Here is a 72089-nt window from a genome sequence, read left to right on the forward strand (position 1 = left end):
TTCACAGAGTGACTTACACTATTACAGCAGAAACCAAGCTATGATTTAGCTGTTTTTTGGCTGCTAGAACCGTTCTCGAACGTTTCTAGAACTATCGAGCTATTGCAAAAAGCTCGAGTTCTAGTTCGATCTAGAACATGCCCCAAAATCACTCGAGCCTAGAACTGGAGAACCACGAACCACGAACCGCACTCAACTCTATCCAGGAGCTTTGGTTCCCTGAGTTTCCAATAGCAAATGTCTAGAAAAAACTCTGTCCATTGGCACAACTCAGCAAGAAAACGAGAAGACCGAGAAGATATATTTCATTTATCTTAATGCCACCTTATTAACAGCACTAAACCCTTCTATTATGTCCCTTAGCCTTTTGAGCTTATCCTCTGGTAAGCGGAAGACCATGCCTCTGGTATCGATCTCAGTGCCTAAAAACTGTATTATAGTAGCCAATCAGAATACAAAAGGATGCATAGGAAGCGTGACTTTATTTCAATATTTTAAAACAATCCAATAAAATGAAGAAAAGTCACTCATACAAGATCCACAGAAGTTGTATAATACATACATAAATCAAAACACTATAAGGCCTGTTTCACACGTCAGTGATTCTGGTACGTTTGTGCTTTTTTTTAAACATAACAGAATCACTGAGATACGCAGATCCATTATAATGAATGGGTCTGCTCACACATCAGTGATTTTTCACTGCACGTGTCTCCGTGCGGCGTACCCGCGTGTCCGTGATTGCTGCACGGAGACATGTCCATTTTTTTCTGGCATCACTGATAGGATGTCCATAAGGTGGCAGCAGAGCATAACAGAAAAAGGTGCCTATTGTGCACTGAAAAGACCCAATGTGATGCACCAGACATATAGAGCCCTAATGGATTCACAAATATAAGATATATCATGAATGACTACTGCATAATGAACGCTAGCATGAAAAAAGAAAGGAATCCATAAAAATAAATAATAAATGGTGCACATATGTTAGAGCCCCACCGAAGGACAAAAAAAGTCTGATGGAAATAGAGAGCATATAGGAACAATAAGAATGTGCAACAGAGAGGAAGGTGAGAATGCAGGATCAATCACTGCCTGTCAGATATTAATAATCAGGGAAATAACTCTGGAGCAGACGCACAAATTAGGGTCTTACCTGGTAAGGTAACAAATAATTAATAGTAGTTGCACTCACCTATTAAGGTTGTGCCAGTCACAACCCCTAAATGCACGTTACAAATGGCGACAGCCGCAGCCCCTAGTAGAAGAGCAATAACGTATAGGAGGAAAATCGGGTGCGTGCCGCGCTGTCACCAAAGGAAACTGATGTTAATTATTTCATCTCTTTATTCTTTTTTCCGGTCAATGTGTTTCAGAGATCACTGTCTCCTTCATCAGGGCAAAAAAAGAACAGTATGCAATCAAAGGAGGAAGAACCTCTATATATACACATATGGAGCTACGTCAGAGGACTGACTGCTGTATTTCAAATACTGCCGGGATGGTCAACTGTTACAATACCGGCCATAAAAGTTCTCAAGTGATATATTGAGAAACATTTATAAAATCACTGGGGTATAGTGTTTCAAATTTCATCAGCTTTTTGAGACAAAAATCAGAAAAAGAAGAAGAAGAAGGACAAAATGAAAAAAAGAAAAAAAAGAAGAAAAAAAAACCAAAAAGGGAGCATTGAGCTCCAGACCCTGTATTGAGTCTTAGAAGTGTAGTGACAAGTGCATCTGTCCACAACCCTGTAAGGGTGAACGGGATGACGGACAAGAAAAATTATGTTCGTGGCAAAAAATGGTGGTGTTGCTATATAAAATTGCATTAAGAATAAAGAAAGGAAAAATTTCTTTATAAAAGTAGTGAAGAAAAAAGTGGAAAAAAGGGGAGTGTAAGCCATTTTACTAATAAATAGTGATGAGCGAGCATGCTTGTTACTACTCGGTACTCGCACGAGTATCACTGTACTCGGTCTACTCGACGGGGACCGAGTAATCTCGCGATACTCGTGCTGTACTCGTGGTCTTCATCCCTGCATGTTGGCGCTCTTTTGAGAGCCAGCCCTCATGCAGGGATTGGCTGGCAGACCACTGCAATGCCACAGCCCTGTTAGTTGTGGAATTGCAGTGATTGGCCGGCCTGCACAGCGTGACCGAGCCTTTATACCGGCGGGCGCGCTGTGCTCTGCTCACAGCTATCCAGACAGTCAGTGCAGGGAGAGGGTCGCTGCTTCAGGGAAAGGTTTGCGGCCCTTTATAGCTATTTCCGTAGCAGGGCTGCAAACAGTGTGACCAAAAGTCCTTCTCAGGACTATTCTAGTTGTATACAGGCAGGCAGGGTATAGCCAGGTCGGAGTACAGTAGCAGAGTCCTTCTCAGGACTATTGTTGCTGTATACAGGCAGGGTATAGCCAGGTTGGAATACAGGCTAGTGACCAAAAGAGTCCTTGTCAGGACTATTGTAGCAGTATACAGGCAGGCAGGCAGGCAGGCAGGCAGGGTATATAGCCATTCCTAGTGGTGACCGTATACCAGCCTTCATCATATCTGGGGCTGGTGTACACAGTCTAAAACAGTCCTGATAGTGTCAGACTTCTCAGCAATTGTCGCTCCTAAAACCTGTTAGGTTCTTAGTGCGTCCGTGCTTGCATTTAAAAACCGCACGTGTGTGCCTGTCAGTGGCAGCGTACAGGTGCACAATTTGCACAAACTTTGATATAACGCCCAAGTCTAGTGAATACACGTCAGCACAGCATTGCAAAATGCGCAAGGGCGTTGGCAAGGAACAAGGAAGTGGACGTGATGGTGGTGCAGGCAGAGGCCGAGGTCGTGGGCAAGCTCTAATTTTGCCACAACAAAGGGCCACATCTAGTCGCTCGCACGTCCTGTCCCAAATTCTTGGGGACCGCAGCAGTACACCGCTCTTGAACCAAGACCAGTGTCAACAGGTTGTTAGTTGGATAGCGGATAATGCTTCTAGTCAGATTGGCACCACCACAAACACTCTGTCTTCCACACGGTCAAGTGTCAGTAGCCGTGATACTGCACCGCACATTTCAGAACCTGATCCTCCTTCCTACCACAAGGCTGAGTACACGTCCTCGGACATTAATGATCCCACACTTGGACACTCGGAAGAGCTGTTCACGTTTCCATTCGCACATTCTGGCCTCTCGCCAGCTCATGTTGAAGTGGGTCATGAGGAGATCGTATGTACAGATGGCCAAATATTTGAGCAGCCACGTTCTCACGAAGTTGGCAACGTGTCTCAACAAGGGGTGGACGATGATGAGACACAATTGTCAGGAAGTCAGGAGGAGGAGCAGGGTGCGGAAGAGGAAGACGACGTGGTGGATGATCCAGTAACTGACCCAACCTGGCAGGAGGATATGCAGAGCGAGGACAGCAGTGCACAGGGGGAGGGAGGCGTAGCATCCCAACAGGCAGTAAGAAGCAGGGTGGTGGCTCCAGGCAGAAGTCAGGCAACCGTTCCCCGGAACAACAACACGACACAAGGTGCCTGTACAAATGTTAGGTCTTCCCGAGTCTGGCAGTTTTTTAAGTTGGATCCAGATGATTCTAAAAAGGCCATTTGCAACACCTGCCGTGCCAGCATCAGCAGGGGTACCAAAACTAGCAGCCTGACCACCACCAGCATGATCAGGCACATGTCAGCCAAGCACCCGACTTTGTGGGAAGTACAACAGAGTCGAGGAGCAGTGCTTGCTAATGTCACTGCTACGTCTTCGCTGGTTGTGCATGCGAGCCAATCCCCTGTCCATGCTGCCTGCGAACAAGCCTCCTCCGGTCCTGCACCTGCAGTTGCCTACTCAGAAATAACACCATCATCAAGCACGTCCTTGTCCCAGCGCAGCGTTCAGTTATCCATTCAGCAAACCTTTGAACGCAGGCGCAAATACACTGCCAACACCCCACATGCCACAGTTCTAAATGCTAACATTTCGCGACTGCTTGCGCTGGAAATGTTGCCTTTTAGGCTGGTGGAGACAGAAGCATTCCGCGACCTGATGGCGGCAGCTGTCCCACGTTACTCGGTCCCCAGCCGCCACTATTTCTCCCGGTGTGCCGTCCCCGCGTTGCATAACCACGTGTCACAAAACATCACACGTGCCCTGAACAACGCTGTTTCACCCAAAGTCCACCTAACCACAGACACGTGGACAAGTGCTTGTGGGCAAGGCCGCTACATCTCGTTGACGGCACACTGGGTTAATATTGTGGAAGCTGGGACCCAGTCTGAGCGAGGGACGGAACACGTCCTTCCCACACCAAGGTTTGCAGGCCCTACCTCAGTCAGTGTTTCACCCACACTCTACAGCTCCGGAATGTCATGCTCTTCAGCCTCCTCCTCCTCCTGCGCATCCTCATCCACTGTACCCTCCACACCAGTCCCAAGCTGGAAGCACTGCAGCACTGCCTCGGCGAAGCGGCAACAGGCTGTGCTGAAGCTAATCTGCATAGGTGACAAACCCCACAATGCAGAAGAGCTGTGGACAGCTCTGAAACAGCAGGCAGATCACTGGCTCACACCTCTGAACCTAAAGCCAGGAAAGGTCGTGTGTGACAATGGCCGGAACCTGGTGGCGGCTTTGAGGCGAGGCCAGCTGACACATGTTCCATGCGTGGCCCATGTGCTCAACCTCGTGGTTCAGCGGTTTCTAAAGTCATACCCAGAGCTGTCTGATCTGCTGGTAAAAGTTCGCCGCCTGTCTGCACATTTTCGAAAGTCACCTACTGCTTCAGCCGGCCTTGCCGGCTTTCAGCGCAGTTTGCATCTTCCGGCTCACAGACTGGTGTGTGATGTCCCCACGCGTTGGAATTCAACTCTGCACATGTTGGTCAGGATATGTGAGCAGAAGAGGGCAGTTGTTGAGTACCAGCATCACCTAAGCCGTCGGGAAATGGGTCAAACTCCACACATAACACCTGAGGAGTGGAGATGGATGTCCGACCTATGTACCATCCTCCAAAACTTTGAGGACTCCACCAAGATGGTGAGTGGTGATGACGCCATTATTAGTGTCACCATACCGCTACTCTGCCTTCTAAAACGGTCTCTGCTCAAAACCAAACATGATGCATTGCAGGCGGAGCGCGATGAGTTGCAGCAAGAAACAGTAGTGGGTGTGGGTGATAACACACAGCCCAGCCTCGTCTCATCACAACGTGCAGTGGAGGACTATGACGAGGAGGAGGATGAAGACATGGAGCAAATCTCCGGCCAAATTGAGGATATGACATGCACACCAGTCATATCCTCGGTTCAGCGTGGCTGGCCAGAGGACAGGGTAGATGAGGAGGAGGAGGAGGAGGAGGAGGACAGCATGTTCAGTCAACGTGTTGGTCAGGCTACTGAAGTCCTGGCTGTTAAGAGTCTGGCGCACATGGCTGACTTTATGGTAAGCTGCCTGTCTCGTGACCCTCGCGTTAAGAACATCTTCATAGTTTTAAGGTTGAAGGGAGACTCTAAGTCCATCTAGTTCAACCCGTAGCCTAACATGTTGATCCAGAGGAAGGCAAAAAACCCCAATGTGGCAAACAAGTTCCAATGGGGAAAAAATTTCATTCCTGACTCCACATCCGGCAATCAGACTAGTTCCCTGGATCAATACCCTGTCATAAAATCTAATATACATAACTGGTTATATTAAATTTTTCAAGAAAGGCATCCAGGCTCTGCTTAAATGTTAGTAGTGAATCACTCATTACAACATCATGCGGCAGAGAATTCCATAGTCTCACTGCTCGTACAGTAAAGAATCCTCGTCTGTGATTATGATTAAACCTTCTTTCCTCAAGACGTAGCGGATGCCCCCGTGTTCCAGTCGCAGGCCTAGGTGTAAATAGATCTTTGGAAAGGTCTCTGTACTGTCCCCTCATATATTTATACATTGTGATTAGATCTCCCCTAAGCCTTCGTTTTTCCAGACTAAATAACCCCAAGTTTAATAACCTGTCTTCGTATTGCAGCCCCCCCATTCCTCTAATAATCTTGGTCGCTCTTCTTTGCACCCTCTCCAGTTCAGCTATGTCCTTCTTATATATCGGTGACCAGAATTGTACACAGTATTCTACGTATCTTGGCCGACAATCATTACTGGTTGGTAACACTGTTAGACCCACGCTACAAGGAGAACTTTATGTCTCTTATTCCCGAGGCGGAGAGGTCAACCAAAATGCAGCAGTTCCGGAAGGCCATAGTCACGGAAGTAGGCAAAGCATTCCCCTCACAAAACGCTAGCGGCATAGGTCAGGAATCAGTGGACAACCAAGGCGTACAGCCGAGAGAGGCACAAGTCCAATCCGCCAGAGGTAGGGGAACAGTCTTTAAGATGTGGGACAGTTTTCTCAGCCCCTCACGTACCACAGCCCCTGAGGTGCGGGGTAGTGCCACAAGAAATCCTAAGTTTGCCCAGATGCTCAAGGAGTACCTTGCAGATCGAACAACTGTACTCCGACATTTCTCTGTGCCTTACAATTATTGGGTATCCAAGGTGGACACGTGGCATGAATTGGCTCTCTACGCCTTGGAAGTCCTGGCCTGCCCTGCCGCTAGCGTTTTGTCAGAGCGTGTTTTTAGTGCCGCAGGTGGAATCATTACAGATAAACGCACCCGCCTGTCAACTGAAAATGCTGACAGGCTGACTCTGATCAAGATGAACAAGGGTTGGATTGGGCCAGACTTCACCACACCACCAGCAAATGAGAGCGGAATTTAAAGTTTGTAACGGGAATTTGCCATGTACCTCCAGTCACCCATGGGTACACACTTCTGGACTTTGGATAATCGCTGGACTGCTCCTCCTTCTCCTCATGCGCCACCATGATGACCGTTACAAGAGTTAGGCCTTTGTTTCAGGTATACCCCCAGTGGTAAATTTTTTCGCCCATTCTTTGCAGAATGGACATTACAACGACATTGCTCCTTTGCAATGGGAACAATGTTTTGAGGCCCTCATGCACGTCTCTATGCAGGGACAACGTGGAGCCTCCCAATTTTTGGCTGCCCTGCCAAAGGGCTATACTATAATACACCCACTTCCTGACAATGGACACTTAATGTTTTGAGGCCCTCATGCACGTCTCTATCCAGGGACAACGTGGAGCCTCCCAATTTTTGGCTGCCCTGCCAAAGGGCTATACTATAATACACCCACTTCCTGACAATGGACACTTAATGTTTTGAGGCCCTCATGCACGTCTCTATCCAGGGACAACGTGGAGCCTCCCAATTTTTGGCTGCCCTGCCAAAGGGCTATACTACAAAAGACCCACTTCCTGACAATGGACACTTAATGTTTTGAGGCCCTCATGCACGTCTCTATCCAGGGACAACGTGGAGCCTCCCAATTTTTGGCTGCCCTGCCTAAGGGCTATACTATAATACACCCACTTCCTGACAATGGACACTTAATGTTTTGAGGCCCTCATGCACGTCTCTATCCAGGGACAACGTGGAGCCTCCCAATTTTTGGCTGCCCTGCCAAAGGGCTATACTATAATACACCCACTTCCTGACAATGGACACTTAATGTTTTGAGGCCCTCATGCACGTCTCTATCCAGGGACAACGTGGAGCCTCCCAATTTTTGGCTGCCCTGCCAAAGGGCTATACTACAAAAGACCCACTTCCTTCCAATGGGCACTTCAGGTTTACAGGCCCTCATGCACGTCTCTATCCAGGGACAACGTGGAGCCTCCCAATTTTTGGCTGCCCTGCCTAAGGGCTATACTATAATACACCCACTTCCTGACAATGGACACTTAATGTTTTGAGGCCCTCATGCATGTCTCTATCCAGGGACAACGTGGAGCCTCCCAATTTTTGGCTGCCCTGCCAAAGGGCTATACTACAAAAGACCCACTTCCTTCCAATGGGCACTTCAGGTTTACAGGCCCTCATGCACGTCTCTATCCAGGGACAACGTGGAGCCTCCCAATTTTTGGCTGCCCTGCCAAAGGGCTATACTACAAAAGACCCACTTCCTTCCAATGGGCACTTCAGGTTTACAGGCCCTCATGCACGTCTCTATCCAGGGACAACGTGGAGCCTCCCAATTTTTGGCTGCCCTGCCTAAGGGCTATACTATAATACACCCACTTCCTGACACTGGACACTTAATGTTTTGAGGCCCTCATGCACGTCTCTATCCAGGGACAACGTGGAGCCTCCCAATTTTTGGCTGCCCTGCCTAAGGGCTATACTACAATAGACCCACTTCCTTATAATGGGCACTTCAGGTTTACAGGCCATCATGCACGTCTGTATGCAGGGGCATTGGTGAACCTCACAATTTTGGACTGCCCTGGCAAAGGAAAATACTACAAAGACTCAGTTCCTCAAAATGGGCACATTAGACTCAGAGGCCTTTATGTACGTCTCTTCTCAGGGACATCGGAGTGCCACACAATGTTTTACGTAAAATCTTTCATGTATTGATCTCAAAAAGTAACATACATTAGCTCTATCTCACTATTGGGTATGTGCCCTTAACATTTCCGCTATGAAAAATCATTTTGGTGTCATTTTGGAAGGTTTTCTGGTGAGTCCGTAAAAATGGCGTAAAACGCGGACAAAATTATTCACAGCTGTGACTTTTGAGTGATAAATGCTTCAAGGGGTCTTCCCCATGCTGTTGCCATGTCATTTGAGCACTCTTCGGAGACTTTTGTGCCATTTTTAGGGTTTCTACATGCTGCCGGTGGTCATTTCACAAAAATACTCGGGTCTCCCATAGGATAACATTGGGCTCGGTGCTCGGGCCGAGTACACGAGTATCTTGGGAGGCTCGGCCCGAGCTTCGAGCACCCGAGCTTTTTAGTACTCGCTCATCACTACTAATAAACCTAAAAAATAAAAATAAATTGAATAAAAATCATGAATGTTGTGTTATAACAGGAAATTCGGTGTAAGAATGAATATCCGGGATGAGAGTTCAGCGAATGAGTTATAGAAATTGTTACAAAAAGGAGTGTGTACGGTTTATGCGTAAATTTTCAGAATGCGTACATGAAAATTATATGTATGTGAGAATGTCCCCCATGCTTTGTAAAAAGTTATTTATGAAAATGTAAATAAAATATATAAAAATGCCTAATTATTTATAATTTATGAGAAAGATATATATGTATGGAAGAATGTTATAAGGTGTCCAAGAACCATAAAGAAAAAGGGTGCATATATAATGTTAGAGGTCTAGAGTTCCACCAGGCTATATCACCCCTAAAGAAATAGAAAGAAGACCTTACTACCTGTGTACCCCAAAAAAAGCTATATTTCGTAGCCAGGATTATGGTGGAGATATGCACAAATGAAATAAGAATATAAAGTAATACAATAAGATTATAAAACCAATATGTGTGCATTCATGCACCACCCGGTACGCTACCCTTGCCAAATTGCTCACTCTAGATCCCCACACGATCCATGAAGCCGTTCCCCCGGTCACACCGCCTGCTGCCGGTTCCCACTCATCCCTGGGGGAGTTAGGCGAGTGGTATCGAGAGCTACATGTCGGCACTGATGATACCCCCATACACCACAAGGAAGGGGTATACCAGGTGGTACAGGAGTATGAGCGGGTTTTTAGCAAGCACCCTCTAGATTTTGGGCAGATTAAAGGGGTTCAACACCACATCCCTACCGGTACACACTCCCCTATTAAAGAGAGATACAGGCCTATTCCCCCTGCGCACTACCAATGCGCCAAAGACATGTTGAGGAACATGAAGGAGGCAGGGGTTATTAGGGACAGCTGTAGTCCCTGGGCCGCTCCGTTGGTGCTGGTTAAGAAGAAGGATGGCACCATGCGGATGTGTGTGGATTACCGGAAGATTAACCAGATAACGCATAAGGATGCTTACCCTCTGCCCCGCATCAAAGAGTCCCTGGCCTCGCTGAGAACCGCTAACTACTTCTCCACCCTTGACCTCACCAGCGGGTACTGGCAGGTGGCCGTGGCACCGGAAGACCGAGAGAAGACTGCCTATGGGACCGTTTTGCTGTACTTGGATGATGTGATTGTGTACTCACAGACGTATGAAGCCCACCTGGAGCACCTAGCCGAGGTGTTCGCGTCCCTTGCCAAGTATGGGATGAAGCTGAAGCCCTCAAAGTGTCATCTGCTGAAACCCAGAGTGCAGTACCTAGGACATGTGGTTGGTGCGGAAGGTGTCGCCCCCAACCCCGAGAAGATCACCGCCATCCAAGACTGGCCGAGACCGACCACAGTGAGGGAAGTGAGGCAGTTTCTGGGCCTGGTGGGATATTACCGTCGCTTCATTAAGGGGTACACAAAGATGGCTGCCCCCATGCAAGACCTCCTCGTAGGACAGACCAAGGGTGGTAGATCCCTAGTAGCCCCATTGGTGTGGGAAGAAAAGCATGAGGAATCCTTCCGCCAGCTGAGAACAGCCCTGACCGGAGAGGAAATCCTAGCGTACCCTGACTACAGCCGCCCATTCATCCTCTACACCGACGCCAGCAATGTGGGCTTGGGGGCTGTTCTATCCCAGGTCCAAGACAGAAGGGAAAAGGTAATAGCTTATGCTAGCCGAAAACTCCGACCGACTGAGAGGAACCCTGAGAACTACATCTCCTTCAAGCTTGAGCTCTTGGCACTGGTGTGGGCTATCACCGAGCGGTTCCGCCATTACCTGGCAGCAGCCAAGTTCACCGCGTACACAGACAATAACCTGCTGACCCATCTAGATACGGCCAAGCTGGGCGCGTTGGAGCAGCGGTGGGTGACCAGGTTAGCCAACTACGATTTCACCATCAAGTACCGGGCCGGCCGTACCAACGTCAATGCCAATGCACTCTCCCGGATGCCCCACCTGTCGGAAGAGGGTCCAGAGGATGATGACCTCGAAGAGATCGAGTTGCCTGCATTTCACCGGCCATTCACTGAGAAGGTGCACGTCTACCAACAACGGGTGAACCTGGATCCGCTGCCCCGACAGGACTGGCAGGAAGCTCAGGACCAGGCACCTGCTGTCCGCCTGGTCAAGACTCTAGTGGAACAGGGTTCTGCTGGGATAGACCCTGCTGCCCCTGCCGAAGCCCAACGTCTGTGGCAAGAATGGACCCGGCTATACCTACACCAGGGGAAGTTGTATCGCGAGCTGATTAATCCAAAGACTCACGAGAAGATCCGCCAGCTGGTGATTCCCCAGGCTAACGTGCCCACCGTCCTGCAAGCATACCATGATGGTGCAGTGCACTTCGGGTGGAAGAAGCTAGAGATGTTGTTAAGAGAGCGGTTCTATTGGAGTGGAATGCGGGAATCTGTGGAGGCCTGGTGCCGAGAATGTGGCCCTTGCGCATTGAGAAGGAAGGACGAGGCCAGCCAGAAGGCACCCCTACACCCGATCATTACACACCAACCGCTGGAGCTGGTTGCCCTTGACCATGTAAAGCTCACCCCCAGCCGAAGTGGGTACACCTACGCTCTGACCATCGTAGACCACTACTCGAGGTTCCTGGTGGTTGTCCCAGTTAAGGACTTAACCGGCCGCACCGCTGCTAAGGCTTTCCAGGCTTATTTCTGTTGACCGCATTGGTACCCGGAGAGGGTGCTTACCGACCAGGGTCCGGCCTTTGAAGCAGAGGTATTCCAGGAATTCTGCCAGTTGTACGGCTGCAAGAAAATCCGGACCACGCCTTACCACGCCCAAACCAATGGCATTTGTGAAAAGATGAACCACTTGGTCCTGGGCCTCCTCAAGACGTTACCACTGGAAGAGCGGAACCTGTGGCTGGAGAAGCTACCTGACCTGGTCGATATGTACAACAACATCCCTTCCAGCTCTACGAAATGCACTCCAGCATACCTGATGAGAGCTCGTCCCGGCCGGCTACCAGTGGATCTGGAAATGGGCTTGGAAGCTTCAGAAGCACTCCTGTCGACAGCTGAATGGGACACTCGGCGGAGGACACAGTACCGACAGGTCCAGGAGTATGTTGAAAAGAACTTGTGCCGGAGTCGGGGACAACAGGAGCAGTGCTTCAACAAGAAGGCGCCTGCCGGTTCCTTCCAACCTGGGGATGTAGTGCTGAAGCGGAAAAGAAGGGCCCACAAGCTGGATGATCAATGGGAAAAAACCCCGTATGTAGTCCAGCCCACAGGATGGGAGAATGAGAAGGCCTACCAGATCAGCCGTGACCAGGGGGGGACTTTGGCCACGGTTTCCCGAGACCACCTGAAGAAGTGCCCACCAGCATTGAGAGTAGCGGATGAGGCTCCAGTTCCCAGTCCAGTGGAGAAGGAAAAAGAGGTAATCCACACCATGATGGGTGATTTTCCAGCAGACTGGCCTACACAGAACGGTGCGGTGATCCTTCCAGTGATACTGTTCCCACAACCCGTGGATGAAGAAATGATGGAAACGGTTAACCGCGAGCCAGTGCCCAGGGATGTACCTGTACCCAGCTCCCCTACGCCTCCGCCTGCCCCACATGATAGCAGGGAGGAGGAACTGACTGTTCCCTCTGCCCCACTGCCTGTCACCACTGACACCGGACCCCGAAGGTCCACTCGCCCCAACCTAGGTAGACCCCCACTTAGGTACAGGGAAACTACTCTTTAAAAGGGGGGGGGCTTTATGTGTTGAGTGTACCAGTTTGAAAGTTTTAAATGATAAGTAAAGATGATCAACCAAAGAAGTTTACCTGATTGAACCGTGATTAAACCGGCCGTTGCCGGCAACTGTTGTCCCCGTAGGGACTGTGCAACCATTGCGTAAGGAACTGCTTACGGACAAGCCCGAGAACTTGCAGGGCAACCACAAACTTAGTGCAATGTAAATAAAAATGTTTGTTGGCTTGACACCGTTACCGCCTCCGGAGAGGCTGATTTGGGAGGATGGGCCTGGAGGAAAGGGATGGCCTAGGCCCGCCACTACCGTAACCGGTGGCGATCCTCCGGGGGTTCAGGGGTCCCCTTGGACGTGGGCCCCCTGAAAGAGACAGAACCCGCTCGGGCAACTTGGTGCTGGACTGGGGTCAAGGGGTGCTGCCCGCTTCTTAGGGGCAGCATCAGGGCCAGGTTGTTTGGGTGGGAGAAGAGCGGAAGCTGTACCGTTGTAAAATGTTTATGATGCTTTTACATGTTTTACCGTTTTATTCTTTTTCAGTTGTGAAAATAAAACCGGTGATGGACGGGCAGCCCGCGGACGGTCTGCATTTGACTATAGGGGAATGTGGCGCCCTGGACAAGCCAGGTCGTCACAGGTACTACACCAACACACTCTACACTCCGGCTAGGCACACCGAAGCTAAACACAAATCCTAGTTGCCTTCCTCCAGGGGCTGATGTCCACACCAGGGGGTGGGCCAGGCGGTTGATCCCACCCACCGAGGAGTTCACAGTCCTGGAGGCGGGAAAAGGAGTCAGATTAGAGATCAGTTTTGGAGTTAGAGAAGTGAAGAGGAGAGGAGACTGACCGTGTCCGGGTGTGTGGCCCGGGCACTCAGCAAGGTTGGCAGACGGTGGTGACCTTCTGCAGGAGAGGCTAATTGGAGTGAACCGTACGGACCGGGGATGGGCGGTGGCCCGCCGGTACCAGATCGGGGAGTGAAGAGAAGCCAGCACCATCCGGCAGGGCCTACGGACCCCGACCAGGCTAGGAGTCGCCGTAAAACCGGTCAAATCCGTTAGCGACAGGAACCTCCAGGGTTTCCCAGCAGTCAAGACCCGATTGAAGGCAACAGCTCACACCGTAGAGGGAAGCACAGTCACCGCCAAGGCTACAGTTCCCAGGGCCAGAGCCTGCGGGCAAAAGGGGCTCCCTCAGCATCCATCCAAGCTGGGGAGCGGGTTACCGGTGGGAAGCCCGCTAGATTTTGGGGGAATAAAAGGGGTCCAACACCACATCCCCACAGGTGCACACCCACCCATCAAAGAGAGCTATAAGCCAATACCACCTTCACATTGCCAGTGTACCAAGGACATGTTGAGCAACATGAAGGCGGCTGGGGTTATCCGTGACAGTTGTAGCCTTTGGGCAGCTCTGTTGATCCTGTTAAAAAAGAAGGACGGCACCACTCCCCGTATTGAGGAATCGCTAGCTGCATTGAGAACTGCAAATTATTTTTCTACCCTTGATCTCACTAGTCACTATTGGCAAGTGTCCGTTGCTGAGGCAGACCGGGAGAAGACCGCCTTCGCCACCCCTATGGGTCTCTGCGAGTTCAAAAGCATGCCCTTCGAGCTGTGCAATGCGCCAGGAACCTTCCAGAGGCTGATGGAATGCTGCTTGGGACAAGATTTTAGGGTGTATAAAAAGGGAGATTAGATCCCGTGATCCCAACGTATTGTTACACCTCTATAAATCACTTGTAAGGCTACATCTGGAATATGGGAACCAGTTTTGGGCTCCACATTTTAAAAAGGACATTCAGAAGTTAGAGTCAGTTCAAAGGTGGGCAACTAGACTACTACAAGGAATGGAAGGCCTCCCATATGATGACAAGTTGAAAAAGTTATTAAGTGATTATTGGCTGCAATGGGGCTTTCTGGCTGGTGCCAGCCTCTCTTCTTAGCACACAGGAACCACAATCCCTACACCATGCTTCAATGGATTCTCTCATCCCAGCCCAGTAAAACTACATATTTTACACAGTCATAAGCAGCCAAAAGGGATCTATTCTATTCAATTGCAAATGATCTAGATAAGACTGAGAATAAGATACTGCACGGGACATAGCAGAGTTGGTCAAGTTGAGTGGAGATGAGTTTGCTATTTGGCACAGCTTTTTGCATCAATAAAGCAAGTAAAAGGTGTGAAAGATAAAAAAAAGGGTGAAAGTGTGAAAAGTGAATTGGCCAAATTGAGGTGCATATAAAGTTTTTGCTTTCTTTCAATTCACTAATGGGGCTCATTTGAATCAGGTGAATTGAGTTCTGCTTTTGGAAACTGGGTTAAGAAGGGGTGCACCGGTCCTGGAGGTACTGCAATACCAGGTCAATGCGTGGAGTGGACAGAGCAAGATTTTTTCCATCTCCTTGTTCTAAAAATCCATTTAATATATGGTCCCCAGAGAGGGGACGTATCAGATATTAAACTGATAAGAACAGATTTAATTTTTTTTTTTTTCTGTTTATCAGTAGGACTTCAAAATAACAAAGGTGATCGCCTCCCGTTGCCTGGGAACCGTCCAGGCACAAGAGGGCTATGTGTCACCAGAAGGCGCACACACTTCCTCAAGGCCGGCAGACGTGCAATCCCAGGCACCTTCCAGTACCGACCAAGGTAGCGTCCTCCGAAACTACACTTGATCTTAGCCAAAAGGCCGAGAAGCTATAACCCGAATTGGTTACGGCCTTGAGTGGCACCCTGGCCTATACCGGACACATCTTAGGGAGAGGGAGACAAACCCACGCCTACAGAAGACATTTTGTCACCCAAGCCAACCCTTGAAAAGGCTGTTTTGCAGAGCAAAAACAAGAAGAATGGTGCTTTTTGCAGCCGCCGCCCACTGCAATGAATCTGAATAACTCCTCCTTTTGGACACAAGCACCTCCCCTCCCCCTTGCAGTCTTTCCAATTCATGATACAAAAAGACGGACGGACAGGACAGGACAGGACAGGCTGCCTGACTTTCCGTCACTGCCACCCTTTGCCATCCTTGCCCGTAGAAAGCCCTTTCATCATCCCCAAACCCTAATCTTTTCCCTTCCCTTCCCAGATGCGTCTCACTCCCTTTCATTAGGAAGTGAGCGCAGCCTTTTCTCCGTTCTGCACATGCGCGACGTTAAACACAAATGCGCAGGCGTGCGTTCCATTACCCTCACTGCATTCCACTCCCATACAGGAAGTGGGCGCAGCTATTACTACGGTCGCACATAAAAGAACCCACGGCCACCACTGCACATAGCTGACTCCACCACAGGACACCCACTTCTACACCAACGCAGGTAAGACAGGATCGGCACCTCTATGCTCCCGTTACAATCAGGCTCAGTCACCATGTGATAACGCTCTCAACTCTTTAGTTGCAGGCTCCCCTTGCTTCACCTCCACTGGCTGTGCTGCCATTTCCTCTCCCACCTGGAAGGTATACTTTATTCCACTATTTTCCTGTTTCTCTCTTCCCCCTTTTCCCATAACCTACTTTTATCTGCATTTGTGGGGTATCTATATGCTATTTACATCATAGTTTTATTCATTAATATGGAAGGGAAGAGTGCCCATGAGAGTGTTGAACTGCGGAGAGCAAGAGATTAAGCTGCTCCGATTTGCCACCATTGATAAGCTGTTCTCAGTAGATACACATGCTATCCAAACAGCAGCATCCACCATTGCTTCAGCCCACCCATTCAGTGACAGCTCACCAAGTCAGCCAGAGGAGTGGTGTAAGGAATTACACGTAGGCACTGACTCCACACCTTCACATCACAAGAAGGGGGTCTACAGGCTAGTGCAAGAATACGAGCAAGTCTTCAGCAAACATCCGCTAGACTTTTGAAGAATAAAAGGGGTCAAACACTACATCCCCACAAGTGCACACCCACCCATCAAAGAGAGATATAAGCCAAAACTACCTGCACATTACCAGTGTACCAAGGACATGTTGAGCAACATGAAGGAGGCTGGGGTTATCCGTGACAGTTGTAGCCTCTGGGCAGCTCCGTTGGTCCTGTTAAAGAAGAAGGACAGCACCACTCCCCTGTATTGAGGAATAGCTAGCTGCATTGAGAACTGCAAATTATTTTTCTACCCTTGATCTCACTAGTCGCTATTGGCAAGTGTCCGTTGCTGAGGCAGACCGGGAGAAGACCGCCTTTGCCACCCCGATGGGTCTCTGCGAGTTCAAAAGCATGCCCTTCGAGCTGTGCAATTTGCCAGGAACCTTCCAGAGGCTGATGGAATGCTGCTTGGGACACCGAAACTTTGAAACGGTACTGCTATACCTTTATGATGTTATTGTTTATTCTAAAGCAAACAAGATTTTAGGGTGTATAAAAAGGGAGATTAGATCCGGTGATCCCAACGTATTGTTACCCCTCTATAAATGACTTGTAAGGCCACATCTGGAATATGGGGTAAAGTCCTGAGCAGGTTGATAACCATTGGTTTGAGCATGGTAGGGTGTAGTGCGCATCTTCCTGCATCGGTAAAAGCTGCAGAAGTCCTTGAAGATTTCCGCTTCAAAGGCTGTGCCTTGATCTGTGAGGACTCTCTCTGAGTAGCCATGAGGTCTGCATAAGTGTGCTTGGAAGACCTTCGCTGCAGTATGGGCCATTAGATCTTTGACTTGTACCACAACCATAAATCTCGAGTAGTTGTCTACCATCGTAAGTGCATACGTGAGCTCGCCTCGATATTCTGCAACAAAACTCCCTTTTTCGATTTCAGTTTCAGCAAACACTCCTCTTCCTGTAGAAAATATTTATCATTACCTAAGACAGTCATTCTAATGCATGACAATATTAAGGCAATTTAGTTAAAACTTGTTTTAACTCACCTTTAAGGGGATTGATGTATTTCATGGTCAATCCAGGTTTGTCAGTGATGGCACTGACATAATGTATGGCGTCTTTTTCGGGCGTTATCCTTTGCCTTTTCATTGTGAAAATCCAGTTGCCTATATCAAAGCAAATTCTACTACTTGTAAAGTATGCAGAAAATGAAATGTAGAACATATAACATCAACTGCTTAGGAACGCATCATAGGTTAGTACTTAAAAGGATATTGTCATGTTCTAGTCATAATGCAAGCTGGACATTTTTCATGTTACCCTGTAATCGCCGGCCTGTTCTAATGCTCACAAGCCAAGATATAGGCTCAGCTGCTAAGGCTTCCCTCTGCCTTCTGAATGAAACTTGAATATGTCTGGGTCACTGTGTATATAGCAGGTGCTCAGAAAAAATAAGAGTCAATTCAATAGAAATAGCTCTGGCACACTATAGTGATCAATAACGTAAGAAAAGAACTCTTGGAATGCTGAAAATTCTTTATTTGTGCAAAAGGATAATTCATCCAACGTTTCGACCTTGTTTTTAGGTCTTTATCAAGGATAAAGTTATCTAAGATCATAAAGGGTTACAAAACCATATAAACACGTAATTAGTACATAGTACAACATAACAGTACAATATATTGCTACTTGAGAGTACAATGGGTCAAATGACCATGATGCACATACAAAAAATTTTTCCAAAGCCATAGTGAAAACATTTGTACTGAGGAAAGAAAATTTCCACATGACCTATCTGGAGAAACATTCTGGATCAAACAACCAAAAATAGTCAAGCAGGTAAATACACACCTATATGGATAACAGGATGATATGTGTTCAATTGTATAGCGTCATTGCCATTAAGGTACAAATGGAAAACTTGCAATCCTATATAGTGAAGGAAATGAACACATATCATATCAAAGAACACAGGAACATGGGTGTGAGAAAAACCTCAATGTTTATACTTTGTTCTTTATAATGGTGTGAACATGTATATGTCTCAGTACCTTATGCACTTGAGAATTCTAGTGAGTAGATCATGAAAGCCTATTTCAGAACTGGAATCGGTAAATAATTGTAGGTGGAATCTAAATGAAAAGATGGTACAAGTGTTATCATGACACGTGGGCTATAACACAATGGACCGTGTGACAAAGAAGAAAGGAGAGAAAGAAGAGGAAGAAAATGCAACTACCTGTAACATTACGTGATAGTCACTGGTAAGTATCACTTGACAATTCAAGTGAAAAAGGATTCCTTTATTAAAGGGTTCTCAGTCGCCTCAGGATCATGAAATACTAGGGTAAATGATATGAGAATGGGTAAGAAGCACCACTAAAGGAAATATGAGATGCAGGACATATATCTATAAACCCCTGAACTACATGATAGAAATAAAAAGAAGAAAAAAGAAAAAAAAGAAGAAAGAAGAAGAACACATAGAATGCGGAAAGAGAATGGGTACAACTACCTGAGTTACTGCAGGGAGGCCCCTGGTTGGTATTGTGAGGGTTAGTGGAATTCCTTCACTGAAGGGTTCTCAGTTGCCTCAGGTTCGTGAAAAATGCTATAGACAAATAATGCCCGGAGAAAAGGGGTTCATATACAGCGAATAATGGTAATACAAGGTACATGTGTCACATGTAATAGTATATATATATATATTGTACTAAGCTCTACACCAGAAATAGAAAGTAGTCCCTCTGCCTTCTGTCTAGGTGCCCTGAGTTATGTCCTGTAAACTGTCACAGGGACCCAGACACACATGTGTAGTAGGGGAATATCCCTGCTGAGATGCCAGTGCTAGAGCACTCGTTTGCTGTGGAGTTGAACGCTATGTGAGCAGTTCTTACCTTCAATGAGCAGAAGTCTCTTTTTTCAGATTTCAATATCTCTGTGGGTATCTGGCAGAAATATGGAATACTCTTTACTGCTAAGACCCTGTACACCACTCCCACTAAAGGGGGCTTTACACGCTGCGACATCGCTAATGCGGAGTCGTTGGGGTCACGGAATTTGTGACGCACATCCGGCCGCATTAGCGATGTTGCTGCGTGTGACACCGATGAGCGATTTTGCATCGCTGCAAAAACGTGCAAAATCGCTCATCGGTGACATGGGTCTCCATTCTCGATTATCGTTACTGCAGCAGTAACGATGTAGTTCGTCGCTCCTGCGGCAGCACACATCGCTCCGTGTGACACCGCAGAAACGAGGAACCTCTCCTTACCTGCCTCCCAGCCGCTATGAGGAAGGAAGGAGGTGGGCGGGATGTTCCGGCCACTCATCTCCGCCCCTCCGCTGCTATTGGGCGGTCGCTCAGTGACGTCGCTGTGACGCCGCACGGACCGCCCCCTTAGAAAGGAGGCGGTTCGCCGGTCACAGCGACGTCGCCGGGCAGGTAAGTATGTGTGACGGGTCTGGTCGGTGTTGTGCAGCATGGGCAGCGATTTGCCCGTGTCGCGCAACAGATGGGGGCGGGTATCCACACTAGCGATATCGGGACCGATATCGCAGTGTGTAAAGTAGCCTTTAATAAACTGTGTAAAGGATTTTAAGTAAAAATCCACAATAAACCAGCGCTAGATGGGTTTTTATAATTTTATTAATAGACCACAAATAAAAAATTTTTTGCTATCCTTGTTTCAAGACAGAGTATTTGATAATATACAATACACTGATTATTACTAAAACCAAGGACCACATAAAACAAGGACCACATAAAATAAAAAATGAAAGTAATGAGAATAAAATTCTTTTGTATAACCAATTAACTTCGAGGTGATACAATATTCACATTGATTTAGTTTTACCAGTCTAATGTAATGCCCCGGCCGGTGGCATATATTTTGTTTGGTTAATAATTTAGACTTATACAATGAAAGATGTACTATACCACCCCTGGCTAACTTACAAGTTTTAAGTTGTACAATATAAGTTTGCGACGTTATATTCATATATAGGAAGGCAAACAATATTGGCAATTTAGTGGCACCCACCATACGTAATCTTACAGCACCTAATAAGGGAGGATTATTTGGCCTGAAAGGTTTTTTTCCATGCAAAAGCTGTATAGTATGTAAGAATACAAAAAATATTTCACGGAAATCCTTCTTACAGGGGCAGTCAGAAGTCATGATTAGAGAATTTATTACATGTCAATCAAAGGGAGTAGTATATTGCATTCAATGTCCCTGTCAGAAAAAATACATTGGGAGAACTATTAGACCCCTACGGAAAAGGGTGGGTGAGCACATTAGAAGTGTTAAAAATAAATGTACTAAGCACCCCCTATCCAGACATTATGTGTTAAAACATGGAGGGTCCTTTAAAGGATCCCAAGTATGGGGCGTACAAAAAATAACTAAGGATTGGAGAGGTGGCGATTTCATTAAAAAAATGTCACGAGCAGAAAGCCAATGGATTTTTGAATTGAACACCTTGAAACCATATGGACTCAATAATGATATAGAACTGTTTGCTTTTAATTAATTTATATTTTTATAGGTAGAGGAGTAATAGGTACTGATAATAATACGGAGAGAAGGAAAAAAAAAAAAAAAAAAAAAAAAGCGATTGTCATGGAGATATATGTGTATATATGCATAATATATATTAAAATTGGTATCATATCATAGTATCATAGTATCATAGTTTTTAAGGTTGAAGGGAGACTCTAAGTCCATCTAGTTCAACCCGTAGCCTAACATGTTGATCCAGAGGAAGGCAAAAAAAACCCAATGTGGCAAACAAGTTCCAATGGGGAAAAATTTCCTTCCTGACTCCACATCCGGCAATCAGACTAGTTCCCTGGATCAATACCCTGTCATAAAATCTAATATACATAACTGGTAATATTAAATTTTTCAAGAAAGGCGTCCAGGCTCTGCTTAAATGTTAGTAGTGAATCACTCATTACAACATCATGCGGCAGAGAGTTCCATAGTCTCACTGCTCGTACAGTAAAGAATCCTCGTCTGTGATTATGATTAAACCTTCTTTCCTCAAGACGTAGCGGATGCCCCCGTGTTCCAGTCGCAGGCCTAGGTGTAAAAAGATCTTTGGAAAGGTCTCTGTATTGTCCCCTCATATATTTATACATTGTGATTAGATCCCCCCTAAGCCTTCGTTTTTCCAAACTAAATAACCCCAAGTTTAATAACCTGTCTTGGTATTGCAGCCCACCCATTCCTCTAATAATCTTGGTCGCTCTTCTCTGCACCCTCTCCAGTTCAGCTATATCCTTCTTATATATCGGTGACCAGAATTGTACACAGTATTCTAAGTGCGGTCGCACTAGTGACTTGTACAGAGGTAGAACTATATTTTTTTCATGAACACTTATACCTCTTTTAATACATCCCATTATTTTATTAGCCCTGGCAGCAGCTGCCTGACACTGTCCACTAAAGTGAAGTTTACCATCCACCCATACACCCAAGTCTTTTTCTGTGTCTGTTTTACCCAGTGCTCTACAATTAAGTACATAATTATAAATTTTATTTCCTCTACCCAAGTGCATGACCTTACATTTATCTACATTAAACTTCAATTGCCACTTCTCAGCCCAATCCTCCAATTTACATAAATCTCCCTGTAATATAAAATTATCCTCCTCTGTATTGATTACCCTGCAGAGTTTAGTATCATCTGCAAATATTGAAATTCTACTCCGCATGCCCCCAACAAGGTCATTTATAAATATGTTGAAAAGAAGCGGGCCCAATACTGGTGCTTCACTTGCCCAAGGTTGATGTAGATATAAGGGGCTTTTCATATTATAGCAAATTTATATTACACCTTTATGATGTCCTTTTGTTAAATTTATTGTTGAAAAAAAGCATATGCATATATACACATTGTCTTCCCAGTATATGATGATACAAGCAAGGCTATATATAGGTCTTTTTAGAAAAACCTTTAGAAAAACCTTTGCACATAATTATATTATATGGCTATTATGAACGGTCTTTCACAAATTGATATATGTAGTGGTCATTGAATGTTGGTTGAATTTAAACATTGTTTAATTTTATGCAAATTATAACCAATTAAATATATGCATAAATAGTGCTCTAGGCAACAGCTGAGTTATCCTTGAGGAAGGGGGCCGTTACACGCCCCCGAAACGCGTGTCGGATCAGGACTCTGTTTTTGCCTACCTCACCTGTGCGGTGATAACCTGCCAAGTAATCTCTCCCTCGTGTGGAATCAACCGGCTTCCACTGGACACGGTACGGATTGCCTGCTGGAGAGGTTGAGAGGTTACCGCTGACATTTCCTTTGTCTGCAACCAGGATACATTGGTACCTCCAGCGGTTCTACATTGCTCGTTTGGAAGCAGATCGGAGCCTTGTGTGGTGCTAACCTGCCAAGCAACTTCCTCCTGTGTGGAATCAGTCAGCTGACACTGGATACGGTCTGGACTGCCCGCTGGAGAGGCTGAGTAGTTACCGCTGATCTTATTGTTGTCCGCAGCCAACATCTTGGTGCTTTCAGTGGCTTCGTACTGCTTGATTTCGAAAGTACATTTGGGAGAATACGGGACCGGCTGGTTTGTGGCCTTGTGAAGTGTTATAAAAGCTCTGTAAAGAGGGATGTCGGTAACCATACATCTCCCCCAGAGCCAGCACTAGTCGCGGCCACTGGCCTCAAAACGTCCGCTCTGGAAGTCTAACAGGTCAATCCTGTACATAGCGGTTCCAGCCTAATCAACGGAGAAATCCGGGGTGTTTTTTGCGGTCAAGTTGTTGTGAGGTTTATTCCCCCAGGCCCTGGGGGCGAATATAACGTCGCAAACTTATATTGTACAACTTAAAACTTGTAAGTTAGCCAGGGGTGGTATAGTACATCTTTCATTGTATAAGTCTAAATTATTAACCAAACAAAATATATGCCACCGGCCGGGGCATTACATTAGACTGGTAAAACTAAATCAATGTGAATATTGTATCACCTCGAAGTTAATTGGTTATACAAAAGAATTTTATTCTCATTACTTTCATTTTTTATTTTATGTGGTCCTTGTTTTATGTGGTCCTTGGTTTTAGTAATAATCAGTGTATTGTATATTATCAAATACTCTGTCTTGAAACAAGGATAGCAAAAAATTTTTTATTTGTGGTCTATTAATAAAATTATAAAAACCCATCTAGCGCTGGTTTATTGTGGATTTTTACTTAAAATCCTTTACACAGTTTATTAAAGGCTACTTTACACACTGCGATATCGGTCCCGATATCGCTAGTGTGGATACCCGCCCCCATCTGTTGCGCGACACGGGCAAATCGCTGCCCATGCTGCACAACACCGACCAGACCCGTCACACATACTTACCTGCCCGGCGACGTCGCTGTGACCGGCGAACCGCCTCCTTTCTAAGGGGGCGGTCCGTGCGGCGTCACAGCGACGTCACTGAGCGACCGCCCAATAGCAGCGGAGGGGCGGAGATGAGTGGCCGGAACATCCCGCCCACCTCCTTCCTTCCTCATAGCGGCTGGGAGGCAGGTAAGGAGAGGTTCCTCGTTTCTGCGGTGTCACACGGAGCGATGTGTGCTGCCGCAGGAGCGACGAACTACATCATTACTGCTGCAGTAACGATAATCGAGAATGGAGACCCATGTCACCGATGAGCGATTTTGCACGTTTTTGCAGCGATGCAAAATCGCTCATCGGTGTCACACGCAGCAACATCGCTAATGCGGCCGGATGTGCGTCACAAATTCCGTGACCCCAACGACTCCGCATTAGCGATGTCGCAGCGTGTAAAGCCCCCTTTAGTGGGAGTGGTGTACAGGGTCCTAGCAGTAAAGAGTATTCCATATTTCTGCCAGATACCCACAGAGATATTGAAATCTGAAAAAAGAGACTTCTGCTCATTGAAGGTAAGAACTGCTCACATAGCGTTCAACTCCACAGCAAACGAGTGCTCTAGCACTGGCATCTCAGCAGGGATATTCCCCTACTACACATGTGTGTCTGGGTCCCTGTGACAGTTTACAGGACATAACTCAGGGCACCTAGACAGAAGGCAGAGGGACTACTTTCTATTTCTGGTGTAGAGCTTAGTACAATATATATATATATACTATTACATGTGACACATGTACCTTGTATTACCATTATTCGCTGTATATGAACCCCTTTTCTCCGGGCATTATTTGTCTATAGCATTTTTCACGAACCTGAGGCAACTGAGAACCCTTCAGTGAAGGAATTCCACTAACCCTCACAATACCAACCAGGGGCCTCCCTGCAGTAACTCAGGTAGTTGTACCCATTCTCTTTCCGCATTCTATGTGTTCTTCTTCTTTCTTCTTTTTTTTCTTTTTTCTTCTTTTTATTTCTATCATGTAGTTCAGGGGTTTATAGATATATGTCCTGCATCTCATATTTCCTTTAGTGGTGCTTCTTACCCATTCTCATATCATTTACCCTAGTATTTCATGATCCTGAGGCGACTGAGAACCCTTTAATAAAGGAATCCTTTTTCACTTGAATTGTCAAGTGATACTTACCAGTGACTATCACGTAATGTTACAGGTAGTTGCATTTTCTTCCTCTTCTTTCTCTCCTTTCTTCTTTGTCACACGGTCCATTGTGTTATAGCCCACGTGTCATGATAACACTTGTACCATCTTTTCATTTAGATTCCACCTACAATTATTTACCGATTCCAGTTCTGAAATAGGCTTTCATGATCTACTCACTAGAATTCTCAAGTGCATAAGGTACTGAGACATATACATGTTCACACCATTATAAAGAACAAAGTATAAACATTGAGGTTTTTCTCACACCCATGTTCCTGTGTTCTTTGATATGATATGTGTTCATTTCCTTCACTATATAGGATTGCAAGTTTTCCATTTGTACCTTAATGGCAATGACGCTATACAATTGAACACATATCATCCTGTTATCCATATAGGTGTGTATTTACCTGCTTGACTATTTTTGGTTGTTTGATCCAGAATGTTTCTCCAGATAGGTCATGTGGAAATTTTCTTTCCTCAGTACAAATGTTTTCACTATGGCTTTGGAAAAATTTTTTGTATGTGCATCATGGTCATTTGACCCATTGTACTCTCAAGTAGCAATATATTGTACTGTTATGTTGTACTATGTACTAATTACGTGTTTATATGGTTTTGTAACCCTTTATGATCTTAGATAACTTTATCCTTGATAAAGACCTAAAAACAAGGTCGAAACGTTGGATGAATTATCCTTTTGCACAAATAAAGAATTTTCAGCATTCCAAGAGTTCTTTTCTTACGTTATTGATCACTATAGTGTGCCAGAGCTATTTCTATTGAATTGACTTCTATTTTTTCTGAGCACCTGCTATATACACAGTGACCCAGACATATTCAAGTTTCATTCAGAAGGCAGAGGGAAGCCTTAGCAGCTGAGCCTATATCTTGGCTTGTGAGCATTAGAACAGGCCGGCGATTACAGGGTAACATGAAAAATGTCCAGCTTGCATTATGACTAGAACATGACAATATCCTTTTAAGTACTAACCTATGATGCGTTCCTAAGCAGTTGATGTTATATGTTCTACATTTCATTTTCTGCATACTTTACAAGTAGTAGAATTTGCTTTGATATAGGCAACTGGATTTTCACAATGAAAAGGCAAAGGATAACGCCCGAAAAAGACGCCATACATTATGTCAGTGCCATCACTGACAAACCTGGATTGACCATGAAATACATCAATCCCCTTAAAGGTGAGTTAAAACAAGTTTTAACTAAATTGCCTTAATATTGTCATGCATTAGAATGACTGTCTTAGGTAATGATAAATATTTTCTACAGGAAGAGGAGTGTTTGCTGAAACTGAAATCGAAAAAGGGAGTTTTGTTGCAGAATATCGAGGCGAGCTCACGTATGCACTTACGATGGTAGACAACTACTCGAGATTTATGGTTGTGGTACAAGTCAAAGATCTAATGGCCCATACTGCAGCGAAGGTCTTCCAAGCACACTTATGCAGACCTCATGGCTACTCAGAGAGAGTCCTCACAGATCAAGGCACAGCCTTTGAAGCGGAAATCTTCAAGGACTTCTGCAGCTTTTACCGATGCAGGAAGATGCGCACTACACCCTACCATGCTCAAACCAATGGTTATCAACCTGCTCAGGACTTTATCCCATATTCCAGATGTGGCCTTACAAGTGATTTATAGAGGGGTAACAATACGTTGGGATCACCGGATCTAATCTCCCTTTTTATACACCCTAAAATCTTGTTTGCTTTAGAATAAACAATAACATCATAAAGGTATAGCAGTACCGTTTCAAAGTTTCGGTGTCCCAAGCAGCATTCCATCAGCCTCTGGAAGGTTCCTGGCAAATTGCACAGCTCGAAGGGCATGCTTTTGAACTCGCAGAGACCCATCGGGGTGGCAAAGGCGGTCTTCTCCCGGTCTGCCTCAGCAACGGACACTTGCCAATAGCGACTAGTGAGATCAAGGGTAGAAAAATAATTTGCAGTTCTCAATGCAGCTAGCTATTCCTCAATACAGGGGAGTGGTGCTGTCCTTCTTCTTTAACAGGACCAACGGAGCTGCCCAGAGGCTACAACTGTCACGGATAACCCCAGCCTCCTTCATGTTGCTCAACATGTCCTTGGTACATTGGTAATGTGCAGGTAGTTTTGGCTTATATCTCTCTTTGATGGGTGGGTGTGCACTTGTGGGGATGTAGTGTTTGACCCCTTTTATTCTTCAAAAGTCTAGCGGATGTTTGCTGAAGACTTGCTCGTATTCTTGCACTAGCCTGTAGACCCCCTTCTTGTGATGTGAAGGTGTGGAGTCAGTGCCTACGTGTAATTCCTTACACCACTCCTCTGGCTGACTTGGTGAGCTGTCACTGAATGGGTGGGCTGAAGCAATGGTGGATGCTGCTGTTTGGATAGCATGTGTATCTACTGAGAACAGCTTATCAATGGTGGCAAATCGGAGCAGCTTAATCTCTTGCTCTCCGCAGTTCAACACTCTCATGGGCACTCTTCCCTTCCTTATTAATGAATAAAACTATGATGTAAATAGCATATAGATACCCCACAAATGCAGATAAAAGTAGGTTATGGGAAAAGGGGGAAGAGAGAAACAGGAAAATAGTGGAATAAAGTATACCTTCCAGGTGGGAGAGGAAATGGCAGCACAGCCAGTGGAGGTGATGCAAGGGGAGCCTGCAACTAAAGAGTTGAGAGCGTTATCACATGGTGACTGAGCCTGATTGTAACGGGAGCATAGAGGTGCCGATCCTGTCTTACCTGCGTTGGTGTAGAAGTGGGTGTCCTGTGGTGGAGTCAGCTATGTGCAGTGGTGGCCGTGGGTTCTTTTATGTGCGACCGTAGTAATAGCTGCGCCCACTTCCTGTATGGGAGTGGAATGCAGTGAGGGTAATGGAACGCACGCCTGCGCATTTGTGTTTAACGTCGCGCATGTGCAGAACGGAGAAAAGGCTGCGCTCACTTCCTAATGAAAGGGAGTGAGACGCATCTGGGAAGGGAAGGGAAAAGATTAGGGTTTGGGGATGATGAAAGGGCTTTCTACGGGCAAGGATGGCAAAGGGTGGCAGTGACGGAAAGTCAGGCAGCCTGTCCTGTCCTGTCCTGTCCGTCCGTCTTTTTGTATCATGAATTGGAAAGACTGCAAGGGGGAGGGGAGGTGCTTGTGTCCAAAAGGAGGAGTTATTCAGATTCATTGCAGTGGGCGGCGGCTGCAAAAAGCACCATTCTTCTTGTTTTTGCTCTGCAAAACAGCCTTTTCAAGGGTTGGCTTGGGTGACAAAATGTCTTCTGTAGGCGTGGGTTTGTCTCCCTCTCCCTAAGATGTGTCCGGTATAGGCCAGGGTGCCACTCAAGGCCGTAACCAATTCGGGTTATAGCTTCTCGGCCTTTTGGCTAAGATCAAGTGTAGTTTCGGAGGACGCTACCTTGGTCGGTACTGGAAGGTGCCTGGGATTGCACGTCTGCCGGCCTTGAGGAAGTGTGTGCGCCTTCTGGTGACACATAGCCCTCTTGTGCCTGGACGGTTCCCAGGCAACGGGAGGCGATCACCTTTGTTATTTTGAAGTCCTACTGATAAACAGAAAAAAAAAAAAATTAAATCTGTTCTTATCAGTTTAATATCTGATACGTCCCCTCTCTGGGGACCATATATTAAATGGATTTTTAGAACAAGGAGATGGAAAAAATCTTGCTCTGTCCACTGCACGCATTGACCTGGTATTGCAGTACCTCCAGGACCGGTGCACCCCTTCTTAACCCAGTTTCCAAAAGCAGAACTCAATTCACCTGATTCAAATGAGCCCCATTAGTGAATTGAAAGAAAGCAAAAACTTTATATGCACCTCAATTTGGCCAATTCACTTTTCACACTTTCACCCTTTTTTTTATCTTTCACACCTTTTACTTGCTTTATTGATGCAAAAAGCTGTGCCAAATAGCAAACTCATCTCCACTCAACTTGACCAACTCTGCTATGTCCCGTGCAGTATCTTATTCTCAGTCTTATCTAGATCATTTGCAATTGAATAGAATAGATCCCTTTTAACTGCTTATGACTGTGTAAAATATGTAGTTTTACTGGGCTGGGATGAGAGAATCCATTGAAGCATGCTGTAGGGATTGTGGTTCCTGTGTGCTAAGAAGAGAGGCTGGCACCAGCCAGAAAGCCCCATTGCAGCCAATAATCACTTAATAACTTTTTCAACTTGTCATCATATGGGAGGCCTTCCATTCCTTGTAGTAGTCTAGTTGCCCACCTTTTAACTGACTCTAACTTCTGAATGTCCTTATTAAAATGTGGAGCCCAAAACTGGTTCCCATATTCCAGATGTAGCCTTACAAGTGATTTATAGAGGTGTAACAATACGTTGGGATCACGGGATCTAATCTCCCTTTTTATACACCCTAAAATCTTGTCCCAAGCAGCATTCCATCAGCCTCTGGAAGGTTCCTGGCGCATTGCACAGCTCGAAGGGCATGCTTTTGAACTCGCAGAGACCCATAGGGGTGGCGAAGGCGGTCTTCTCCCGGTCTGCCTCAGCAACGGACACTTGCCAATAGTGACTAGTGAGATCAAGGGTAGAAAAATAATTTGCAGTTCTCAATGCAGCTAGCGATTCCTCTATACGGGGAGTGGTGCCGTCCTTCTTTTTTAACAGGATCAACAGAGCTGCCCAAAGGCTACAACTGTCACGGATAACCCCAGCCGCCTTCATGTTGCTCAACATGTCCTTGGTACACTGGCAATGTGAAGGTGGTATTGGCTTATAGCTCTCTTTGATGGGTGGGTGTGCACCTGTGGGGATGTGGTGTTGGACCCCTTTTATTCCCCCAAAATCTAGCGGGCTTCCCACCGGTAACCCGCTCCCCAGCTTGGATGGATGCTGAGGGAGCCCCTTTTGCCCGCAGGCTCTGGCCCTGGGAACTGTAGCCTTGGCGGTGACTGTGCTTCCCTCTACGGTGTGAGCTGTTGCCTTCAATCGGGTCTTGACTGCTGGGAAACCCTGGAGGTTCCTGTCGCTAACGGATTTGACCGGTTTTACGGCGACTCCTAGCCTGGTCGGGGTCCGTAGGCCCTGCCGGATGGTGCTGGCTTCTCTTCACTCCCCGATCTGGTACCGGCGGGCCACCGCCCATCCCCGGTCCGTACGGTTCACTCCAATCAGCCTCTCCTGCAGAAGGTCACCACCATCTGCCAACCTTGCTGAGTGCCCGGGCCACACACCCGGACACGGTCAGTCTCCTTTCCTCTTCACTTCTCTAACTCCAAAACTGATCTCTAATCTGACTCCTTTTCCCGCCTCCAGGACTGTGAACTCCTCGGTGGGTGGGATCAACCGCCTGGCCCACCCCCTGGTGTGGACATCAGCCCCTGGAGGAAGGCAACTAGGATTTGTGTTTAGCTTCGGTGTGCCTAGCCGGAGTGTAGAGTGTGTTGGTGTAGTACCTGTGACGACCTGGCTTGTCCAGGGCGCCACATTCCCCTATAGTAAAATGCAGACCGTCCGCGGGCTGCCCGTCCATCAGCGGTTTTATTTTCACAACTGAAAAAGAATAAAACGGTAAAACATGTAAAAGCATCATAAACATTTTACAACGGTACAGCTTCCGCTCTTCTCCCACCCAAACAACCTGGCCCTGATGCTGCCCCTAAGAAGCGGGCAGCACCCCTTGACCCCAGTCCAGCACCAAGTTGCCCGAGCGGGTTCTGTCTCTTTCAGGGGGCCCACGTCCAAGGGGACCCCTGAACCCCCGGAGGATCGCCACCGGTTACGGTAGTGGCGGGCCTAGGCCATCCCTTTCCTCCAGGCCCATCCTCCCAAATCAGCCTCTCCGGAGGCGGTAACGGTGTCAAGCCAACAAACATTTTTATTTACATTGCACTAAGTTTGTGGTTGCCCTGCAAGTTCTCGGGCTTGTCCGTAAGCAGTTCCTTACGCAATGGTTGCACAGTCCCTACGGGGACAACAGTTGCCGGCAACGGCCGGTTTAATCACGGTTCAATCAGGTAAACTTCTTTGGTTGATCATCTTTACTTATCATTTAAAACTTTCAAACTGGTACACTCAACACATAAAGCCCCCCCTTTTAAAGAGTAGTTTCCCTGTACCTAAGTGGGGGTCTACCTAGGTTGGGGCGAGTGGACCTTCGGGGTCCGGTGTCAGTGGTGACAGGCAGTGGGGCAGAGGGAACAGTCAGTTCCTCCTCCCTGCTATCATGTGGGGCAGGCGGAGGCGTAGGGGAGCTGGGTACAGGTACATCCCTGGGCACTGGCTCGCGGTTAACCATTTCCATCATTTCTTCATCCACGGGTTGTGGGAACAGTATCACTGGAAGGATCACCGCACCGTTCTGTGTAGGCCAGTCTGCTGGAAAATCACCCATCATGGTGTGGATTACCTCTTTTTCCTTCTCCACTGGACTGGGAACTGGAGCCTCATCCGCTACTCTCAATGCTGGTGGGCACTTCTTCAGGTGGTCTCGGGAAACCGTGGCCAAAGTCCCCCCCTGGTCACGGCTGATCTGGTAGGCCTTCCCATTCTCCCATCCTGTGGGCTGGACTACATACGGGGTTTTTTCCCATTGATCATCCAGCTTGTGGGCCCTTCTTTTCCGCTTCAGCACTACATCCCCAGGTTGGAAGGAACCGGCAGGCGCCTTCTTGTTGAAGCACTGCTCCTGTTGTCCCCGACTCTGGCACAAGTTCTTTTCAACATACTCCTGGACCTGTCGGTACTGTGTCCTCCGCCGAGTGTCCCATTCAGCTGTCGACAGGAGTGCTTCTGAAGCTTCCAAGCCCATTTCCAGATCCACTGGTAGCCGGCCGGGACGAGCTCTCATCAGGTATGCTGGAGTGAATTTCGTAGAGCTGGAAGGGATGTTGTTGTACATATCGACCAGGTCAGGTAGCTTCTCCAGCCACAGGTTCCGCTCTTCCAGTGGTAACGTCTTGAGGAGGCCCAGGACCAAGTGGTTCATCTTTTCACAAATGCCATTGGTTTGGGCGTGGTAAGGCGTGGTCCGGATTTTCTTGCAGCCGTACAACTGGCAGAATTCCTGGAATACCTCTGCTTCAAAGGCCGGACCCTGGTCGGTAAGCACCCTCTCCGGGTACCAATGCGGTCAACAGAAATAAGCCTGGAAAGCCTTAGCAGCGGTGCGGCCGGTTAAGTCCTTAACTGGGACAACCACCAGGAACCTCGAGTAGTGGTCTACGATGGTCAGAGCGTAGGTGTACCCACTTCGGCTGGGGGTGAGCTTTACATGGTCAAGGGCAACCAGCTCCAGCGGTTGGTGTGTAATGATCGGGTGTAGGGGTGCCTTCTGGCTGGCCTCGTCCTTCCTTCTCAATGCGCAAGGGCCACATTCTCGGCACCAGGCCTCCACAGATTCCCGCATTCCACTCCAATAGAACCGCTCTCTTAACAACATCTCTAGCTTCTTCCACCCGAAGTGCACTGCACCATCATGGTATGCTTGCAGGACGGTGGGCACGTTAGCCTGGGGAATCACCAGCTGGCGGATCTTCTCGTGAGTCTTTGGATTAATCAGCTCACGATACAACTTCCCCTGGTGTAGGTATAGCCGGGTCCGTTCTTGCCACAGACGTTGGGCTTCGGCAGGGGCAGCAGGGTCTATCCCAGCAGAACCCTGTTCCACTAGAGTCTTGACCAGGCGGACAGCAGGTGCCTGGTCCTGAGCTTCCTGCCAGTCCTGTCGGGGCAGCGGATCCAGGTTCACCCGTTGTTGGTAGACGTGCACCTTCTCAGTGAATGGCCGGTGAAATGCAGGCAACTCGATCTCTTCGAGGTCATCATCCTCTGGCCCCTCTTCCGACAGGTGGGGCATCCGGGAGAGTGCATTGGCATTGACGTTGGTACGGCCGGCCCGGTACTTGATGGTGAAATCGTAGTTGGCTAACCTGGTCACCCATCGCTGCTCCAACGCGCCCAGCTTGGCCGTATCTAGATGGGTCAGCAGGTTATTGTCTGTGTACGCGGTGAACTTGGCTGCTGCCAGGTAATGGCGGAACCGCTCGGTGATAGCCCACACCAGTGCCAAGAGCTCAAGCTTGAAGGAGATGTAGTTCTCAGGGTTCCTCTCAGTCGGTCGGAGTTTTCGGCTAGCATAAGCTGTTACCTTTTCCCTTCTGTCTTGGACCTGGGATAGAACAGCCCCCAAGCCCACATTGCTGGCGTCGGTGTAGAGGATGAATGGGCGGCTGTAGTCAGGGTACGCTAGGATTTCCTCTCCGGTCAGGGCTGTTCTCAGCTGGCGGAAGGATTCCTCATGCTTTTCTTCCCACACCAATGGGGCTACTAGGGATCTACCACCCTTGGTCTGTCCTACGAGGAGGTCTTGCATGGGGACAGCCATCTTTGTGTACCCCTTAATGAAGCGACGGTAATATCCCACCAGGCCCAGAAACTGCCTCACTTCCCTCACTGTGGTCGGTCTCGGCCAGTCTTGGATGGCGGTGATCTTCTCGGGGTTGGGGGCGACACCTTCCGCACCAACCACATGTCCTAGGTACTGCACTCTGGGTTTCAGCAGATGACACTTTGAGGGCTTCAACTTCATCCCATACTTGGCAAGGGACGCGAACACCTCGGCTAGGTGCTCCAGGTGGGCTTCATACGTCTGTGAGTACACAATCACATCATCCAAGTACAGCAAAACGGTCCCATAGGCAGTCTTCTCTCGGTCTTCCGGTGCCACGGCCACCTGCCAGTACCCGCTGGTGAGGTCAAGGGTGGAGAAGTAGTTAGCGGTTCTCAGCGAGGCCAGGGACTCTTTGATGCGGGGCAGAGGGTAAGCATCCTTATGCGTTATCTGGTTAATCTTCCGGTAATCCACACACATCCGCATGGTGCCATCCTTCTTCTTAACCAGCACCAACGGAGCGGCCCAGGGACTACAGCTGTCCCTAATAACCACTGCCTCCTTCATGTTCCTCAACATGTCTTTGGCGCATTGGTAGTGCGCAGGGGGAATAGGCCTGTATCTCTCTTTAATAGGGGAGTGTGTACCGGTAGGGATGTGGTGTTGAACCCCTTTAATCTGCCCAAAATCTAGAGGGTGCTTGCTAAAAACCCGCTCATACTCCTGTACCACCCGGTATACCCCTTCCTTGTGGTGTATGGGGGTATCATCAGTGCCGACATGTAGCTCTCGATACCACTCGCCTAACTCCCCCAGGGATGAGTGGGAACCGGCAGCAGGCGGTGTGACCGGGGGAACGGCTTCATGGATCGTGTGGGGATCTAGAGTGAGCAATTTGGCAAGGGTAGCGTACCGGGTGGTGCATGAATGCACACATATTGGTTTTATAATCTTATTGTATTACTTTATATTCTTATTTCACTTGTGCATATCTCCACCATAATCCTGGCTAAGAAATATAGCTTTTTTTGGGGTACACAGGTAGTAAGGTCTTCTTTCTATTTCTTTAGGGGTGATATAGCCTGGTGGAACTCTAGACCTCTAACATTATATATGCACCCTTTTTCTTTATGGTTCTTGGACACCTTATAACATTCTTCCATACATATATATCTTTCTCATAAATTATAAATAATTAGGCATTTTTATATATTTTATTTACATTTTCATAAATAACTTTTTACAAAGCATGGGGGACATTCTCACATACATATAATTTTCATGTACGCATTCTGAAAATTTACGCATAAACCGTACACACTCCTTTTTGTAACAATTTCTATAACTCATTCGCTGAACTCTCATCCCGGATATTCATTCTTACACCGAATTTCCTGTTATAACACAACATTCATGATTTTTATTCAATTTATTTTTATTTTTTAAGTTTATTAGTAGTGATGAGCGAGTACTAAAAAGCTCGGGTGCTCGAAGCTCGGGCCGAGCCTCCCAAGATACTCGTGTACTCGGCCCGAGCACCGAGCCCAATGTTATCCTATGGGAGACCCGAGTATTTTTGTGAAATGACCACCGGCAGCATGTAGAAACCCTAAAAATGGCACAAAAGTCTCCGAAGAGTGCTCAAATGACATGGCGACAGCATGGGGAAGACCCCTTGAAGCATTTATCACTCAAAAGTCACAGCTGTGAATAATTTTGTCCGCGTTTTACGCCATTTTTACGGACTCACCAGAAAACCTTCCAAAATGACACCAAAATGATTTTTCATAGCGGAAATGTTAAGGGCACATACCCAATAGTGAGATAGAGCTAATGTATGTTACTTTTTGAGATCAATACATGAAAGATTTTACGTAAAACATTGTGTGGCACTCCGATGTCCCTGAGAAGAGACGTACATAAAGGCCTCTGAGTCTAATGTGCCCATTTTGAGGAACTGAGTCTTTGTAGTATTTTCCTTTGCCAGGGCAGTCCAAAATTGTGAGGTTCACCAATGCCCCTGCATACAGACGTGCATGATGGCCTGTAAACCTGAAGTGCCCATTGTAAGGAAGTGGGTCTATTGTAGTATAGCCCTTAGGCAGGGCAGCCAAAAATTGGGAGGCTCCACGTTGTCCCTGGATAGAGACGTGCATGAGGGCCTCAAAACATTAAGTGTCCAGTGTCAGGAAGTGGGTGTATTATAGTATAGCCCTTAGGCAGGGCAGCCAAAAATTGGGAGGCTCCACGTTGTCCCTGGATAGAGACGTGCATGAGGGCCTGTAAACCTGAAGTGCCCATTGGAAGGAAGTGGGTCTTTTGTAGTATAGCCCTTTGGCAGGGCAGCCAAAAATTGGGAGGCTCCACGTTGTCCCTGGATAGAGACGTGCATGAGGGCCTGTAAACCTGAAGTGCCCATTGGAAGGAAGTGGGTCTTTTGTAGTATAGCCCTTTGGCAGGGCAGCCAATAATTGGGAGGCTCCACGTTGTCCCTGGATAGAGACATGCATGAGGGCCTCAAAACATTAAGTGTCCATTGTCAGGAAGTGGGTGTATTATAGTATAGCCCTTAGGCAGGGCAGCCAAAAATTGGGAGGCTCCACGTTGTCCCTGGATAGAGACGTGCATGAGGGCCTGTAAACCTGAAGTGCCCATTGGAAGGAAGTGGGTCTTTTGTAGTATAGCCCTTTGGCAGGGCAGCCAAAAATTGGGAGGCTCCACGTTGTCCCTGGATAGAGACGTGCATGAGGGCCTCAAAACATTAAGTGTCCATTGTCAGGAAGTGGGTGTATTATAGTATAGCCCTTTGGCAGGGCAGCCAAAAATTGGGAGGCTCCACGTTGTCCCTGGATAGAGACGTGCATGAGGGCCTCAAAACATTAAGTGTCCATTGTCAGGAAGTGGGTGTATTATAGTATAGCCCTTAGGCAGGGCAGCCAAAAATTGGGAGGCTCCACGTTGTCCCTGGATAGAGACGTGCATGAGGGCCTCAAAACATTAAGTGTCCATTGTCAGGAAGTGGGTCTTTTGTAGTATAGCCCTTTGGCAGGGCAGCCAAAAATTGGGAGGCTCCACGTTGTCCCTGGATAGAGACGTGCATGAGGGCCTCAAAACATTAAGTGTCCATTGTCAGGAAGTGGGTGTATTATAGTATAGCCCTTAGGCAGGGCAGCCAAAAATTGGGAGGCTCCACGTTGTCCCTGGATAGAGACGTGCATGAGGGCCTCAAAACATTAAGTGTCCATTGTCAGGAAGTGGGTCTTTTGTAGTATAGCCCTTTGGCAGGGCAGCCAAAAATTGGGAGGCTCCACGTTGTCCCTGGATAGAGACGTGCATGAGGGCCTCAAAACATTAAGTGTCCATTGTCAGGAAGTGGGTGTATTATAGTATAGCCCTTTGGCAGGGCAGCCAAAAATTGGGAGGCTCCACGTTGTCCCTGCATAGAGACGTGCATGAGGGCCTCAAAACATTGTTCCCATTGCAAAGGAGCGGGTCTCCTGTCGTTGTAATGTCCATTCTGCAAAGAATGGGCGAAAAAATTTACCACTGGGGGTATACCTGAAACAAAGGCCTAACTCTTGTAACGGTCATCATGGTGGCGCATGAGGAGAAGGAGGAGCAGTCCAGCGATTATCCAAAGTCCAGAAGTGTGTACCCATGGGTGACTGGAGGTACATGGCAAATTCCCGTTACAAACTTTAAATTCCGCTCTCATTTGCTGGTGGTGTGGTGAAGTCTGGCCCAATCCAACCCTTGTTCATCTTGATCAGAGTCAGCCTGTCAGCATTTTCAGTTGACAGGCGGGTGCGTTTATCTGTAATGATTCCACCTGCGGCACTAAAAACACGCTCTGACAAAACGCTAGCGGCAGGGCAGGCCAGGACTTCCAAGGCGTAGAGAGCCAATTCATGCCACGTGTCCACCTTGGATACCCAATAATTGTAAGGCACAGAGGAATGTCGGAGTACAGTTGTTCGATCTGCAAGGTACTCCTTGAGCATCTGGGCAAACTTAGGATTTCTTGTGGCACTACCCCGCACCTCAGGGGCTGTGGTACGTGAGGGGCTGAGAAAACTGTCCCACATCTTAAAGACTGTTCCCCTACCTCTGGCGGATTGGACTTGTGCCTCTCTCGGCTGTACGCCTTGGTTGTCCACTGATTCCTGACCTATGCCGCTAGCGTTTTGTGAGGGGAATGCTTTGCCTACTTCCGTGACTATGGCCTTCCGGAACTGCTGCATTTTGGTTGACCTCTCCGCCTCGGGAATAAGAGACATAAAGTTCTCCTTGTAGCGTGGGTCTAACAGTGTTACCAACCAGTAATGATTGTCGGCCAAGATGTTCTTAACGCGAGGGTCACGAGACAGGCAGCTTACCATAAAGTCAGCCATGTGCGCCAGACTCTTAACAGCCAGGACTTCAGTAGCCTGACCAACACGTTGACTGAACATGCTGTCCTCCTCCTCCTCCTCCTCCTCCTCATCTACCCTGTCCTCTGGCCAGCCACGCTGAACCGAGGATATGACTGGTGTGCATGTCATATCCTCAATTTGGCCGGAGATTTGCTCCATGTCTTCATCCTCCTCCTCGTCATAGTCCTCCACTGCACGTTGTGATGAGACGAGGCTGGGCTGTGTGTTATCACCCACACCCACTACTGTTTCTTGCTGCAACTCATCGCGCTCCGCCTGCAATGCATCATGTTTGGTTTTGAGCAGAGACCGTTTTAGAAGGCAGAGTAGCGGTATGGTGACGCTAATAATGGCGTCATCACCACTCACCATCTTGGTGGAGTCCTCAAAGTTTTGGAGGATGGTACATAGGTCGGACATCCATCTCCACTCCTCAGGTGTTATGTGTGGAGTTTGACCCATTTCCCGACGGCTTAGGTGATGCAGGTACTCAACAACTGCCCTCTTCTGCTCACATATCCTGACCAACATGTGCAGAGTTGAATTCCAACGCGTGGGGACATCACACACCAGTCTGTGAGCCGGAAGATGCAAACTGCGCTGAAAGCCGGCAAGGCCGGCTGAAGCAGTAGGTGACTTTCGAAAATGTGCAGACAGGCGGCGAACTTTTACCAGCAGATCAGACAGCTCTGGGTATGACTTTAGAAACCGCTGAACCACGAGGTTGAGCACATGGGCCACGCATGGAACATGTGTCAGCTGGCCTCGCCTCAAAGCCGCCACCAGGTTCCGGCCATTGTCTCACACGACCTTTCCTGGCTTTAGGTTCAGAGGTGTGAGCCAGTGATCTGCCTGCTGTTTCAGAGCTGTCCACAGCTCTTCTGCATTGTGGGGTTTGTCACCTATGCAGATTAGCTTCAGCACAGCCTGTTGCCGCTTCGCCGAGGCAGTGCTGCAGTGCTTCCAGCTTGGGACTGGTGTGGAGGGTACAGTGGATGAGGATGCGCAGGAGGAGGAGGAGGCTGAAGAGCATGACATTCCGGAGCTGTAGAGTGTGGGTGAAACACTGACTGAGGTAGGGCCTGCAAACCTTGGTGTGGGAAGGACGTGTTCCGTCCCTCGCTCAGACTGGGTCCCAGCTTCCACAATATTAACCCAGTGTGCCGTCAACGAGATGTAGCGGCCTTGCCCACAAGCACTTGTCCACGTGTCTGTGGTTAGGTGGACTTTGGGTGAAACAGCGTTGTTCAGGGCACGTGTGATGTTTTGTGACACGTGGTTATGCAACGCGGGGACGGCACACCGGGAGAAATAGTGGCGGCTGGGGACCGAGTAACGTGGGACAGCTGCCGCCATCAGGTCGCGGAATGCTTCTGTCTCCACCAGCCTAAAAGGCAACATTTCCAGCGCAAGCAGTCGCGAAATGTTAGCATTTAGAACTGTGGCATGTGGGGTGTTGGCAATGTATTTGCGCCTGCGTTCAAAGGTTTGCTGAATGGATAACTGAACGCTGCGCTGGGACAAGGACGTGCTTGATGATGGTGTTATTTCTGAGTAGGCAACTGCAGGTGCAGGACCGGAGGAGGCTTGTTCGCAGGCAGCATGGACAGGGGATTGGCTCGCATGCACAACCAGCGAAGACGTAGCAGTGACATTAGCAAGCACTGCTCCTCGACTCTGTTGTACTTCCCACAAAGTCGGGTGCTTGGCTGACATGTGCCTGATCATGCTGGTGGTGGTCAGGCTGCTAGTTTTGGTACCCCTGCTGATGCTGGCACGGCAGGTGTTGCAAATGGCCTTTTTAGAATCATCTGGATCCAACTTAAAAAACTGCCAGACTCGGGAAGACCTAACATTTGTATAGGCACCTTGTGTCGTGTTGTTGTTCCGGGGAACGGTTGCCTGACTTCTGCCTGGAGCCACCACCCTGCTTCTTACTGCCTGTTGGGATGCTACGCCTCCCTCCCCCTGTGCACTGCTGTCCTCGCTCTGCATATCCTCCTGCCAGGTTGGGTCAGTTACTGGATCATCCACCACGTCGTCTTCCTCTTCCGCACCCTGCTCCTCCTCCTGACTTCCTGACAATTGTGTCTCATCATCGTCCACCCCTTGTTGAGACACGTTGCCAACTTCGTGAGAACGTGGCTGCTCAAATATTTGGCCATCTGTACATACGATCTCCTCATGACCCACTTCAACATGAGCTGGCGAGAGGCCAGAATGTGCGAATGGAAACGTGAACAGCTCTTCCGAGTGTCCAAGTGTGGGATCATTAATGTCCGAGGACGTGTACTCAGCCTTGTGGTAGGAAGGAGGATCAGGTTCTGAAATGTGCGGTGCAGTATCACGGCTACTGACACTTGACATGGTGGAAGACAGAGTGTTTGTGGTGGTGCCAATCTGACTGGAAGCATTATCCGCTATCCAACTAACAACCTGTTGACACTGGTCTTGGTTCAAGAGCGGTGTACTGCTGCGGTCCCCAAGAATTTGGGACAGGATGTGCGAGCGACTAGATGTGGCCCTTTGTTGTGGCAAAATTAGAGCTTGCCCACGACCTCGGCCTCTGCCTGCACCACCATCACGTCCACTTCCTTGTTCCTTGCCAACGCCCTTGCGCATTTTGCAATGCTGTGCTGACGTGTATTCACTAGACTTGGGCGTTATATCAAAGTTTGTGCAAATTGTGCACCTGTACGCTGCCACCGACAGGCACACACGTGCGGTTTTTAAATGCAAGCACGGACGCACTAAGAACCTAACAGGTTTTAGGAGCAAAAAATAATGACGAGAACTCTGACACTATCAGCCACTGCTGACTGACGTGTATTATACACTACACTTGTGCGTTATATAATAGTTTGGTAAAAACGCACACAAGTGCACCTGTACGCTGCCACCGACAGGCACACACGTGCGGTTTTTAAATGCAAGCACGGACGCACTAAGAACCTAACACAGGTTTTAGGAGCAAAAATTAATGACGAGAACTCTGACACTATCAGCCACTGCTGACTGACGTGTATTATACACTACACTTGTGCGTTATATAATAGTTTGGTAAAAACGCACACAAGTGCACCTGTACGCTGCCACCGACAGGCACACACGTGCGGTTTTTAAATGCAAGCACGGACGCACTAAGAACCTAACACAGGTTTTAGGAGCAAAAATTAATGACGAGAACTCTGACACTATCAGCCACTGCTGACTGACGTGTATTATACACTACACTTGTGCGTTATATAATAGTTTGGTAAAAACGCACACAAGTGCACCTGTACGCTGCCACCGACAGGCACACACGTGCGGTTTTTAAATGCAAGCACGGACGCACTAAGAACCTAACACAGGTTTTAGGAGCAAAAATTAATGACGAGAACTCTGACACTATCAGCCACTGCTGACTGACGTGTATTATACACTACACTTGTGCGTTATATAATAGTTTGGTAAAAACGCACACAAGTGCACCTGTACGCTGCCACCGACAGGCACACACGTGCGGTTTTTAAATGCAAGCACGGACGCACTAAGAACCTAACACAGGTTTTAGGAGCAAAAATTAATGACGAGAACTCTGACACTATCAGCCACTGCTGACTGACGTGTATTATACACTACACTTGTGCGTTATATAATAGTTTGGTAAAAACGCACACAAGTGCACCTGTACGCTGCCACCGACAGGCACACACGTGCGGTTTTTAAATGCAAGCACGGACGCACTAAGAACCTAACACAGGTTTTAGGAGCAAAAATTAATGACGAGAACTCTGACACTATCAGCCACTGCTGACTGACGTGTATTATACACTACACTTGTGCGTTATATAATAGTTTGGTAAAAACGCACACAAGTGCACCTGTACGCTGCCACCGACAGGCACACACGTGCGGTTTTTAAATGCAAGCACGGACGCACTAAGAACCTAACAGGTTTTAGGAGCGACAATTGCTGAGAAGTCTGACACTATCAGGACTGTTTTAGACTGTGTACACCAGCCCCAGATATGATGAAGGCTGGTATACGGTCACCACTAGGAATGGCTATATACCCTGCCTGCCTGCCTGCCTGCCTGTATACTGCTACAATAGTCCTGACAAGGACTCTTTTGGTCACTAGCCTGTATTCCAACCTGGCTATACCCTGCCTGTATACAGCAACAATAGTCCTGAGAAGGACTCTGCTACTGTACTCCGACCTGGCTATACCCTGCCTGCCTGTATACAACTAGAATAGTCCTGAGAAGGACTTTTGGTCACACTGTTTGCAGCCCTGCTACGGAAATAGCTATAAAGGGCCGCAAACCTTTCCCTGAAGCAGCGACCCTCTCCCTGCACTGACTGTCTGGATAGCTGTGAGCAGAGCACAGCGCGCCCGCCGGTATAAAGGCTCGGTCACGCTGTGCAGGCCGGCCAATCACTGCAATTCCACAACTAACAGGGCTGTGGCATTGCAGTGGTCTGCCAGCCAATCCCTGCATGAGGGCTGGCTCTCAAAAGAGCGCCAACATGCAGGGATGAAGACCACGAGTACAGCACGAGTATCGCGAGATTACTCGGTCCCCGTCGAGTAGACCGAGTACAGTGATACTCGTGCGAGTACCGAGTAGTAACAAGCATGCTCGCTCATCACTATTTATTAGTAAAATGGCTTACACTCCCCTTTTTTCCACTTTTTTCTTCACTACTTTTATAAAGAAATTTTTCCTTTCTTTATTCTTAATGCAATTTTATATAGCAACACCACCATTTTTTGCCACGAACATAATTTTTCTTGTCCGTCATCCCGTTCACCCTTACAGGGTTGTGGACAGATGCACTTGTCACTACACTTCTAAGACTCAATACAGGGTCTGGAGCTCAATGCTCCCTTTTTGTTTTTTTTTTCTTCTTTTTTTTCTTTTTTTCATTTTGTCCTTCTTCTTCTTCTTTTTCTGATTTTTGTCTCAAAAAGCTGATGAAATTTGAAACACTATACCCCAGTGATTTTATAAATGTTTCTCAATATATCACTTGAGAACTTTTATGGCCGGTATTGTAACAGTTGACCATCCCGGCAGTATTTGAAATACAGCAGTCAGTCCTCTGACGTAGCTCCATATGTGTATATATAGAGGTTCTTCCTCCTTTGATTGCATACTGTTCTTTTTTTGCCCTGATGAAGGAGACAGTGATCTCTGAAACACATTGACCGGAAAAAAGAATAAAGAGATGAAATAATTAACATCAGTTTCCTTTGGTGACAGCGCGGCACGCACCCGATTTTCCTCCTATACGTTATTGCTCTTCTACTAGGGGCTGCGGCTGTCGCCATTTGTAACGTGCATTTAGGGGTTGTGACTGGCACAACCTTAAGAGGTGAGTGCAACTACTATTAATTATTTGTTACCTTACCAGGTAAGACCCTAATTTGTGCGTCTGCTCCAGAGTTATTTCCCTGATTATTAATATCTGACAGGCAGTGATTGATCCTGCATTCTCACCTTCCTCTCTGTTGCACATTCTTATTGTTCCTATATGCTCTCTATTTCCATCAGACTTTTTTTGTCCTTCGGTGGGGCTCTAACATATGTGCACCATTTATTATTTATTTTTATGGATTCCTTTCTTTTTTCATGCTAGCGTTCATTATGCAGTAGTCATTCATGATATATCTTATATTTGTGAATCCATTAGGGCTCTATATGTCTGGTGCATCACATTGGGTCTTTTCAGTGCACAATAGGCACCTTTTTCTGTTATGCTCTGCTGCCACCTTATGGACATCCTATCAGTGATGCCAGAAAAAAATGGACATGTCTCCGTGCAGCAATCACGGACACGCGGGTACGCCGCACGGAGACACGTGCAGTGAAAAATCACTGATGTGTGAGCAGACCCATTCATTATAATGGATCTGCGTATCTCAGTGATTCTGTTATGTTTAAAAAAAAGCACAAACGTACCAGAATCACTGACGTGTGAAACAGGCCTTATAGTGTTTTGATTTATGTATGTATTATACAACTTCTGTGGATCTTGTATGAGTGACTTTTCTTCATTTTATTGGATTGTTTTAAAATATTGAAATAAAGTCACGCTTCCTATGCATCCTTTTGTATTCTGATTGGCTACTATAATACAGTTTTTAGGCACTGAGATCGATACCAGAGGCATGGTCTTCCGCTTACCAGAGGATAAGCTCAAAAGGCTAAGGGACATAATAGAAGGGTTTAGTGCTGTTAATAAGGTGGCATTAAGATAAATGAAATATATCTTCTCGGTCTTCTCGTTTTCTTGCTGAGTTGTGCCAATGGACAGAGTTTTTTCTAGACATTTGCTATTGGAAACTCAGGGAACCAAAGCTCCTGGATAGAGTTGAGCGCGGTTCGTGGTTCGTGGTTCTCCAGTTCTAGGCTCGAGTGATTTTGGGGCATGTTCTAGATCGAACTAGAACTCGAGCTTTTTGCAAAAGCTCGATAGTTCTAGAAACGTTCGAGAACGGTTCTAGCAGCCAAAAAACAGCTAAATCATAGCTTGGTTTCTGCTGTAATAGTGTAAGTCACTCTGTGAATCAAACTATTATCAAATTTCAGTGTATAGTGTGCGTGAACAGCGCCTTCAGATCACTGCTGTTTCTATAATGGCGATCGCCATTTTTTTTTTTTTTTTCCTTGTCTTCCTTCCCTAAGTGCGCGCGTCTTGTGGGGCGGGCCAGCATGTCAGCCAATCACAGACACACACACAGCTAAGTTGACTTTGAGCCAGAGAAGCAACGGCATGTGTGATAGGATCTGCATGTCACATGTCCCTGCATTATAAAACCGGACATTTTCTTCACGGACGCCATTATCTGCCTTCTGCGTCTTTGGTGTCAGACATCACTGTCGCAGCTCCGTCCTCCTGAGTCCTATAGCCGATACAGCTGTATGCGCTGCATACACAGCGTTAGACAGCATAGGGAGAGCACTTTATAGCAGTCCTTTTAAGAACTCAAACCGGCAGGGTCAGAGAGCCATAGGTGACAGGTCCTGCAAACAGCAACAGCATCTGTGTAGCCAAGGTCAGGGATTTCCTCCCTGCATTTCACCATTAGGAGGGAATAGAAAGGCAGGCTTCCATTCCTCTACCCAGAGCACCACAATCCTGCCACTGTACCCTCCTGTCCTCTGCACACTCCAACTCATTATAACTAAGCCATTATACTAGCAAACACTCAGTGTACCTAGTGGCATCCTATCTGTGGCTATTGGACTTTGCTATAGTCCCACTAGTGCAAAGACATTTGCAGAGCACGTCTGCCTGCATTGCACACTCCAACTTTTTTAAACTAAGCAATTTTACTAGCAAACACTCAGTGTACCTAGTGGCATCCTATACGTGGCTATTGGACTTTGCTATAGTCCCACTAGTGCCAAGACATTTGCAGAGCGCATCTGCCTGCGTTGCACACTCCAACTAATTTTAACTTAGCCATTATACTAGCAAACACTCAGTGTACCTAGTGGCATCCTATACGTGGCTATTGGACTTTGCTATAGTCCCACTAGTGCCAAGACATTTGCAGAGCGCATCTGCCTGCGTTGCACACTCCAACTAATTATAAGTAAGCCATTATACTAGCAAACACTCAGTGTACCTAGTGGCATCCTATCTGTGGCTATTGGACTTTGCTATAGTCCCACTAGTGCAAAGACATTTGCAGAGCACGTCTGCCTGCATTGCACACTCCAACTTTTTTAAACTAAGCAATTTTACTAGCAAACACTCAGTGTACCTAGTGGCATCCTATACGTGGCTATTGGACTTTGCTATAGTCCCACTAGTGCCAAGATATTTGCAGAGCGCATCTGCCTGCGTTGCACACTCCAACTAATTATAAGTAAGCCATTATACTAGCAAACACTCAGTGTACCTAGTGGCATCCTATCTGTGGCTATTGGACTTTGCTATAGTCCCACTAGTGCCAAGACATTTGCAGAGCGCATCTGCCTGCGTTGCACACTCCAACTAATTATAAGTAAGCCATTATACTAGCAAACACTCAGTGTACCTAGTGGCATCCTATACGTGGCTATTGGACCTTGCTATAGTCCCACTAGTGCCAAGACATTTGCAGAGCGCATCTGCCTGCGTTGCACACTCCAACTAATTATAAGTAAGCCATTATACTAGCAAACACTCAGTGTACCTAGTGGCATCCTATACGTGGCTATTGGACCTTGCTATAGTCCCACTAGTGCCAAGACATTTGCAGAGCGCATCTGCCTGCGTTGCACACTCCAACTAATTATAAGTAAGCCATTATACTAGCAAACACTCAGTGTACCTAGTGGCTTCCTATCTGTGGCTATTGGACTTTGCTATAGTCCCACTAGTGCCAAGACATTTGCAGAGCGCATCTGCCTGCGTTGCACACTCCAACTAATTATAAGTAAGCCATTATACTAGCAAACACTCAGTGTACCTAGTGGCATCCTATACGTGGCTATTGGACCTTGCTATAGTCCCACTAGTGCCAAGACATTTGCAGAGCGCATCTGCCTGCGTTGCACACTCCAACTAATTATAAGTAAGCCATTATACTAGCAAACACTCAGTGTACCTAGTGGCTTCCTATCTGTGGCTATTGGACTTTGCTATAGTCCCACTAGTGCCAAGACATTTGCAGAGCGCATCTGCCTGCGTTGCACACTCCAACTAATTATAAGTAAGCCATTATACTAGCAAACACTCAGTGTACCTAGTGGCATCCTATACGTGGCTATTGGACCTTGCTATAGTCCCACTAGTGCCAAGACATTTGCAGAGCGCATCTGCCTGCGTTGCACACTCCAACTAATTATAAGTAAGCCATTATACTAGCAAACACTCAGTGTACCTAGTGGCATCCTATACGTGGCTATTGGACCTTGCTATAGTCCCACTAGTGCCAAGACATTTGCAGAGCGCATCTGCCTGCGTTGCACACTCCAACTAATTATAAGTAAACCATTATACTAGCAAAAACTCAGTGTACCTAGTGGCATCCTATCTGTGGCTATTGGACTTTGCTATAGTCCCACTAGTGCAAAGACATTTGCAGAGCACGTCTGCCTGCATTGCACACTCCAACTTTTTTAAACTAAGCAATTTTACTAGCAAACACTCAGTGTACCTAGTGGCATCCTATACGTGGCTATTGGACTTTGCTATAGTCCCACTAGTGCCAAGACATTTGCAGAGCGCATCTGCCTGCGTTGCACACTCCAACTAATTTTAACTTAGCCATTATACTAGCAAACACTCAGTGTACCTAGTGGCATCCTATACGTGGCTATTGGACTTTGCTATAGTCCCACTAGTGCCAAGACATTTGCAGAGCGCATCTGCCTGCGTTGCACACTCCAACTAATTGTAAGTAAGCCATTATACTAGCAAACACTCAGTGTACCTAGTGGCATCCTATACGTGGCTATTGGACCTTGCTATAGTCCCACTAGTGCCAAGACATTTGCAGAGCGCATCTGCCTGCGTTGCACACTCCAACTAATTATAAGTAAGCCATTATACTAGCAAACACTCAGTGTACCTAGTGGCATCCTATACGTGGCTATTGGACTTTGCTATAGTCCCACTAGTGCCAAGACATTTGCAGAGCGCATCTGCCTGCGTTGCACACTCTAACTAATTATAAGTAAGCCATTATACTAGCAAACACTCAGTGTACCTAGTGGCATCCTATACGTGGCTATTGGACCTTGCTATAGTCCCACTAGTGCCAAGACATTTGCAGAGCGCATCTGCCTGCGTTGCACACTCCAACTAATTATAAGTAAGCCATTATACTAGCAAACACTCAGTGTACCTAGTGGCATCCTATCTGTGGCTATTGGACTTTGCTATAGTCCCACTAGTGCCAAGACATTTGCAGAGCGCATCTGCCTGCGTTGCACACTCCAACTAATTATAAGTAAGCCATTATACTAGCAAACACTCAGTGTACCTAGTGGCATCCTATACGTGGCTATTGGACTTTGCTATAGTCCCACTAGTGCCAAGACATTTGCAGAGCGCATCTGCCTGCGTTGCACACTCCAACTAATTATAAGTAAGCCATTATACTAGCAAACACTCAGTGTACCTAGTGGCATCCTATACGTGGCTATTGGACTTTGCTATAGTCCCACTAGTGCCAAGACATTTGCAGAGCGCATCTGCCTGCGTTGCACACTCCAACTAATTTTAACTTAGCCATTATACTAGCAAACACTCAGTGTACCTAGTGGCATCCTATACGTGGCTATTGGACTTTGCTATAGTCCCACTAGTGCCAAGACATTTGCAGAGCGCATCTGCCTGCGTTGCACACTCCAACTAATTATAAGTAAGCCATTATACTAGCAAACACTCAGTGTACCTAGTGGCATCCTATACGTGGCTATTGGACTTTGCTATAGTCCCACTAGTGCCAAGACATTTGCAGAGCGCATCTGCCTGCGTTGCACACTCCAACTAATTTTAACTTAGCCATTATACTAGCAAACACTCAGTGTACCTAGTGGCATCCTATACGTGGCTATTGGACTTTGCTATAGTCCCACTAGTGCCAAGACATTTGCAGAGCGCATCTGCCTGCGTTGCACACTCCAACTCATTATAACTAAGTTGCATTGTCAGGGATATTTATTCTTTATTATTCTGCTGTTAATAAAGCTAGACCACCACTGCAATCTTCACCACCTCTCAATTTTTACTACCACATTTTCAGTCCACAATCTTGTCGCAATCAACATGAGTGGCAAAATGACAGATGCTGGTGGAAAGGGGAAGAGGCGTGGTGGAAAAGGCAAAAAAGGTTTTGTCTGTGGGGAAAGTGGCAAAGCTCCATTATCATCTGCTGAAGATAGACCATCTACCAGCAAAAGTAAGATGTCTACTACTTACCGTGGACAATCCGATGTGCTCCCTTTTTTACGGACACGAACAACAGGAAGAAAGGTAGATGATGGGCAAAAAAGGAAAATGCTTGAATGGATCTCAAGTGGTCCAACAAGTGCCCTCTCAGCCACTTCAAGTACCGCATCCAAAAAACACCAGTCCTCTGAGTTGTCATCCCAATCACACTTGATTTCTCCCAGCTCTGAAGTCTCCATCAGCCCTGCACAGTATGGTGGAACTGAGATGGCTGAGTCTGCAGAGCTGTTCAGTCACACTATAGCCTGGGAATCAGAGGTCTGCTCCCAAGCTACAGTGAGTACAGAACAGGAAATGGTCTGCAGTGATGCCCAGAACCTTTGTGACTCTGATTCAGGCCGTGAGGACCAAGTTTCTGAGCATAATGTTGACCCTTTGTCACAAACTGTAACACCTGTGGTTATAGACAATGAGGAACATACTGATGAAGATGAGACGCAGATACCCGATTGGGATGACAACTTAAATATTTGGTCAGGGCAAGAAGAGGCTCGGTCTGAGGGGGAGGGGAGTGCAAACACAACAATTGATGATGAAGTTCTAGATCCCACCTACTGTCAACCCCCAGTCAGGCACTCGAGGAGGTCAACAGAGGCGGTGGAGGAGGATGCAACCGACGACGAAGTTACCTTGCGCCTTTCTGGACAGAGTCGGAGCACTGGTAGCACGTCTACAACTGCATCCTCAGCCACCACTCTGCCTATGAGCATTATTCGGGGTGGATCAACAGGTCGCATGGCCTCTAAGCCTTGCCTAGCCTGGTCCTTTTTTGACATAGAAAAAGATCGCCCAAATCATGTGATATGTAAAATTTGTCATGATTCTCTTAGTAGAGGTCAAAACCTCAGCAGTTTGACAACTTCTTCCATGAATCGTCACATGAATAAATATCATAGGTCCCGGTGGGAAGCTCACTGTGCTGCAATGCTGCAAGAGCGAACCATCCACCGCCCGCCCCTTCCAGTGCATCCGCGCGCTCTTCATCTTCTAGGACTGTGGGGACAGCTGTCACACCTGTTTTTCCACGCCAAACTTCCACCACTGTAACCGCAACAGGCAGTTTGCTTGTAAGGTCGTCAGTTGGTTTGGAAGGGGAAACAAGTGAGTGTGTACAGCTCTCTCAGACATCGATAGCACCAACGTTGGATGAAGGCAACATCATGTCTCCGCCTGCACTTTCCTCACAAACCTGCATTTTTCCAGGGACACCCTACTCAACACCGTCTACACACAGCAGCCAGATCTCTGTCCCTCAGATGTGGTCAAATAAAAGGCCACTTCCTCCGACCCATGACAAAGCTAAGAGGTTGACTCTATCCCTCTGTAAGCTGTTGGCTACCGAAATGCTGCCTTTCCGCCTAGTGGACACACAGGATTTTAGAGACCTTATGTCTGTCGCTGTGCCCCAGTACCAGATGCCTAGTCGCCACTACTTCTCTAAGAAAGGTGTGCCCGCGCTACACCAGCATGTCGCACACAACATCACCGCTTCCTTGAGAAACTCTGTGTGTGAACGGGTGCATTTCACCACCGATACTTGGACCAGTAAGCATGGACAGGGACGTTACATGTCGCTGACTGGGCACTGGGTAACTATGGTGATAGATGGTGAAGGGTCTGCTGCACAAGTCTTGCCGTCCCCACGACTTGTGTGTCAATCCTCTGTCTGTCCAAGTTCCGCCACAGCTTCTGCATCCTCCACCTCATCTGGGTCCTCCACCTCCGCCCCAAGCCTGCCTGGTCAGGCCACCAGCGTTCTCACTGCGCAGAAGGAATCACGCACGCCTCATTACTATGCTGGCAGCAGAGCGCAACGGCATCAGGCGGTCTTTAGCTTGACATGTCTTGGGAATAAGAGTCACACAGCTGAGGAGTTGTGGTCAGCTCTGCGGTCCGAGTTTAATAAATGGTTGTCTCCACTCAACCTGCAGCCTGGTAAGGCCGTGTGCGACAATGCTGCAAACCTGGGTGCGGCACTTCGCCTGGGCATTGTGACACACGTACCTTGTATGGCTCACGTGTTGAACCTTGTCGTCCAGCAATTTTTAACACACTATCCCGGCCTAGATGGCCTTCTGAACAGGGCACGAAAACTGTCAGCTCACTTCCGCCGTTCAAGCGCCGCAGCAGAGCGACTTGCATCGCTCCAGAAGTCTTTCGGCCTGCCGGTTCATCGCCTGAAATGCGATGTGGCGACACGCTGGAATTCAACTCTCCACATGTTACAGCGACTGTGGCAGCACCACAGAGCCCTGGTGCAATACGTCATGACGTATAGCCTGGGCCAACGAGATGCAGAGGTGGGGCAGATCACCCTGATGGAGTGGTCTCAGATCAAGGACCTATGCACCCTTCTGCACAGTTTCGACATGGCGACGAATATGTTTAGCTCTGACAATGCCATTATCAGCATGACGATTCCAGTCATTTACATGCTGGAGCACACGCTAAACACTATTCGGAGTCAGGGGGTGGGACAACATGAAGGGGAGGAACTACAGGAGGATTCATATGCGCAAGGGACAACAACATCACCAAGGTCCAGACGTTCATCATCACCAACGCAGCAGGCATGGGACCATGGGGAACAGGGATCGACAAGGGCGCATAGTAGCAGGCGAAATGTTGAGCAAGGTGCAGGAGAACATGAAGAAATGGAGGACGAACTGTCCATGGACATGGAAGACTCAGCGGATGAGGGAGACCTTGGTCAAATTTCAGTTGAAAGAGGTTGGGGGGAGATGTCAGAGGAAGAAAGAACGGGTAGCACCTCTATGCCACAAACACAGCGTGGACTTGGTCCGCATGGCTGCGCAAGACACATGAGTGCCTTTTTGTTGCACTACCTCCAACATGACAGTCGTATTGTCAAAATTAGAAGTGATGATGACTACTGGATTGCCACACTATTAGATCCCCGGTACAAGTCCAAATTTTGTGACATAATTCCAGCCATAGAAAGGGACGCACGTATGCAGGAGTATCAGCAGAAGCTGTTACTCGATCTTAGCTCGGCTTTTCCACCAAACAACCGTGCAGGTGCAGGGAGGGAATCTCCCAGTTGTAACTTGACAAACATGGGACGGTCTCGTCATCTTCAACAGTCTACCCGTACCAGTAGGACCGTATCTGGTGCCGGTAACAGCAATTTTATGGAATCTTTTCATCATTTTTTTAGACCCTCTTTTGCAAGGCCACCAGAGACAACAAGTCTGACACATACTCAACGGCTGGAGAGGATGATACAGGAGTATCTCCAAATGAACATCGATGCCATGACTGTGCAACTGGAGCCTTGCTCCTTTTGGGCTTCAAACCTAGAAAAATGGCCAGAGCTCTCCAGTTACGCCTTGGAGATTTTGTCGTGTCCAGCTGCCAGCGTTGTCTCTGAACGTGTATTCAGTGCTGCTGGGTGTGTGCTGACAGATAAGCGCACGCGTCTGTCCAGTGACAATGTGGAAAGACTGACGTTCATCAAAATGAACAAGTCATGGATCCAGAAGGAATTTACTACCCCTGTGTCATCCTGGGGAGAGTAAATGCTTGTTGATTTGGAATGTGCTTGATGCAAATCAAAACATCCTGTTTGCAACTAGGGCCCAAGTGCTGCCACTGATGGGGTGGGTGTCTGTGTGGCCCAATTTTTGGAAAAAAGGGAGACTCCGCTTGGAGTAACCCTTGCTTGCTGTGTTTTTAAAAGAAGCCAAGATGAACAGAGCTGGGATCAGGAAAGACTTTGCTACCTACCCCGGTGTCATCCTGGGGACGGTTAAGAATAGCGTATTTTTGAATGTGCTTGATGCAAATGTAGCTGTGAAGTGTACAACTGGGGCACAACTGCTGCCACTGAAGGGGTGGGTGTGTGTGGGGCCCAATTTTTGGAAAAAAGGGAGACTCCGCTTGGAGTAACCCTTGCTTGCTGTGTTTTTAAAAGAAGCCAAGATGAACAGAGCTGGGATCAGGAAAGACTTTGCTACCTACCCCGGTGTCATCCTGGGGACGGTTAATTATGGCGTATTTTTGAATGTGCTTGATGCAAATCAAAACATCCTGTTTGCAACTAGGGCCCAAGTGCTGCCACTGATGGGGTGGGTGTCTGTGTGGCCCAATTTTTGGAAAAAAGGGAGACTCCGCTTGGAGTAACCCTTGCTTGCTGTGTTTTTAAAAGAAGCCAAGATGAACAGAGCTGGGATCAGGAAAGACTTTGCTACCTACCCCGGTGTCATCCTGGGGACGGTTAATTATGGCGTATTTTTGAATGTGCTTGATGCAAATCAAAACATCCTGTTTGCAACTAGGGCCCAAGTGCTGCCACTGATGGGGTGGGTGTCTGTGTGGCCCAATTTTTGGAAAAAAGGGAGACTCCGCTTGGAGTAACCCTTGCTTGCTGTGTTTTTAAAAGAAGCCAAGATGAACAGAGCTGGGATCAGGAAAGACTTTGCTACCTACCCCGGTGTCATCCTGGGGACGGTTAAGAATAGCGTATTTTTGAATGTGCTTGATGCAAATGTAGCTGTGAAGTGTACAACTGGGGCACAACTGCTGCCACTGAAGGGGTGGGTGTGTGTGGGGCCCAATTTTTGGAAAAAAGGGAGACTCCGCTTGGAGTAACCCTTGCTTGCTGTGTTTTTAAAAGAAGCCAAGATGAACAGAGCTGGGATCAGGAAAGACTTTGCTACCTACCCCGGTGTCATCCTGGGGACGGTTAATTATGGCGTATTTTTGAATGTGCTTGATGCAAATCAAAACATCCTGTTTGCAACTAGGGCCCAAGTGCTGCCACTGATGGGGTGGGTGTCTGTGTGGCCCAATTTTTGGAAAAAAGGGAGACTCCGCTTGGAGTAACCCTTGCTTGCTGTGTTTTTAAAAGAAGCCAAGATGAACAGAGCTGGGATCAGGAAAGACTTTGCTACCTACCCCGGTGTCATCCTGGGGACGGTTAATTATGGCGTATTTTTGAATGTGCTTGATGCAAATCAAAACATCCTGTTTGCAACTAGGGCCCAAGTGCTGCCACTGATGGGGTGGGTGTCTGTGTGGCCCAATTTTTGGAAAAAAGGGAGACTCCGCTTGGAGTAACCCTTGCTTGCTGTGTTTTTAAAAGAAGCCAAGATGAACAGAGCTGGGATCAGGAAAGACTTTGCTACCTACCCCGGTGTCATCCTGGGGACGGTTAATTATGGCGAATTTTGGAATGTGCTTGATGCAAATCAAAACATCCTTTTTGCAACTAGGGCCCAAGTGCTGCCACTGATGGGGTGGGTGTCTGTGTGGCCCAATTTTTGGAAAAAAGGGAGACTCCGCTTGGAGTAACCCTTGCTTGCTGTGTTTTTAAAAGAAGCCAAGATGAACAAGTCATGGGTCAGCAAAGACTTTATCTACCTACCCCGGTGTCATCCTGGGGACGGATAAGAATGGCGTATTTTTGAATGTGCTTGATGCAAATCAAAACATCCTGTTTGCAACTAGGGCCCAAGTGCTGCCACTGATGGGGTGGGTGTCTGTGTGGCCCAATTTTTGGAAAAAAGGGAGACTCCGCTTGGAGTAACCCTTGCTTGCTGTGTTTTTAAAAGAAGCCAAGATGAACAGAGCTGGGATCAGGAAAGACTTTGCTACCTACCCCGGTGTCATCCTGGGGACGGTTAATTATGGCGTATTTTTGAATGTGCTTGATGCAAATCAAAACATCCTGTTTGCAACTAGGGCCCAAGTGCTGCCACTGATGGGGTGGGTGTCTGTGTGGCCCAATTTTTGGATAAAAGGGAGACTCCGCTTGGAGTCACCTTGCGGTGTTTTACATGATTTTAGAATGGCGTGCCATGCCTATATCTGTGTGTCCTCCTCTTTTTCCTTGTCCAGCTGTTTTGTTTTCGCATGAGTATATGTCCTTGTCACTTTCCCATGTGTTTGTGTTGTGTTGTGAGTTGTTTGTCACCTTTTGGACACCTTTGAGGGTGTTTTCTAGGTGTTTTACTGTGTTTGTGATTGCCTGCCATTGTTTCCTATTGGCTCGAGTTCGGTTCGTCGAACGTTCGACGAGCCGAACTCGAACGGGAGCTCCGTTCGGCGAACCGACCTCGAGCCGAACCGGGACTGGTTCGCTCATCTCTACTCCTGGACATAGCATTCGAATTAACAGGTCCCTGAAGGCTGAAATGCGTAGTGGCCGGAAATCATGAACAATTACAATGGGCGTATGTGCTGTAGATCCTGCGTCAGTTGTAGCTTGGAACTTTGTCTTTTCACGGATTTGCCCGTCTCTCATGGTGTTGGGCTATTTTCGGATCAAAATGGTGTGTCCCTCCTTGGCCCGTATCATGGGTTATTTCAGGGGCAAATTTAACTCTCTTAGCACTTTTCTCCTTAATTGTGGCCGTTGAATTGTGGGGTCAAGGTCTATCCAACCAGCATATTTGTTGTTTTTCAGACAATTTAGGGCTCGTGCATAGTAATAATAACACAGGTTTCCAAGGGTAAAAATTTTTGAAAGATGTGATTTTTTTCATACTTTCGATCATTGGACTCAGTAAAAATATTGAAAAAATATCATCACGTACAGTTTTTTCACAAACACTGATTCTATAGGTGTTAGGGCCAGGTGGACGGGCAGACCCAGGAGGTGGATCCATGTTAAAAAATATACTCTTAAATATATTTTTTCTTCAAATACGTAAAGCCGCATGAAAGAAAGAACTTCCAAAGATGTAAAAAAATAAATGTATTTTATCTATTTAAAAATGGTTGCCAGGGTTCAGTTACAGAAAGGAAAAATAATATACTTTGATAGCTTACGCAAAGAGTTCATTTAGTCCATAATGATCTATGGGAAGTCTTTACCCAACTTTCTTAGGTTCCAGAATGGCATGGCAGGAGATGTCATCTCTTGGACAGCATGTCTTGCAGCACTGGAGTCTTCTCACAGCAGGCAAAGTGGAGGAGCGAGCCCCCTAGCCCCCTCCATCGTGTATTATATACCAGCTGCTCAGTCCATATAGGGTGTTCTAGTGGAACGTAGTTGAATATAGTTCCATATTACGTAACCTTCTGGAAGCTTCGGGAAGCTTCTGGAGGGATTTATATATATCCTTCCATGCTCAGCATATATATATTCAATATGGATATTTTAATACTTATTCCTTATAAAAACTTAATTAATAAACTATGCCCTCCCACATAAACAGAACTGTGAACTTATATGTCTTACTATAACATATTTGATAACTAGATGTATTAATTTTAAGGTTTTTACAATTCCCCCTTGAAGCGGGTAGAATAACCCCGAAATTAATTAATACATCATTAAAACAACAAATCTTCTTTCCTTATTTGGCGATAATGGATTAATATCAATAATAATGATGAATAATAATTAATTTGCATTATTCATGTTGTAAGTTCAATAATATAATATTGTGGATTCCTGTTATGACAGACTGTGACTGATCAATCATATAAAAATGTATATAACTATACTTCGCTAGACCTAAAAAGAAATGCAAAAACCAAATCCGGTCACCATATGATGTCCTCTGAGTTGATGTCTTCTTATCTCCGATGTAATCCGGCATTAACACAGTCTCTTAGAAATAAATCCTTTGATAAAAATGAATGGTTACCAATTTATACAGTCCCATATTGCGTTTATCATTGTTAGATCAAAGTCCATAAACCTTATTTTTTTTTATTGCAAAGTCCATAGCCAATGTTGATAAACCACAGTTCATGAATGTAGAAGAATAGCAAAAGTCTTTGATGTCTGTGCAGTGTGATTTACACTAGTCACCTTTCATGCTGCCTGTTGTCAAATAACCCAGGAACAGATGTTAAGACGTTCTTGGTCAGCACGACAGGGGTTAACTTTAACACGTCATTGCTCTTCTTAGTAACTTTAGGGAGGTCTTAATGCACAGACCATGTGTCATTGTCCATCCTGGAATCATAGGATCACTGTGTTTCTGAGGTGCTAACGCGGTAAGTGTATTTTGTATGTTTCACAGTCTTATTTGAGACGTTACCTTTTGGACCTTTTGCAGAATCCCTTTTAACTTTAGGAAAAATATAAAGTCGTTTTATCTTCTATAATCTTGATTGAAGACTTCATTCCCTACCTAAATACCAAATATGGCAATAACTATCACTAATAAATGTCACAGCGTATCATAACTCTAATACTATAATACCATGTCATTATTATTATCGTAAAAGTATTAATATAATTGATACTCAGAATGATAAAATACTGCATAATGGTATAGACAATAGTATTCTCTTGTAATGACCTTTTTTGTCATTGGTGCATTACCCTTCCAAACCCATAGGTGGCAATGTGTTGAATGTAACCAAAATATAATATAAAATATGAAACAATATAATGTGTACCTATAACATGTATCATATTATAAATATGAAAGGCAACAATGTGGCTTATTAGTTAGATCATTTGTAAATTATAAACCAAAGCAAATAACCTTTTAGAAAAGACTGGATGATACCATCAAAACACAACAATATCCATTATAAATTATTATTGATTAAAAATATAATATATATTATTTGTAAATATAGGAAGGTAAACCTAGATGTACCTTAATCTTCCATCTTTATTACTCTAATTTAATTTATTTGATTTGTCTATTATTTATTAAATAACCTACTATAAGGAAATGTGTAACTATAAGTAATACTTCATCCTTATTGTGTTAACATGCTAATATAAAAATAATGTATTACCAGAAAGTAAACAATTGTATATATGATGAAGGAAGTATCTTTTCTTCCAAAAAAGTGGAACTTTTCCCTTTTAATATGATTCATATTTAATAAAGTAATATTCTTATATTAGATATTACTGAACTAAATATTGAAGTGTTTTCTCAATTGAGATATTTAAAATCTGAAGAAAAAATAAAAATTGTAGAATTTAGATTTTGATTAAAAATGTGAATATTAAATAATAATTAATATAAAAAATAGGAATAAAAAGAAAAATGAAAATCGGAATAAAAATAAAACTTGAAATAAAAATAAGGCCTTCTATGTATATAACACCTATGTCTTTAATAATACATAACCTTAATGTTACCAGATAACCTTAATATTACCAGTATCTTATAAAATTACCAAACCTATCAATAACCAATAAAAATAATTAAGTCATGTAACCTTGCAAATAATACACTTCTCTTAGTATATAAATGCATTATGATATACTTCAAATATATTTTTTTATTCCCAATTCTTCCTTTGTACTTAAAATATTAATTATTAAAGTATCCTGTAAACACATATATTTATCAAATATAAATGTGTGTGATTGAGACCAAACCTCTCCCTTTCAATATCATGAAATATGATATTATAAAAATTAATATGTTTAGATTAAATTAAATTCAAATTTGTGTTGTAAATCTTCAAGACCATTTATAAATATCACTTCCATATTTGAAAAGAAAAATGATTTCCAATCTATGTACCAATAAAAAAAGTGACTAACACAAAAGACATAAAAAAAATCAAAACGTTATAACCTTATTCTAGAATGTAACTCTTCAGAATAAACCCTTAATAAAAAATCCTAATATCTCTATACTAAAGAAATATGTCTAAGAATAATATATATATATATATATATTCGGTATAAATTCCTTCATTTATACTTATGTACTATAACTTATTATCTAAAAGTATACATACATATAATATAATATAATATAATATAACCTCGAAGTTAAAACAAAAATTCCCTTTTTTTTTTTTTTTTTTTTTTTCCTGGATCCAAGTACTCTGACTTTAGCATTTGCAGCTGCTCAAACAATCAATCATTCATAGACACATCTATGCACACAAGACTGTAACATATACTTTCACATAAAAACATTGACGGACACAAATCCCTGTATTCCCAATTATTCTATGCGCATTTCAAAGATTATGTTACTAATTTGAAGTACTTCTTGAAAAAAACAAATTCCAATGAATTACAGACTGTACATATGACCATGGAACAAACATTTATTTTTAGCTTTAGTACCAAGTCACATGCTTTGGTCACGTGCAAGGAACACCATTCCAAGACAGCAAGCAGTTTTATACCACTCCAAAGCTCAGATTACATCTCTAATAACTCTAAAGAAGATATATATTCTTTAAAGAAACATTAAAGTAATAGTTCTCTGGCAATTGGTACCTGAGGAAATAATAATATTAATCGTGCTTTCGCGATTAATCTTACCCAATAAAATATGTTACCTGATTGAGGACAAGAACATATGTATAAATAAAAAGTTAATACTTCATCAATCTGCTTTACTGATAAATTCTGAGGGAAATAAAAGAATAAAATTATTATCATATTTATGATAAAAATGAAACACTTTGAATCTGTTACTTTCTCTTATTGTTTTATTTTAAATATTATTATTCATATACAGAGATCAAATTATTAATTTATAACATTTAACTATCATTTGACTAAATGAAAATATGACCTTGATATACTATCACTACCTTTAATATATATATATATATATATATATATATATATATATATATATATATATATATGTATAGATTCACTGTATATGAATAAACATATTTATCAAACAATAAAATTAATTTACCCAGAAATCCACTTTATTTAACTGAAGACCATACCTAATTTTTTCTTCAAAGATTCGATTTATTAGATTCCCTTTGAACTTATAGGAATCCCTGAACTTATGTAATTCAAGGTTTTCTCTTATTTGAGAGAGAATGTCTCTCTCAGAAAAACCACCCAGCTGTTGCTGGCTATCAAATCCTAACCCAGGGAAAGAGTCTGCACAAGACACCTGTTTCTGTCTTTCAAAGCTATTACTCATCATTTGTCTGGGATTTTCAATCCCAGTGACCAATCCCTTCACTGGTGACAGGGGTTTTTCCTGTGAAAAAAGACTTTTAGATGATAAAAATTGGGGTGGATTGTATGGTTTATAACACGTATGCATCTTCCTCCGAATTGCATATACCCTGTCACAGAAATATCTGGATCTGGGAGACACTGTTGGTTTTTCACAAAAACTCACCCTTTTTTGTGTTGGTTTTTCAGAATTAATTAATTTCTGTTTTGATTGACTTTGGCGATTTCTAACAAAATCGACAAATGTCGTACATTCGAATAGGGACTTTTTATTTAATGCCACCGCACAGGCGGCATTGTCAAGGAAATTAAATTTCTTGATGAATAAACGTATCATTCCATCCAATCCGACATTTGGAATAACCGCCCTATACAAACGTTCAAAAACGGACATAAATGAGAACGTACTCTCATTTTGTTCAATTTGTAATTCCTTCAACATCTCATAGTTTGGATCAGATTCATTCCTTGTACAGAATATGAGATTTTTCAGCCTTATGATATCGTTATCATTTGAACAATCAAATGTCTCATTGTCAGAAAACTTTTTCAAAGCCAATTGTCTAAAGAAATGCTGAGGTATCCACATACGGAATAACTGATTCGTCTCACTATTGGTTAAGTTTAATTTCTCGATGGAACTTTCAAATATCTCTGAATTTCTGCAAACATGTATTTTAGGATTATATGCGGGAATTAATTTGCATATGTCCAATAAATTTTTTCTAAGTGTAATCCCTAACTTGGCCTGTTCTATTTTTAGAAACTGATCGTCGCCATTTTCTCTCTCCACGTGTCTTTTCTGCACGTCTCCCACTCTGGCTCCTCCCCCTTCTGGCTTCTCTACGTCATTTCCTGCTTCTTTCCCAGTGTCCTGAAAATGACCTTGATTACGTAGCACATGTCTGCCGCCATTATCAAAATTCTGATTTACAAAATTACAGCCAACATTACAGTCAGAATTCACAATATCACTGACTGACATTCCAGGTTCTAAGCAGTCTTTGGATTTCTCTGTCACTGACTCTCCTGACAATTCAGGTTGTCTATTTCCACCATTTTTACACTTTTCTACGATTAACTTGTGAAAATCATAGACTAAATGACAGACATTTCTGATTTTCTGTTTCTCTCTATTAAAAGACCTTGCACATTCTATACGTGAATTCTCAAGTTCACACTCCTCATAAAAGCGTAACCAAATCTCTTCTACATTAGAAATATCTGGATAAGTGAACTGAAGTTTACTTTGCTTAACATATGAAGAGATAAAATCCATTTTCTTACCTGAAATGATCAGATGATCTGATGGATGATCCTGTAAGACTTGATCCACCTTGTTCAGCACGTCCAATACTTCTTATGGACTGACTTTATCTTTCTTGCTCAAAAATACGTCGAAAGTTAACTTCTGTAACTTTGTAAAGACTTTAAAGTTCATTAAAAAAAACATTCATGCAACTTGACTTATACGTATTTCCTAGGTTCTGCGTGATTTTTATAAATTGTCGATTCCTGATCCTTTGCAGGAGATACTTAAAATACTTATGACTTTGATAACTTCGACCCCCCTTATGCAAAGTGAAGGAACAACAAAAAAAAATATATAAAAAAAAATCACGAATAGCTGACTCGCCAAAATGTTAAAAAATATACTCTTAAATATATTTTTTCTTCAAATACGTAAAGCCGCATGAAAGAAAGAACTTCCAAAGATGTAAAAAAATAAATGTATTTTATCTATTTAAAAATGGTTGCCAGGGTTCAGTTACAGAAAGGAAAAATAATATACTTTGATAGCTTACGCAAAGAGTTCATTTAGTCCATAATGATCTATGGGAAGTCTTTACCCAACTTTCTTAGGTTCCAGAATGGCATGGCAGGAGATGTCATCTCTTGGACAGCATGTCTTGCAGCACTGGAGTCTTCTCACAGCAGGCAAAGTGGAGGAGCGAGCCCCCTAGCCCCCTCCATCGTGTATTATATACCAGCTGCTCAGTCCATATAGGGTGTTCTAGTGGAACGTAGTTGAATATAGTTCCATATTACGTAACCTTCTGGAAGCTTCGGGAAGCTTCTGGAGGGATTTATATATATCCTTCCATGCTCAGCATATATATATTCAATATGGATATTTTAATACTTATTCCTTATAAAAACTTAATTAATAAACTATGCCCTCCCACATAAACAGAACTGTGAACTTATATGTCTTACTATAACATATTTGATAACTAGATGTATTAATTTTAAGGTTTTTACAATCCACTGGGCCGAACACCTTAATGAAGGCAAGGGGTCCGGTAGCCGGAGCACTACGGGTAGCAGGACAGTCCGTGCAAAAGAGTGGAATGGAGAAGTCCCTGGGACCACGGAGTCACTGATGGTAGTCCGGGTGACGGAGCTCAGGTTCGGAGGCCGAGATGTTAGGCAGAGTCCGGAACCGATGGAGCGAGAGGACGGGTCACCACAGGGATCAGAGATGGTACGGACTGACGGGATGGCAGATAGTCAGCGTTCGGGGTTCGGGAATCGGCAGGACCGGATGGCGAGGCAGGAGCGGCTCTAGAAGAGAGATAGGTAAGTATATCACAGAGACACAAGGAGACCTGACTCCTAGCTTAGGAAACACGAAGAACAGGCCCCGCCCACTTGGACATTAAACCCCTTTATACCCTGTACCTGTGTGTTCAATTTCCTGTCAGTGGACGCTGGCCCTTTAAGAGAGGGTCAATGACCGCGCGCGCGCCCTAATGCGCATGCGCGAGGCCCGGGTGCCAGAAGCCAGGGCAGGGAGCGGTGTATAGGAAGCAGGGGAGCCGGCCTGGAGCAGGGCTGCCGACGGGCGCCGGGAGCGGGGACCGGGCCGCCTGGGGACCGCAGGTGGTGGAGGCTGGAGACCGTGGAGCAGGGGATGTCTGCCAGAGGAGCCGGGGAGCGAAGCAGGGAAGCCGGGGAGCGTGGCAGGTGAGCCGGGGGGCAGAGCAGGGGACCCGGAGAGCGTGACAATAGGTTTCCAAAAGGTTAGAATTCTGAAAAGATTCCCTCCATACTTTTCTGAAGATGGTGCTCTAGTGTATTCAAGCGATGTTCCTGTGCTGATGGAAAATGTAACATTAAGTACAATGTGAGCGAGTGGTGACACGTCATTGTTTCATCCAAAAAGTCTGAAAGCTGTGCTACTGCTCAATGGCAGTAAGTATTCTTCAGTGTGTGTAGGGCATGTGTCGCGGGCAGAGGGGCCATGCACGCTACGCTCGGGTTCGGGGACTTCTGCTGCTGCTGCTGCTCGGTGGCTCGAGCGGAGGGCCAGATCCGGGGACTCGAGCAGCGCTCCTCGCCCACGAGTGAAAAGGGGGTGGTTTGTTTGGGGAGATAGTTAGTGACGTCACCCACAGGTCGTGGTGATAATGGGCACCACCACTGCTGGTGACGGGGATCCCGGGAGCGATGGCAGGGAGCAGCTAGGATGTTGGTTCCCCCTCCGTGGGTAGGGGTTGGTGATCCCGGGGCCCGGTGGCGGTACGGGGAGGCTGGATGGCTGGGGTGTACGTACCGAGGGAGCCCGTTTGCCCGCAGGCGCTGGCCCTTGGATCTCTAGCCTATGGCGGTGGCTTTTTATCCTCACGGTGTGGACGGTTGCCTTCTGTCGGGTCTTGGGTGTTAGGGAACCCCTGGGATTCCGGTCACTCTCGGATTTGACCATTGTCGGCGGCTCCTAGCCTGGTCAGGGTCCAATGGCCCTGCCTTTGTGCTTGGTACAGATCCGCTCACCGGTTCAGTTCCCCTCGGGTCACCGCCCGTCCCCGGTCCTACGGTTCAGCTGACTTGTACCACCTCCTGCAGACGGCCACCACCGTCTGCCGACCTTGCTGACAGTGCCTGGGCTCCTACCCAGACACTAACAGTTTCTGTCCTCTCACTTTCCACTACAAAACTAAACTAACTGCTTTTTCCCGCCTCCAGGCCTGTGAACTCCTCGGTGGGTGGGGCCAACCGCCTGGCTCCGCCCCACCTGGTGTGGACATCAGACCCTGGAGGAGGCAACAAGGATTTTGTGTGACTGATGTAGACTATCCAGGGGAGGGGGTGTGTGTGATTTTGTGTTTGTGACTACCTGGCTAGTCCAGGGCGTCACACATGCTATGCACTTGGAAGAAAGCTGTGAGAATTTAGACTTTATTCTCAAGAAACTTAACTACAAGGAGCATGGATGGTCAATATGTGGTGGTCTAAAAATGTTCTCATTGCTTCTTGGGCAGCAAGGAGGATATATTAAATACCCATGCTGTTCTGCCTCATGGCAGCCTGCTAATAGTCATTCATTGAAATTTCTGTTACAACCCCTAGAGGTCATTGTTATTCTTTTGAATTGCTGAGTTTCCCTTTAAGCTAAATGTATTCTGGGTAAGGAATGCCTCCCTGAGCTGAGAAGAAGCCTGCAGCCATTTTCTCTTTGGATTTGTCAGGAAAGGACATGCCGACTTACCTCTCTGTACATTCACCCCTGCCTAGTGTAATCCGGTGAGCAAAGCAAATTACATGTGTTAGTGATAGAATCCTAGATGGAAGAGTGTAGTAAATGCATTGTACATTGTACTTCTACACCTTTAGTGTCATCCCTGTCTTGTTTGTCTAGATAAGATTTCTATGTATTGCAGATGCAGTGACCTTTCACCTACATTCTCGTAAGAACTGCATCTCATGTACTGTTATGCTATGTTAACTCTGTATTAACACTGTACTGACTGTAATCATTTTCTTGTTATAGTTTTTACCCGTATAAAACAGTATCTTGGATATACCGTATTCTGTCTTCAACTGCATCTTGGATATTCCTATATTCACTGTATATTCCATGTATACTGCAATCAAGTTCACGTTACCAGCTAATAAATCAAGGCTATTGAACTCCACAGTCTGTTTATTTGAAATGTGAACTAGGGTTTAGCTGTATGCTAGAGATTCACAGCATTACGTAAAAGAAGGCAGAACACATGCTTTTTGTGTGAATTGGAAAGCCAGGTTAGGACTCTTCACTGGAGCAAAAAAAATTGGCCAACAAGAACATCTTTGTAACCGGGACTCAAGAACATTGTTGCATAAAGCTTAGTTGATCCCACCTAAAGTTCTCTTGCCACCACTCCACTGTAAGCTTGGACTGATGAAGCTGTTTGTGAAAGCGCTACTGAAAGAAGGAGAGATGTTTAAGTACCTGTGTACCAAGTTTCAGGGACTCCAGCCGGGAGCGGACTCCTGAGTTCCAGACCAGGCAGTCCACCATACACAAAAACAAGTGCAGAGTAAAGGACAGCGACCACCAGCCTGGGTGGGGGACCTGAATGCAACCGGCCGGGGCGGCAGGCCACCAGCACCTTTGGTTTACCGAAAGACTCGTGTGATTCATTTACTGTGAGTAACCAAACATCCCCCTGCTTGCTCAGGCGCGCCGGCCCTTGCCATCACCATACCCTGCACAAAGACACTGGGCCCCGGGGCAATCATCCCTACACACGGAGGGGTTAACATCCAGCTGCCACTACATCTCTCCCGGGTATCCCATAACGGCAGCGGTGGTGTCCCACCTCACCACACACCGTTGGTGGCGTCACAAACTTAATACGGCCTAGCCCATACATCTACATTCCTCCTTTTATTCGACATGTCCGCGAGACCCCCGGGTCGAGCCACTCTCTTAGAAGGTCTGGATCCGACCAACGGCGGCTGCTGGCACAGGGGCAGCACAAAAGCATTTTTGTGGGTTCGGATATTCAGAAACCCATGAATGAAGGATGACGTGTTTTAAACAATAATGAAAACTGTTGAAAAAAGGGCTTGGGACTCTTTGAAAGAAGCAATAAATACGTTTCTAGGTAACAACAAAGAATCAAAATTTAAGTCCATCGTGGAGAACATGCTGAAACGTTTCAAAGCCTTGGGTTGTCTAATGAATTTGAAGTTACATTTTTTACATTCCTATTTGGACTACTTGTCTGAAAACCTTGGTGCTGGTGGGAAGAACAAGAAGGTTTTCATCGGAATATCAAGGAGATGGAACGACGATACCAAAGTAAATGAAACGTGAACATGATTGCCGGATGCTTCACAGAGAAGATCCACAGGCCTTCTATAAGAGAAAAGGGGGATCTAGAGAAAAGGAAAAAGTGCAAGAATAAATTTCTAATAAAGTTGCAGAATGACTGTACAATAAATAAATGTATTTTATATATAAAATTGTGAATATTTTTGGTTACAATAAGTATTTTTCTTGTTCATGTCACTTGTATGTAACTTCACACATGGATTGTACAAAATCAATATTTGATGGTTAAAAAAAAATATTTTTTTTTTTTTTTAAATCAGGACATTAGAAAACATAATAATCAGTCACTGGATTTGAAGTTTCATAAACCAAAATTTTACATAGCTGTGTAATTTGTCGGGCACCCACCGACAATAGAATAGCGCCAGATTTAGGAAGCTGGCTGAGGTCTGCAAAGTCTGTAGCCAGGTGACAAAATTGTCCAACCTGGGTTTCTTCCTTAAGTAGTCTCTGGTATGATGATATGGTATAATCCTGGCAGCAGGAGTCGAAATCCCTAGATTGCGGTTATGATCTCCAATCGGAATTGGAGCCCCTAGATTGAAGCCATGTAGCCAAGTGATCCTCTAGTTGAAGCCAAAGTCCCTAGACCGAGTCCACAAGGCATCCTGGTTCTGATCCCCTAGCCAGCTCCTAAGAGCTTAGACTAGATCATGCAACATCCATCAACAACCTGGTGACTCCAAGAAGTCCCCTTTTATAGCCATAACCTTCCCTTAGGATATACTGTGCCCTTATCAGATTGGTTGTACAAGGTTGCTTCTCTTATTGGATGAATTTCAAGCTGCATGGATAATGTTCATTTAAATGATGTGGATAGAAAGACTGAAGATATCTACATGTAGTCTGAAATCCATCATGAATCAATACTATTTTACACAGTCATAAGCAGCCCATGGGCATTCACCTGCATTCAAACCAATAACAGCTCATAGACCAGACAATCCATCTACCACTGGACCAAAGACAGGAAGTTAAATCCACTGCCTGCGGTAACCAACTTAATCCTATAGGCTACTCACACAACAAACCCAACAGAAAGGAAAAAAACATGGCTTTGATTATCCATCCAATGAAAACGCATAACCATTGTGAGCCATTGGACAATGCAATTGGACACTTGGTGACATGGTGCACGGCCCAATGAATCAAGTCTTTACTTCATATTCACGGTTTAAGCCCTTGGGTTCTAATGTGCCCAGAGTACATATCCAGAAAGATTCTCTTTCTTTGAGCTAAACACAAGTCAACAATACATTGTAAGCAGATTCTATTACCAGTCCCACACCATTTTGTGACGCATAATCACACAGTGATCCAATTAAGATTCCAAGTCATCGAACATGTCCAAGCCATACGCAGAGGAGGCAATAGAATTAGGAAGCTCAACGAAAGGGAATCTTTCTGGATATATACTCTGGGCACATTGGAACCCAAAGGCTTAAACCATGAATATGAAGTGCAGACTTGATTCATTGGGCCATGCATGGACATAATGGACATAATTCTAATAGGCAGGACAGGTAATAAGGAGCACAAGTTATATGCTAAAATGTGTTGTGTGACAAGACAGACACAGGAAAGGACATGATAACAGGTGTAGGGACCAACAAGGTGAGACAAGGGGTATCAGGATAGGGTCAAGTAGGTATGAATGTAGTAATGGGGCAGGCATAGAGAATTGTATGTGAATGTGAATTACAATAAATCACTAAGGAAAGGAATATGTGAGTGTGTGCCTAATGTAAACTAATATTGTACTGGCAAAATTATAGATGGAAAGGGAGAAGGAGAGGGGGGAGAGAGGAGGCTGTAATTGACTACAAGGGTATGAGTTATGAGTGATCATAGGGATAGTGTTACATAAGTGGAAATACCTATGGAGGACCGGATGTGTAAGCGCATACCTTATACAAACCTATAGAGTGCTGATGGGTGAGAGTGTGATGTTAGATATAAGACATCCTATAGTGAATAGTGAGCCGTAATCAAGTGCAACAGGGATATTTCACGTGACTATGGGAACCTGGAAGGTAAAGAAAGGGGAGAAAAAACTGTTAGACAAGGTAATCAGACATAATGTAACCAGTTGATCAGACATGATCACCTGGTTTGAGACCCCCTGCCTTACACTATATAGATATCATGTTCATTCCCCATCTATCTTGCTCAGGAGAGCATCTCCCTCCCCCGGCACCAAGAGCAGCTCATACTGAATTGTTACATTGACTAGTAACACTGCACACAGAAATGCACCTTAATATTCCACTGTTAACCCTTTCCTCCCAGCAGTAACACACAACTCCTCACCTTGATATCATGGTGATTTATGGTCAGAATGACTTCAATGCGATCAGTGATTTCTATTCTAGCTCTGCTCACATAGATTTTATATCCACACTCAACTATAGGCCGTTCTTCATATTTTGGGGGATTTTAGTCAGATATACTAGTTTGTGCCTGTATAGTATTGGTGTAGATGGGAGTGTAGGGCATGGGTTACATGGCACTGTGGTGGAATACTGATGGGAGGTATTGGTGCTGTGTTTGATGCTTCTACTGGGTATTTTCCTACAAATACTGGAACAGCTCACTGCTTAGAATGATCCTTCCCAGCTCTATAATATATTATATATACCCCACAATGCAGGCTCACACACACATTTGTCTCAAGTGTGTTGTAGGGACACAGATACAGTCTTGGTCATGTGACTAAAGGCTACTTTACACACTGCGATATCGGTCCCGATATCGCTAGTGTGGGTACCCGCCCCCATCTGTTGCGCGACACGGGCAAATCGCTGCCCATGCCGCACAACACCGACCAGACCCGTCACACATACTTACCTGCCCGGCGACGTCGCTGTGTCCGGCGAACCGCCTCCTTTCTAAGGGGGCGGTCCGTGCGGCGTCACAGCGACGTCACTGAGCGACCGCCCAATAGCAGCGGAGGGGCGGAGATGAGTGGCCGGAACATCCCGCCCACCTCCTTCCTTCCTCATAGCGGCTGGGAGGCAGGTAAGGAGAGGTTCCTCGTTTCTGCGGTGTCACACGGAGCGATGTGTGCTACCGCAGGAGCGACGAACTACATCGTTACTGCTGCAGTAACGATAATCGAGAATGGAGACCCATGTCACCGATGAGCGATTTTGCACGTTTTTGCAACGATGCAAAATCGCTCATCGGTATCACACGCAGCAACATCGCTAATGCGGCCGGATGTGCGTCACAAATTCCGTGACCCCAACGACTCCGCTTTAGCGATGTCGCAGCGTGTAAAGCCCCCTTTAGTGGGAGTGGTGTACAGGGTCTTAGCAGTAAAGAGTATTCCATATTTCTGCCAGATACCCACAGAGATATTGAAATCTGAAAAAAGAGACTTCTGCTCATTGAAGGTAAGAACTGCTCACATAGCGTTCAACTCCACAGCAAACGAGTGCTCTAGCACTGGCATCTCAGCAGGGATATTCCCCTACTACACATGTGTGTCTAGGTCACTGTGACAGTTTACAGGACATAACTCAGGGCACCTAGACAGAAGGCAGAGGGACTACTTTCTATTTCTGGTGTAGAGCTTAGTACAATATATATATATTTATACTATTACATGGGACACATGTACCTTGTATTACCATTATTCGCTGTATATGAACCCCTTTTCTCCGGGCATTATTTGTCTATAGCATTTTTCACGAACCTGAGGCAACTGAGAACCCTTCAGTGAAGGAATTCCACTAACCCTCACAATACCTACCAGGGGCCTCCCTGCAGTAACTCAGGTAGTTGTACCCATTCTCTTTCCGCATTCTATGTGTTCTTCTTCTTTCTTCTTTTTTTTCTTTTTTCTTCTTTTTATTTCTATCATGTAGTTCAGGGGTTTATAGATATATGTCCTGCATCTCATATTTCCTTTAGTGGTGCTTCTTACCCATTCTCATATCATTTACCCTAGTATTTCATGATCCTGAGGCGACTGAGAACCCTTTAATAAAGGAATCCTTTTTCACCTGAATTGTCAAGTGATACTTACCAGTGACTATCACGTAATGTTACAGGTAGTTCCATTTTCTTCCTCTTCTTTCTCTCCTTTCTTCTTTGTCACACGGTCCATTGTGTTATAGCCCACGTGTCATGATAACACTTGTACCATCTTTTCATTTAGATTCCACCTACAATTATTTACCGATTCCAGTTCTGGAATAGGCTTTCATCATCTACTCACTAGAATTCTCAAGTTCATAAGGTACTGAGACATATACATGTTCACACCATTATAAAGAACAAAGTATAAACATTGAGGTTTTTCTCACACCCATGTTCCTGTGTTCTTTGATATGATATGTGTTCATTTCCTTCACTATATAGGATTGCAAGTTTTCCATTTGTACCTTAATGGCAATGACGCTATACAATTGAACACATATCATCCTGTTATCCATATAGGTGTGTATTTACCTGCTTGACTATTTTTGGTTGTTTGATCCAGAATGTTCCTCCAGATAGGTCATGTGGAAATTTTCTTTCCTCAGTACAAATGTTTTCACTATGGCTTTGGAACATTTTTTTGTATGTGCATCATGGTCATTTGACCCATTGTACTCTCAAGTAGCAATATATTGTACTGTTATGTTGTACTATGTACTAATTACGTGTTTATATGGTTTTGTAAACCTTTATGATCTTAGATAACTTTATCCTTGATAAAGACCTAAAAACAAGCTCGAAACGTTGGATGAATTATCCTTTTGCACAAATAAAGAATTTTCAGCATTCTAAGAGTTCTTTTCTTACGTTATTGATCACTATAGTGTGCCAGAGCTATTTCTATTGAATTGACTCTTATTTTTTCTGAGCACCTGCTATATACACAGTGAGCCAGACATATTCAATTTTCATTCAGAAGGCAGAGGGAAGCCTTAGCAGCTGAGCCTATATCTTGGCTTGTGAGCATTAGAACAGGCCGGCGATTACAGGGTAACATGAAAAATGTCCAGCTTGCATTATGACTAGAACATGACAATATCCTTTTAAGTACTAACCTATGATGCGTTCCTAAGCAGTTGATGTTATATGTTCTACATTTCATTTTCTGCATACTTTACAAGTAGTAGAATTTGCTTTGATATAGGCAACTGGATTTTCACAATGAAAAGGCAAAGGATAACGCCCGAAAAAGACGCCATACATTATGTCAGTGCCATCACTGACAAACCTGGATTGACCATGAAATACATCAATCCCCTTAAAGGTGAGTTAAAACAAGTTTTAACTAAATTGCCTTAATATTGTCATGCATTAGAATGACTGTCTTAGGTAATGATAAATATTTTCTACAGGAAGAGGAGTGTTTGCTGAAACTGAAATCGAAAAAGGGAGTTTTGTTGCAGAATATCGAGGTGAGCTCACGTATGCACTTACGATGGTAGACAACTACTCGAGATTTATGGTTGTGGTACAAGTCAAAGATCTAATGGCCCATACTGCAGCGAAGGTCTTCCAAGCACACTTATGCAGACCTCATGGCTACTCAGAGAGAGTCCTCACAGATCAAGGCACTGCCTTTGAAGCGGAAATCTTCAAGGACTTCTGCAGCTTTTACCGATGCAGGAAGATGCGTATTACACCCTACCATGCTCAAACCAATGGTTATCAACCTGCTCAGGACTTTACCCCATATTCCAGATGTGGCCTTACAAGTGATTTATAGAGGGGTAACAATACGTTGGGATCATCGGATCTAATCTCCCTTTTTATACACCCTAAAATCTTGTTTGCGTTAGAATAAACAATAACATCATAAAGGTATAGCAGTACCGTTTCAAAATTTCGGTGTCCCAAGCAGCATTCCATCAGCCTCTTGAAGGTTCCTGGCAAATTGCACAGCTCGAAGGGCATGCTTTTGAACTCGCAGAGACCCATCGGGGTGGCAAAGGCGGTCTTCTCCCGGTCTGCCTCAGCAACGGACACTTGCCAATAGTGACTAGTGAGATCAAGGGTAGAAAAATAATTTGCAGTTGTCAATGCAGCTAGCTATTCCTCAATACAGGGGAGTGGTGCTGTCCTTCTTCTTTAACAGGACCAACGGAGCTGCCCAGAGGCTACAACTGTCACGGATAACCCCAGCCTCCTTCATGTTGCTCAACATGTCCTTGGTACACTGGTAATGTGCAGGTAGATTTGGCTTATATCTCTCTTTGATGGGTGGGTGTGCACTTGTGGGGATGTAGTGTTTGACCCCTTTTATTTTTCAAAAGTCTAGCGGATGTTTGCTGAAGACTTGCTCGTATTCTTGCACTAGCCTGTAGACCCCCTTCTTGTGATGTGAAGGTGTGGAGTCA

The 72089-nt window shown here is 45.6% G+C and overlaps 2 pseudogenes; one reads left to right on the plus strand and one right to left on the minus strand.

Moving 5' to 3' along the window:
- Window positions 1–14952: 14952 nt before the first annotated feature.
- On the minus strand, window positions 14953–15159 carry LOC142286513 (U2 spliceosomal RNA; annotated as a pseudogene).
- Window positions 15160–28560: 13401 nt separating this feature from the next.
- On the plus strand, window positions 28561–28767 carry LOC142286509 (U2 spliceosomal RNA; annotated as a pseudogene).
- The last annotated feature ends 43322 nt before the right edge of the window (window positions 28768–72089 follow it).

The sequence above is a fragment of the Anomaloglossus baeobatrachus genome, unplaced genomic scaffold (genome assembly GCF_048569485.1).
Source record: "Anomaloglossus baeobatrachus isolate aAnoBae1 unplaced genomic scaffold, aAnoBae1.hap1 Scaffold_66, whole genome shotgun sequence".
NCBI lineage: Eukaryota > Metazoa > Chordata > Amphibia > Anura > Aromobatidae > Anomaloglossus > Anomaloglossus baeobatrachus.